The 72,089-nt window shown below is 39.7% G+C and overlaps 1 protein-coding gene across 2 annotated transcripts; it reads right to left on the bottom strand.

Moving 5' to 3' along the window:
* Nucleotides 1-18,483: 18,483 nt before the first annotated feature.
* Nucleotides 18,484-58,990, bottom strand: LOC147005626 (vomeronasal type-2 receptor 1-like). Of its 2 annotated transcripts, XM_085835845.1 has the most exons (7): nucleotides 58,646-58,936; nucleotides 49,946-51,052; nucleotides 47,926-48,217; nucleotides 44,331-45,200; nucleotides 33,933-34,163; nucleotides 26,402-26,525; nucleotides 18,484-25,049 (listed from the first exon to the last, which is right to left on the bottom strand). In XM_085835845.1, exons 3-7 carry the CDS (start codon nucleotides 48,190-48,192, stop codon nucleotides 24,067-24,069), a joined length of 2,475 nt encoding a protein of 824 aa, XP_085691971.1. In that variant the 5' UTR covers nucleotides 48,193-48,217; nucleotides 49,946-51,052; nucleotides 58,646-58,936; the 3' UTR covers nucleotides 18,484-24,066. The 2 variants fall into 2 exon arrangements, with proteins under 2 accessions (XP_085691971.1, XP_085691970.1); XM_085835844.1 differs by lacking the exon at nucleotides 49,946-51,052 and having other exon boundaries at nucleotides 58,646-58,990.
* Nucleotides 58,991-72,089: the final 13,099 nt, after the last annotated feature.

The raw sequence follows: 72,089 nt of genomic DNA, 5'->3' as shown, positions 1-72,089 counted from the left end.
TTTAGCAGCTGCTTTAACACTACAGCCTTGCCTTAAATCAAATGCAATAGGTAAATATACCAGGCAATTCAGATATGCTCCTAGTCTAAGAACCGCTGGCCTTGATGTCAAAATTGACGCCTCAAAGCCACTTGTGATACGAAAGGAAATGAAAAGGAGCGGGTAGAAGTACAGAGTACATTGAAAGGCCAAGAGGGGATCCCTAAACTTACTCAGCAGGCACTTGCCTTCCTTACGACACCTCTAAGCCAACTCTGACCCGAAAAGTGAATGAGGAAGAGTGGGTAGAGTGCAGAAAAGGAGTCAGGGCGGGGCTGAAACTCACACCCTAAAAGCCAAAGAGCCAAGGGTGAGGGTAGAGGTAGGTCTCTGAGCCTAATGAGAGAGTGACTGGCAAAAAGACTAGTGAGACGGGTACAGAAATTATTTAATGAATTATTGAAAAACCCACCAGAAAGTAATGTCTCCTGGTACTTTAAAATGAAAACAGTAAAGGTGCTGTACAATGTAGCCTATCAGTTAACACCAGGAGCAGACTAGAAAAACTCATCAAAGGTCTGAGAAAGATAAAATTGGAGGATGAGGAGGCCTCTGCCTCAGTGGAAAGAACTTGGCAGGATACTAATTGCATAGTTAAGACTAAAACTAAATTCAAGGAAGTTAAAGTTGACATCCCATTAACAGCACCTCAGCAGGTGGAGCCTACCATAGAGAGAGCATCACAAAAAGAAATACCTAGCGTTCTCATGAAGACTATATTCTATATGGATGAGAATAGACTTATGGGCAAAAGGCTAGCCATGAATGCCACAAAACGCCTGAAGGACTCCAACCCTTTCAAAAATGCCCTAGAAACAGGACTGGTCCCATCACTACCAGTGACAGCCCCCGGGCTTCAAACACCAAGAAGGGGTTCTGGAGATACCGGTCCCAAGGAGGTGATGATGGAAACCATAGCATATACCCCACAAGAACTTATTGAACTAAGAAAAGACTGCCCAGAATGGCATGAAGGATGCATGCTACATAGTGAAACTGTGGGAGAAGGGAGCAGATACAATGTTATCAGACCAAAAGATGCGCAAAATTAGGAACATGGTGGAAAACCCCACCGTGTTCGATGCTTTAGAGCAAGTGTTAGGTACCTCCGGGGGAGATATGCCCCCAGTGCTAGATTGGATAACTGCAGCTTGGAGACATGTGGTCCCCTCCTTAGATTTAACTCAGTTTGAGGCCTCAGCAAAATGGAATAGTTTACAGGAAACAATTCAGTTAGCAAGAAAATTAGGAGTGCTCTACTTCACCTACAACCAGGTACCCACCCCACAGGCAGCACCTACGTTGGCCCAGTCCAGGAAAATTCCGTTAAAAGGAGCTCCGCAACATCTCAGGATGACCCTAGCCGGACCACTGCAAGGATGTCAAACTGTGGCAGATGTCGTAGACTTTTCACAATCATACAGAGAGTTAGAATCAGAGAAGGTAGTATCCCTACCCACTAAAAGTAAGAAATGTAATGGAGTAAAGAGACAGTTCAAAAACCTAAGACCGCTTGGAAGACAGAATACCAACCTCAAAATTAGATCAGGACCAAGCCAATCATGGAATCCTACCAGACGCTTGTTGGGGCAAGCTCTTTGCAGACCTTTTTTAGGGCAAGGGGGACCCAACGGCCGAGGATTCCCTCATCCAGGATTCAACAACCAAAGACTGAGCATAGGGGCAAGACCTATGAACAGGATGCCACCCAGGAAAAACCTAAGAGGACAAGGACATCCCTTTCAACCTCAGGGACACAATATCTTAAACCCAGGGTAGTACTACCCATTATACTACCTGACAGCACCACTAAAGTGGTCAAATGGTTGTTGGACACAGGTAGTGAAAATAATGTATATACCCTAGATGAAGGACAGATCCTGAACACAGGCAAGATTAAAGTCTACATAGAAATAGAGAGAGTTGGAAGCAGAGTCAGAACCCTATAACTAAACTAGCATTACAATTATATGATAATAATGATGAATTAGATTTTGCTCTGTGCAGTGCCCCAGAAAACATCATAGGACTATCCACAATACACAGATTATTTCCAAAAAATTTTAAATTATAAAAGAGTACCAAAGATACTATTGGCCACAGTCAAAAATCCCACAGGTAGGATTACCTAAAATTCCACCCTCTTCACACCACAATACCCCATAAAAGGTGGGATGGAGGAAGTGAAGGACACCATACAAACATTATTAAAAGAAGGTATTACAGAACCAACACAAAGCTTTAACTACAACAGCCCCATTTGGCCAGTAAAGGAACCCAATAGCAAATGGAGATTCAGTAGACTACAGGAACATAAATAACCTATCAGAGAAGATGCCAGGACAATTGCCAGATGTAGAAGATATGTTTCTGCAAATCAGGCAGGTGGCACTCACATGGTTAGCCACAGAACACCTAACAGACATGTTCTTTGGCATTCCCCTACATCCCAACTCTAGAGAAATCACCACATTCCCATGGGAAGGAAAACAACATCAATTTACTAGAGTTCCACAAGGATACAAAAATAGCCCTTCGCACACAATGCATTGAGATGCTTTAGATTCATTCCATACACCAGAAGAAGTAATAATTTTTTCATATAGAGATGACCTTTTATTAATATCAAATGATAACCAAATATTAAATAAAACAGTAAACACTAGCAGACTTAATTGCACACCTAACAAATAAAGGATGGACAATTAATAAAGAAAGTAAAGGAACCAGCAGAGGAAGTGAAGTACACTGGTCAACTGGAGGACCATCCATTCCCCCCAGAAATAATTAACAAATTAAAAAAACTTACCAAGACCTCAGAATAAGACAGAATCCCAGCATTTAATAGGTTGATTTGGGTATTGGAGGCAACATATACCATACCTGCAATTGTTGGTCCAACCATTATACAGCATAGTTTAAAAAAAAAGAAAAAAGCATCTGATTTCACCTGGGGATCACCCCAGGAAGAAGCATTAAAAATTATATTAGAATATATAAATCACTTTAGTAATTTAATTTATATCAATGAAGATAGATAGCACCATGATAATAGATATCCTATTTATAAAGGAATATGGCAATTAGAATATATTTGTTAAACAACCACAGACTTAACCAATTGACTTTTACTGCAAAGGCTTCCCTTGGCCCTTGGTCAGATGCCAATTATTCACTCTTTGAAAAAAACAATATGGACTGCCTATGAAACACTCTGCAAGTGCCTCAGTATCCTAAGATGGAACCCCATGGTACTCCAATCCTCCGTGCCCATTCTCTAATGGGTAAAGGCACCAGAAGAAGCATGGGCAGGGCTGACGATGAAAGGAAAGGTATTACAATGGAAATGGTACCACTTGGAGTTCCTTTGAGGAGCAAACCTGACTGTACATGGGGTGGTACCAATAGTGTCAGCACATACTGGTATCAATTAACAAAAGCCAGGTACCAATTACACTTGATACCTCCCCTCCCCAGGAACAGGTACACATAGGAACATGGGGGTCAGGTCAGTACTCCCGCTCACTGGTTAATGCCTGGTTTACTGATGACTCAGCCACCACTAAAAACCATGGTGTGCTGGAGAGCAGCAGCATTCAGGCAGGAAGATGGAATGGTACTAATAGAGGTTGGAAAGAGCAAACCAGGGCAACATGCAGAAGTAATAGCAGCCCTATTGACAGGAAGACAGTCCCACAAGGATGAAAAAGACTTACACCTTTTTACAGACTCTTGGTGCATGACCAGTTGAATAGCAATTTGGCCAGGAAAAAAATGGAGATTAACAAAATGGAAAATCAATGGAAAAGACTTATGTTCTAAAGAAGCTTGGATGTAGATAGCTCAATTCAGCAAATACATAAGAAATTACACATAGACTATCACAAAATCTTGACGTAATGAGGGAATTCCACCTGGCCTATAACCTAACAGTGGATTACTTAAAGTAAAATTAATGGTACATAAAAATATTCCACTCTCAGAAGCTCTGGCAAAAGCTACATTCGAACTAAATAGCAGATCTAGAATCAATAGAAGATCTCCAATTGAGGAAGTCCTCAGCACACAGACAAATATAGATTATCCAGATGAAAAATCTAGAAATATAACCAATTCCTATGCTACAATTCACAGACAAAAGATAAATTAACCCAGACAGAAATCATAGCACCTGTCACTGGAAATACCATATGGACCACAGATAGCAAGGGAGGATGGCAACTACCCAAACTGGAAGACTTGACATCACACTAACAGGCAATGTGTGTATGTGTGTGTGTGAATGTAAGGAGCACTGATATGTACAGTGATCCTTATCATTATTGTCTTTCTGGAAATCGCTCCAGTAGTGGACCTCAGTGTACATTTCTGTGACCAAATACACATTCATATTACTACTAGCCTAAAACTTAGAATACCCAAGATTCAAAATACAATTTGCAAAACACATGAAACTCAAGAAGAATAAAGACCAATGTGTGGACACTTTGCCCCTTCTTAGAATTGGGAGCAAAACACCCATGGAAGGAGTTACAGAGACAAAGTTTGGAGCTGAGACGAAAGGATGGACCATCTAGAGACTGCCATACCCAGGGATCCATCCCATAATCAGCCTCCAAGTTCTGACACCATTGCATACACTAGCAAGATTTTGCTGAAAGGACCCTGTTATAACTGTCTCTTGTGAGGCTATGCTGGGTCCTAGTAAACACATAAGTGGATGCTCACAGTCAGCTATTGGATGGATCCCAGGGCCCCCAATAAAGGAGCTAGAGAAAGTTCCCAAGGAGTAATCCTTTCTTATGAACATATCAATGGATTGGCATTTCTGAGCATTTTGACATCAGGTCAAATACATTCAGAATGCCTATCAGAAATTTTAATAGTCAAAATGTGGCAAATATCAGAATCACCAGGCTATTCCCTTAAACAGAATACTGGACTACATCTCTAGTATTTCAGAATCAGTAGCTCTAAGTAGAGGCCTTTAACTTTGCCTTTCTCACAGGTTCTAGAATGATAGAAAGGTACAGCCTCAGGGTCGTGTTTTCAGGACCATTAACGAACAACTTTCTTTTTGTACATTGGCTCTGAGGAGAGGTCTTGTGGTCCTAAGAACACAAAACAGAGTTTGGGGAGGAAGTCCTGCTTGTTTCTGCAGTTGAATAATTTCTGTGATCATGGCAGCACATTGAAAAATGAAAACTGGGTTATTATCTGACTTTAGACATAGCAGTTCCAAATGAAGAACAATGTATTCTTTTTTTTTGATTTTTAATATTTTTATTACATATTTTCCTCAATTACATTTCCAATGCTATCCCAAAATCCCCCATAGCGCCCCCCAATTCCCTACCCACCCATTCCCATTCTTTTGGCCCTGGCATTCCCCTATATTGGGGCATATAAAGTTTGCAAGTCCAATGGGCCTCTCTTTCCATTGATGGCCGACTAGGCCATCTTTCGATACATATGCAGCTAGAGACAAGAGCTCCGGGGTTCTGGTTAGTACATCATGTTGTTCCAACAATAGGGTTGCAGATCCCTTTAGCTCCTTGGGTACTTTCTCAAGTTTCTCCATTGGGAGCCCTGTGATACATCCAATAGCTGACTGTGAACATCCACTCCTGTGTTTGCTAGGCCCCGGCATCATCTCACAAGAGACAGCTATATTTGGGTCCTTTCAGCAAAATCTTGCTAGTGTATGCAATGGTGTCAGCGTTTAGAAGCTGATTATGGGATGGATCCCTGGATACGGCAGTCTCTAAATGGTCCATCCTTTCATCACAGCTACGAACTTTGTCTCTGTAACTCCTTCCCTGGGTGTTTTGTTCCCAATTCTAAGAAGGTGCACAGTGTCCACACTTTGGTCTTCATTCTTCTTGAGTTTCATGCGTTTATCAAATTGTATCTTATATCTTGGGTATCCTAAGTTTTGGGCTAATATCCACTTATCAGTGAATACATATTGTGTGAGTTCTTTTGTGATTGTGTTATTTCACTCAAGATGATGCCCTCCAGGTCCATCCATTTGGCTAGGAATTTCATAAATTCATTCTTTTTAATAGCTGAGTAGTACTCCATTGTGTAAATGTACCATAATTTCTGTATCCATTCCTCTGTTGAGGGACATCTGGGTTCTTTCCAGCTTCTGGCTATTATAAATAGGGCTGCTATGAACATAGTGGAGCATGTGTCCTTTTTACCGGTTGGGACATCTTCTGGATATATGCCCAGGAGAGGTATTGCTGGATCCTCCGGTAGTACTATGTCCAATTTTCTGAGGGACCGCCAGACTGATTTCCAGAGTGGTTGTACAAGCTTGCAATCCCACCAACAATGGAGGAGTGTTCCTCTTTCTCCACATCCTCGCCAGCATCTGCTGTCACCTGAATTTTTGATCTTAGCCATTCTGACTGGTGTGAGGTGGAATCTCAGGGTTGTTTTGATTTGCATTTCCCTGATGATTAAGGATGTTGAATATTTTTTCAGGTGTTTCTCTGCCATTCGGTATTCCTCAGGTGAGAATTCTTTGTTCAGTTCTGAGCCCCATTTTTTAATGGGGTTATTTGACTTTCTGGAGTCCACCTTCTTGAGTTCTTTATATATATTGGATATTAGTCCCTTATCTGATTTAGGATAGGTGAAGATCCTTTCCCAATCTGTTGGTGGTTTTTTTGTCTTATTGATGGTGTCTTTAGCCTTGCAGAAGCTTTGTAGTTTCATGAGGTCCCACTTGTCAATTCTCGATCTTACATCACAAGCCATTACTGTTCTATTCAGGAATTTTTCCCCTGTGCCCATATCTTCAAGGCTTTTCCCCACTTTCTCCTCTATAAGTTTCAGTGTCACTGGTTTTATGTGAAGTTCCTTGATCCACTTAGACTTGACCTTAGTACAAGGAGATAGGAATGGATCGATTCACATTCTTCTACATGTTAACAACCAGTTGTGCCAGCACCATTTGTTGAAAATGCTGTCTTTCTTCCACTGGATGGTTTTAGCTCCCTTGTCGAAGATCAAGTGACCATAGGTGTGTGGGTTCATTTCTGGGTCTTCAATTCTATTCCATTGGTCTATTTGTCTGTCACTATACCAGTACCATGCAGTTTTTATCACAATTGCTCTGTAGTAAAGCTTTAGGTCCGGCATGGTGATTCCACCAGAAGTTCTTTTATCCTTGAGAAGAGTTTTTGCTATCCTAGGTTTTTTGTTATTCCAGATGAATTTGCAGATTGCACTTTCTAATTCGTTGAAGAATTGAGTTGGAATTTTGATGGGGATTGCATTGAATCTGTAGATTGCTTTTGGCAAGATAGCCATTTTTACAATGTTGATCCTGCCAATCCATGAGCATGGGAGATCTTTCCATCTTCTGAGATCTTCTATAATTTCTTTCTTCAGAGACTTGAAGTTTTTATTATACAGATCTTTCACTTCCTTAGTTAGAGTCACGCCAAGATATTTTATATTATTTGTGACTATTGAGAAGGGTGTTGTTTCCCTAATTTCTTTCTCAGCCTGTTTATTCTTTGTGTAGAGAAAGGCCATTGATTTGTTTGAGTTAATTTTATATCCAGCTACTTCACCGAAGCTGTTTATCAGGCTTAGGAGTTCTCTGGTGGAATTTTTAGGGTCACTTATATATACTATCATATCATCTGCAAAGAGTGATATTTTGACTTCATCTTTTCCAATTTGTATTCCCTTGATCTCCTTTTGTTGTCTAATTGCTCTGGCTAGGACTTCAAGTACAATGTTGAATAGGTAGAGAGAGAGTGGACAGCCTTGTCTAGTCCCTGATTTTAGAGGGATTGCTTCAAGCTTCTGACCATTTACTTTGATGTTGGCTACTGGTTTGCTGTAGATTGCTTTTATCATGTTTAGGTATGGGCCTTGAATTCCTGATCTTTCCAAGACTTTTATCATGAATGGGTGTTGGATCTTGTCAAATGCTTTTTCCGCATCTAAGGAGATGACCATGTGGTTTTTGTCTTTGAGTTTGTTTATATACTGGATTATGTTGATGGATTTCCATATATTGAACCATCCCTGCATCCCTGGGATGAAACCTACTTGGTCAGGATGGATGATTGTTTTGATGTGTTCTTGGATTCGGTTAGCAAGAACTTTATTGAGGATTTTTGCATCAATATTCATAAGGGATATTGGTCTGAAGTTTTCTATCTTTGTTGGGTCTTTTTGTGGTTTAGGTATCAGAGTAATTGTGGCTTCATAGAATGAGTTGGGTAGAGTACCTTCTGTTTCTATTTTGTGGAATAGTTTGTGAAGAACTGGGATTAGATCTTCTTTGAAGGTCTGATAGAACTCTGCACTAAACCCATCTGGTCCTGGGCTTTTTTTGGTTGGGAGACTATTAATGACTGCATCTATTTCTTTGGGGGATATAGGGCTGTTTAGATCATTAACCTGATCTTGATTCAACTTTGGTACCTGGTATCTGTCTAGGAACTTCTCCATTTCATCCAGGTTCTCCAGTTTTGTTGAGTATAGCCTTTGGTAGAAGTATCTGATGGTGTTTTGGATGTCTTCAGGATCTGTTGTTATGTCTCCTTTTTCATTTCTGATTTTGTTAATTAGGATGCTTTCCCTGTGCCCTCTAGTGAGTGGCTAAGGGTTTATCTATCTTGTTGATTTTCTCAAAGAACCAGCTCCTTGATTGGTTGATTCTTTGAATAGTTTTTCTTGTTTCCACTTGGTTGATTTCACCCCTGAGTTTGATTATTTCCTGCCGTCTACTCCTCTTGGGTGAATTTGCTTCTAGTGCTTTTAGGTGTGTTGTCAAGCTGCTAATGTGTGCTCTCTCTAGTTTCCTTTTGGAGGCACTCAGAGCTATGAGTTTTCCTCTTAGAAATGCTTTCATTGCGTCCCATAAGTTTGGGTATGTTGTGGCTTCATTTTCATTGAACTCTAAAAAGTCCTTAATTTCTTTCTTTATTCCTTCCTTGACCAAGGTATCATTGAGAAGAGTGTTGTTCATTTTCCACGTGAAGGTTGGCTTTCTATTATTTATTTTGTTATTGAAGATCAGCCTTAGTCCATGGTGATCTGATAGGATGCATGGGAAAATTTCGATATTTTTGTATCTGTTGAGGCCTGTTTTGTGACCAATTATGTGGTCAATTTTGGAGAAGGTACCATGAGGTGCTGAGAAGAAGGTATATCCTTTTGTTTTAGGATAGAATGTTCTGTAGATATCTGCCAGATCCATTTGATTCATAATTTCTCTTAGTTTCTCTGTGTCCCTGTTTAGTTTCTGTTTCCATGATCTGTCCATTGGTGAAAGTGGTGTGTTGAAGTCTCCCACTATTATTGTATGAGGTGCAATGTGTGCTTTGAGATTTACTAAAGTTTCTTTAATGAATGTGGCTGCCTTTGTATTTTGAGCATAGATATTCAGGATTGATAGTTCCTCTTGGAGGATTTTACCTTTGATGAGTATGAAGTGTCCCTCCCTGTCTTTTTTAATGACTTTGGGTTGGAAGTCAATCTTATCAGATATTAGAATGGCTACTCCAGCTTGTTTCTTCATGCCATTTGCTTGGAAAATTGTTTTCCAGCCTTTCATTCTGAGGTAGTGTCTATCCTTTTCTCTGAGATGAATTTCCTGTAAGCAGCAAAATGTTGGGTCTTGTTTGTGTAGCCAGTTTGTTAGTCTATGTCTTTTTATTGGGGAGTTGAGTCCATTGATATTAAGAGATATTAAGGAAAAGTAATTGTTGTTTCCTGTTATTTTTGTTGTTAAAGTTGGCATTTTGTTCTTGTGGCTGTCTTCTTTTAGGTTTGTTGAGGGATTACCTTCTTGTTGTTTCTAGGGCGTGGTTCCTGTCCTTGTGTTGGTTTTTTTCTGTTATTATCCTTTGAAGGGCTGGATTCGTGGAGAGATAATGTGTGAATTTGGTTTTGTCGTGGAATACTTTGGTTTCTCCATCTATGTTAATTGAGAGTTTGGCTGGGTATAGTAGCCTGGGCTGGAGTTTGTGTTCTTTTAGTGTCTGTATAACATCCGTCCAGCACCTTCTGGCTTTCATAGTCTTTGGTGAAAAATCTGGTGTAATTCTGATAGGCTTGCCTTTATATGTTACTTGGCCTTCTTCTCTTACTGCTTTTAGTATTCTATCTTTATTTAGAGCATTTGTTGTTCTTATTATTATGTGTCGGGGGGTATTTTTTTCTGGTCCAGTCTATTTGGAGTTCTGTAGGCTTCTTGTATGTTCATGGGCATCTCTTTCTTTAGATTTGGGAAGTTTTCTTCTATAATTTTGTTAAAGATGTTTGCTGGTCCTTTGAGTTGAAAATCTTCATTCTCATCCACTCCTATTATCCGTAGGTTTGGTCTTCTCATTGTGTCCTGTATTTCTTGGATGTTTTCAGTTAGGATCTTTTTGCATTTTACATTTTCCTTGATTGTTGTGCCGATGTTCTCTCTGGAATCTTCTGCACCTGAGATTCTCTCTTCCATCTCTTGTATTCTGTTGCTGATGCTCGTATCTATGGTTCCAGATTTCTTTCCTAGGGTTTCTATCTCATTTTGGGTTTTCTTTATTGTGTCTACTTCCCTTTTTAGGTCTAGTATGGCTTTGTTCATTTCCATCATCTGTTTGGATGTGTTTTCCTGTTTTTCTGTAAGGACTTCTACCTGTTTGATTATGTTATCCTGTTTTTCTTTAAGGATTTGTAACTCTTTAGCAGTGTTCTCCTGCAATTCTTTAAGGGATTTTTGTGCTTCCTCTTTATTGTCTTCTACCTGTTTAGCAGTGTTCTCCTGTATTTCTTTAAGTGTATTATTAAAGTCCTTCTTGAAGTCCTCTACCATCATCAGGAGATATGCTTTTAGATCCGTGTCTAGCTTTTCTGGTGTGTTGGGGTGCCCTGGACTGGGCGAAGTGGGGGTGCTGGGTTCTGATGATGGTGAGTGGTCTTGGTTTCTGTTAGTAAGATTATTAAGTTTACCTTTCGCCATCTGGTAATCTCTGGGGTTAGTTGTTATCGTTGTCACTGTTTAAAGATTGGAGCAGAAGCTGTGTTCCACTCACCAGCAGTCTCAAAATCCTGCGGCGGGGGTCGTGGGTAGCTGACTGTACCCTAGTGCTGGTCCAGCCGGAAGAGGCCTGTGGTCCTACTCAGGCTGGTTTTCTGCTTCCCTAACTAATGCAGTCTCTGGTCCCGTGTGCAATTGGATTGGAGCAGAAGCTGTGTTCCACTCACCAGAAGTCTTAAGATCTTGTGGTGGGTGTTGTGGGTAGCTGGCGAGTGTCAGCCGACCCTGCGCCCCAGCTGCCCCTGTGCTTTTCTGTCCGGAAGAGGCTTGTGGCCCTATGTAGGCCGGATTTCTCTCTCCCCAACCAGAGCAGTCTCAGGTCCCGCGTGATTGGACTGGAGCAGAAGCTGTGTTCCACTCACCAGCAGTCCCAAAATCCTGCAGTGGGGGTCCTGGGTAGCTGGAGGGTGTCAGGCAACCCTGCGCTCCAGCTACCCCATCGCTGATCCGGCCGGATGAGGCCTGTGGCCCTACTCAGGCCGGTTTCTGCTTCCCTAACTAATGCAGTCTCAGGTCCCGTGCGCAATTGGATTGGAGCAGAAGCTGTGCTCCACTTACCAGAAGTCTTAAGATCCTGTGGTGGGTGTTGTGGGTAGCTGGCGAGTGTCAGCCGACCCTGTGCCCCAGCTGCCCCTGTGCTTTTCTGACCGGAAGAGGCTTGTGGCCCTAAGTAGGCCGGATTTCTCTCTCCCCAACCAGAGCAGTCTCAGGTCCCGTGTGATTGGACTGGAGCAGAAGCTGTGTTCCAATCACCAGCAGTCCCCAAATCCTGCGGCGGGGGTCGTGGGTAGCTGGCGGGTGTCAGGCAACCCTGCGCTCCAGCTACCCCATCGCTGATCCGGCCGGATGAGGCCTGTGGCCGTACTCTGGCCGGTTTCTGCTTCCCTAACTAATGCAGTCTCAGGTCCTGCGCTCAATTGGATTGGAGCAGAAGCTGTGCTCCACTCACCAGAAGTCTTAAGATCCTGTGGCGGGTGTTGTGGGTAGCTGGCGAGTGTCAGCCGACCCTGCGCCCCAGCTGCCCCGGTGCTTTTCTCGAACAATGTATTTTATAAGGACTACTCAAGACTTTCGATTTTTAAAAGAACTAAATGCATTGGATTCACTTGCATGGTGGTGTGTGAATGAACTGTATTGTATGATCTTCTTAGGCCATACTCTACTGTGTTGGACTGACTGTAAAAAGAAAGTGGTCTAAAGGGTCCTTTAGGATTGCTCTGACAACAGGTTGGAAGAGCTTTACAAATAGAGCATAAGAACCTCTTGTGCCAGGATAAAAATCTCAATTAATATTTGAATGTCCTTGGACTTTAAAGTATGGCAAACTCTTCCATTGTGAGGATTCTGGGAGTAACAGGCTACTTGGTGAGCTGTGTAACCATCCCTCTGTTGTACTGTGAATTCCTGGATTAAAGTCTGTTAAGTCCACTGAGGGATGTAGTGACGATTTTGTAGGGTTGGAATTTGAAGAAAGGCAGACTGAAGTAGAAGCTAAGCATATTGTTTTACCTGTTAATTAGTTTTGTTTTTACTCAGAGAAATACTCCAGTGGTCTTTTTGGTGGTTCTTGAAATGTGTACTGGCCACTGAGTTGGAAGCCTGACAAAACCAGTTCCAGATACATGGGGTCAAAACAAGTTCTACAAGCTGGAACTTTGAGTTGAGAAATTTGGGCACTTGAAGGAGAAATTTTATATCCATGTGCCACTAACTTTGAAGAATTAGAATAGTATTCTGATATGGAGTACATTTGTCTGGGCTGCAGAAAGATTAATAAATCATCTACACTCAAGTGGCCTACTCCTTTTGGGGAGCATAAAAGAGGGTAGGTTTTTGGGTAGGACTTGGCCAAAGAGGTATTGGATCTCAAGTTCCTTAAAGTAACTTAGTAAGCTGTTGAATAACTTTTGTGTAGAGATCTATGATTAGTGATAACCATTCTGACTGCAGTGAAATAGACTCTCATTTCTTGTAACTCCTGTATTTGCCTTATGGCTAAGGATTTTGTTTTGTTGTTGTTGTTGTTGTTTTGTTTTGTTTTGTTTTGTTTTTTAATGTTAATTTTTTATTAGGTATTTTCTTCATTTACATATCAAATGCTATCCCCTTTCTTAGTTTCCTCTCCCAAAGTCCCTTATACCCTCTCCCTGCCCTGCTCTCTAACCCATCTACTCATGCTTCCTGGGCCTGGCATTCCCCTGTACTGGTGCATATAGTCTTCACAAGACCAAATGGCCTCTCTTCCCATTGATGGCTGACTAGGCCATCCCCTGATACATATGCAATTAGAGACACAAGCTCTGGGGGATACTGGTTAGTTCATATTGTTTTTCCTCCTATAGGGTTGCAGACCCCTTTAGGTCCTTGGGTACTTTCTCTAGCTCCTTCATTGGAGGTCCTGTGATCCATCCAATAGATGACTCTGAGCATCTACTTCTGTATTTGCTAGGCACTGACATAGCATCACAAGAGATAGCTAAATGCTAAAATGCTAAATGCTGTATGTTCTGGCCATTAATTTTTCTTCTTTTAAATTAATTTAAAATTATTCTTTTATTACTTTTTGTGTGTGAGTGTATGCATCCTCTTGTGTGTAAGTGCCCACATAAGCATGCATGCTATGGTGTACATGTGAAGATAGGAGGACACTCTGTGGAATCAGTTCTCTTCTCCTTGAGTGGGTTCTGAGGGTTGAACTCAGGTTACAGGGTTTGCGTGATTAGTATCTTTGTCACCAAGCTGTCTTTCTGCACTACTGTGGTTTCCATTATTCATATTCAGTTCATTGTCCTCTTTAAGGATGGATGCTTTCATGATGGACAATTTTCTATACAGATACCAGGTATCAAAGATAAGTCAGGATCAGACTAACCCTCTAAATAGTCCCATATCCCCTAAAGAAATAGAAAGAGTCATTAATAGTCTCCCAATCAAAAAAAAAATCCTAGAACAAGATGGGTTTAGTGCAGAGCTCTATCAGACCTTCAAAGAAGACCTATCAGCAATATAACCCTATTAAAAATGGGATACAGAGCTAAACAGGGAATTCTCAACTGAGGAATACCAAATGGCTGAGAAGCACCTAAAGACATGTTCAACCTCTTTAGTCATCATGGAAGCAATTCAAAACAACCCTGATATTCCACCTCACACCAGTCAGAACGGCTAAGATAAGTTATCAACAGATGCTGGCAAGGATGTGGAGACAGAGGAACACTCCTCCATTGCTGGTGGGATTATAAGTTGTTACAGCCACTCTGGAAATCGGTTTGGCAGTTCCTCAGAAAATTGGACATAGTATTACAGGAGGTCCCAACAATACCACTCCTGGTCATATACCCAGAAAATGCTCCAACATGTAATAAGAACACATGCTCTACTATGTTAATAGCAGCCTTATTTATAATATCCAGAAGCTGGAAAGAACCCAGATGTACCTCAACAGAGGAGTGGATACAGAAAATGTGGTACATTTACACAATGGAGTACTATGCAGCTATTAAAAACAATGAATTTATGAAATTCTTAGACAAATGGATGGATCTGGGGGATATCATCCTGATTGAAATACCCTAATCACGAAAAGAACACACACATGATATGCACTCATTAATAAGTGGATATTAGTTCAGAAGCTCAGAATACCCAATATACAATTCACAAAACATATGAAACTCAAGAAGAAGGAAGATCCAAGTGTGGATCCTTTTTCCTTCTTCGAATGAGCAACAAAATACCCTTGGAAGGAGTTACAGAGACAAATTGTGAAGCAGACACTGAAGGAATGACCATCCAGAGACTGCCCTACCTGGGGATCCATCCCATAATCAACCACCAAAACTAGACACTATTGTGGATGCCAAAATGAGCTTGTTGACAGGAGCCCTATATAGCTGTCCTGAGGGGCTCTGACATTGCCTGACAAATACAGAAGTGGATGCTTACAGCCATCCATTGGACATAGCAGAGGGTCCCCAATAAATGAGCTAATGAAAGTTCCCAAGGAGCTGAAGGGGTCTGCAGCCCCATAGGAAGAACAACAATATGATCTAACCAGTACCCCCAGAGCTCCCTGGGACTAAACTACCAACCAAAGCAAACACATTGTGGGACTCATGGCTCTAGCTGCATATGTAGTAGAGGATGGCCTAGTCTGTCATCAATGGGAAAAGATGCCCTTTTCCCTGTGGTGAGCTAATACCTAGTTATTATTATGTATGTTTAACAATAATAGGAAATGTATATTAATAGCAAGAATCTTTTCCTAAAATGATTTATTCCTAGGCCTTGCCTGTCTGAGCTTTGTTGGAGATATTACCTAAAGTGATGTCATTTCAGGAAGATCACCTTCTAGTTATTAGCTTGTCGTATGATGGCACCTAACACCTTGTGTAAGTACACAAACGATTGTGTCCAATTTTTGTATTTTTGCAACGCTCTCCATTTGATGAGGGTCACACTCACCTGTGAGCATAAAGATAGGATCGAGAATTTGGAAAGGTTTTATTCAGGTCTAGCAAAGAGGCAATTGTATATTATTTCCTAGGTCCATGATCTCACTACCCCTGAAAAGTTGGCTAGATTTCTAGTGCCAGCTATCCTTTCACCCCATTGAGTGAGACTTAAGTCCAAATAGATAGCTCTTAATTACCACCAACATGTGACTGACACTATTGTACCATTAGGTATATATGGATGCATAGTTTCTAAGTCTTATTGTTTTTTGTTTGTTTGTTTGTTTTTTGTTTTTTGTTGTTTTTTTTATTTGTATAGAAAACTTCTGACTGCATATATACAATGCTAATTTTTTTTCATGGTATTTCTTTAATGTGAAGATGGAGAGGAGGGTGTAGGCTTGTACCTGAGTATTCCTGATGGCTTGATGTATTTTTTTTTCTGCTAGACACTTAAATGTTTTTATAGATATTTTTCTCCCTCCTTCATAAACAGAAATAATTTAAAATCTGCTGGAGTTGTACTTCATTTTTTTATATATTTTTATTAGAAAAGTGTCTAGTGTATTAATCTGCAGAAATCAAATAGAAACACTGATTCCCCAGAGTTACATATTTAAAATATGATACAGATGATCTACAGTATTTCACAGCAAGAAAATTAACAGGAAATAACAAATTACCCTAGTGCTGGGCAGCTATGTCTAAACCCAAGATATCAGTGAAGCTCAAAATCGTGTGCAGCCTTATTTTTATTATTATTTTATTATTGGTTACTTTATTTATTTATGTTTCCAATGTTATCCCCCTTCCTAGTTTCCCCTCTTCAACTCCCCTATCCCTTCTCCCCTCGCCCAGCTTCTTTAAGGTTGTACCCCAACCACACAACCACTCCTGGTTCACTGCCCTAACATTCCCCTACACTGGTGCAATGAGTCTCCACGGGAGCAAGGCCTCCCCTCCCACTGATGCCAGATAAGGCAATGCTCTGCTATATATGCAGTTGGAGCCATGTGTTCCTCCATGTATACTATTTGAACCTGGGAGGGATAGCAGAGGGGGAAGAAAAAGGGGGCAGGATCAAGTGTGCTAGGAGACAGGGAAGAAGTACAGAGAGTTAGGAAAAAGAACAGAGGTGTGTAGCAGTGAGAGATGGGAAACTGTGGTAACTAGCAGAAAGTCCCAGATCCCAGGAAAGCAAGAGGATACCAAGATTTAACAGGGATGAGTTTAGCTGAAATTCACAACAAAGAGGAGAGAGAGCCTGTAGAGACCATATCCGGAGCTTTGGCACAGCCCCTTCATGAGGGATGGGGCCACTGCCCATCTCAGAAATATGAATCCAGAAGTGCTCCTGACTAAAGAAAATGCACATATATGTAAAAATAAAGAAAAAGGGCATGAATTTGAAACAAGGACACAGTGCAGTGGTATAGAAGATCTTTTTGATTGATAAAAGTGAATGTTAAAATATATTATATTTTCAACAAGTATTAAAACACTATCTTCAGGGTTCTGGCACTGAGTGATATTTTGGGGGTTTTTGATTGGTAGTTACATAAAAACAGGGTCCAATTTATAGCATTGAGGAACCAGCAATGTATGTAGAAGGCAGATAGTAAAATCAGAATCTATAAGGTGATGTTTTTTTTTTTTCTTCCCATAAATGTACCTACTCTTCCCATTACATACAGTTGAGATCCCCAGCAGGGAATTCTACCTTCCATGGTGGACAGAACTTCCTATCTCAGTTATTGCAGAGAGAACAATCTCTCTCTCTTTTTAAAATTTTATTTACTTATTTATTTATTTAAATCAGGATTTTCTCCCCCTCCTGATCCACCCTCTGAATGTTCCATATCCCATACCTCCTTCTATCTCCATGTTGATGTCCCCACCCACATATCCTCCACCTCCTACTCCAACAGACCTCTAAACTCCCTAGGGCTTTAGGGTTAGGTGCACCTTTTTTGATGACACCCAGATCTGGCATTCCTTTGCTTATGCTGGGGACCTCATATCAGCTTGTGTATGCCACCTGGTTGGTATTCCAGTATCTGATTTATTTTTTCTTTTCTTTTATTGGATACATTCTTTTTTTTAAGATCAATAAATTTTCAATGTTAATTACAAAGCTTTGGTTCATAAATTAACAAATAATATGTAAATAATCATTGCGTAGTCATATCTTAAAGGTATGCTCAGAGTTAGTTCTAGATTCTCTCAAGTTGAGAACATAAACCATCATTGTGGGGGGCCAGCCCCCAGCATGGGTTTCTTTTTTCTTATTGGTTCTTCTGATTGAGGCCACGGAGGGGGAAGAGTGTCAGCAGAGGGTAAGACTTTGTCCTATGAAATATTTATGGTTGCTGTATAATAAAGTTTACTTATCTAAGTCTAAGTTACTATGCTTTTGTAGGTGACCTGCCTTCTCTGTTCTTCTGAGTCCAGAGACTGCAGTCTCAGGCACTTAGCACCTCATCCTAAAACAGCAGCAGATTAATAATAAATAAATTAATAATAATAAATAAATAAATAAATAAATAAATAAATAAATGATAAAGGATTAATTTTAGAGCTTTTCCCTTTTTTTGTTCAGATGTCACTTGCTGGTTGGGCTAGGGGAGAGTTTGGAGCAGTAAACTTTTATTGAACCAGGAGAAGAGAATAACATTGACAGACAAAAAACTTTTACATAAACAAACATGCATAATCTCACATAAATTCATATACCGACTCATGCATGCTCATTGCCATTCAAACTAGTTAGACCCAGATTGCCAGCATTCTCACAATTACATACTTACACATTCATGTGCATATATGCTCACAAATATATATTTATACACACATTCATACTTACATATGCACATGAAGCAAAAGACCAAGCATTGGTGCAGAAAGAATTCACTCATTCTAGATGAAAAATGAGTTCCAATCTTTATTGCATAGAGAAATAAAAAACCTTCTACCCTTTTAATGCTAAATGAATTAAACCTATGTTTGTAAGAAAAAATAGCTTTGTTCCATTTAATAAGACTAAGCCTACTGTGTTATTTAAAAAGAACCTGTTCTGTCCCATGGTCAGAAGTCTGCCTGCTCCTTCTGCTCTCTGTAGCTGCTTCTTTTTTCCACTCTTCCTCTATATTCTTCACATTTTTCTGTTAGCTTTTCATGTTAACTATAGTTTTTAAGTTATTCCATTCAACATTCCCCTTGTAATCTTTTTTCTCTCCCCCTGCTCTGAAGTCACGACAATGTTCTTACTCTCAATGCCTTTTCTCTGAAAGCTAAACTTATACTTCTAAGTTCTTCTTGAGTTCAGTTCTGTCTAAAAAGTGTTCTGTCTAAAAACTTATTCTCATCTCAGTTCCCTTCCACAGCTCAGTTCTTTTCACCTTAGTCCCTCACTCTTCTCTTTGTCCTCAGTACTTAAACATCTTTCAGAATATGTGATCAATGTTACAAAGCTCATCACAAGTTTACACAAAAAGTCAAGTCATAAATTAAAACAGAAGTTTAAAAAAAGGGAATGTTTACATGCATAACCATTAGGAGTTAACATCCATCACCTGTCTCTACTCCACAGGTTCGCTGATTATTTAAAACCATAAGTGAAATTTTGTATTGATAAACCCAGACAATATATATATATATATACATATATATGCATATATATATGGGTTTTTTTGTTTGTTTGTTTGTTTTTTCTTTTTGGTTTTTCAAGACAGGGTTTCTCTGTATAGTACTGGCTGTCCTGGAACTCACTCTGTAGACCAGGCTGGCCTCAGACTCAGAAATCTGCCGGCCTCTGCCTCCCAAGTGCTGGGATTAAAGGTGTGTGCCACCACCACCCAGTTGTAATAAGACTGCATATCTGTTTAATCAACAAAGATTAGATTGACTCTATTTTAGATAAAAAAATTTTACTCTAAGACTCTAAAGTTACACATGAAAACAGTACTATTACTTGTGTGATATAATAGACAAACAGATTATCAAAGACATTATCAATGTTGGTCAGTATTTACAGAAATTGTATTTTAACCACTTCTTTCTATCATCTATTAGTTCATCTACCTATCTACCTATCTATCTATCATTTATAAAGTATCTATATCTATATGCCATTTATCTAGAAGAATAGGACACTGAATACATTTTATAACATTGCACAGTGCAATTAAATTCTACTCTACAAAATTTCATGTCAAATATCCCTGAATTTTTTCCTCCAAACTACCATCTTTTTTTTTTTGAAGACTAGATTTATTTGTCATTTTCAAAGTTTAGGAATATCCAATAGCATATGAGAATTGAACAAATGTGACCAATTAAATCCTTCTAGAGATTCACAATTAACCATACAGCCTTCTCAGATGATTTGGCAAGCTCCTAATGAGATGTGGCTCAATAGTCATTCTAACATTCTAGGAGATAAGCATCTCACATCCCTCCTCCCTACCATTCTTCTACCTGTCTTCCTGTCCCTGTACCCATCAACTATCCATTCTTCCATTCTGCTTGTGAAAAGTCTACAAATAGTAGGTTTAATTATGACATTTCCATGTATACAAATAACGAATTTATTTACCGTTTCTTTTTTTAATTTTTTAATTAATTAATTAATTAATTAATTAACTTATGTATTATTTTTATTAGGTATTTTCTTCATTTACATTTCCCATGCTATCCCAAAAGTCTCCCATACCCACTCCCCCACTCCTCTTTCCACCAACTCCCACTTCTTGGCCCTGGTGTTACCCTGTACTGAGGCATGTAAAGTTTGCAAGACCAATGGTCCTCTCTTTACGCTGATGGCCAACCAGGCCATCTTCTGCTACATATTCAGCTAGAGACACGAGCTCTGGTGTCAGCGTTTGGAGGCTGATTATGGGATGGATCCCTGGGTATGGCAGTCTCTAGATAGTTCATCCTTTTGTCTCAGCTCCAAACTTTGTCTCTGTAACTCCTTCTATGGGTGTTTTTTTTCCCAATTCTAAGAAGGGGCAAAGTGTCTACATGTTGGTCTTTGTTCTTCTTGAGTTTCATGTGTTTTGCAAATTGTATCTTATATCTTGGGTATTCTAAGTTTCTGGGCTAATATCCACTTATCAGTGAGTACATATCATGTGAGTTCTTTTGTGATTAGGTTACCTCACTCAGGATGATGCCCTCCAGGTCCAAATCCCTCCTTTTGTCTCTTGTAGTTCTCCTTTCCTGACATTAACCCTGGCCAATCAACACACTCATCAAACTAACATCTCCTTACTTGTTCTGGGAAAATAACTGTAGGCTTTCTTTGAAATAAAGACCTTTTCTATAGAAGAAACTACTGCTTTGTTGTAATCTTATTTCCTGTTGCTTTTCTTTCTTACAAGAATGTTTTCAAACTGACACTTTCTTGTTGAGGCCTGCCCGCAGTCCACAACACGAACGGTTCAACTGAGAATGGCAGTTCGAGCTGAAAAGAGAGGAATCTAGACAGGGCAGTAGAATGAATGGAGCTAAGACAACATTCTGATCAAAGCTCAATTTTACTATTTCCAAACACTCAGTTATAAAGGAAGGGGGAGGGAACCCAATATCCCGCCAAGTAACTCAGGGTCCAGTAGCAGGACGAACAAGTGTGTGCCTCCAGGCAGCAAAGGCAGGGTCCAGCAGTAGGCGTGGCAGGATGAATGAGCAGGTAGCTCCACCCTTGAGCAAGCAGGTTCCAGGCTGGGGGAAGGGAGGCCACACTTTCTAACATGGAAAAAATGGAAAACACAGGATTCCCTATAAAATTCCAGATCAGGGAGCATCCCTTTGAGAAATTTTCTATCCAGTTACATGTTAAAGAAGGAAATAAGTGTGTAAAATATCTTCCTGAGGTCCCATTTATCAATTCTTGATCTTAGAGTATGCACCATTGGCTTTTTTAAGGAAAAAGACATAGTCAATAAGACTGATCAGCAAACTACAGATGAGAAAAAACTTCACTGACCCCACATTTAATAGAGAACTAATATCCAAAATATATAAAGAACTCAAGAAACTAACAACGAAAAAACCCAAACAACCCAATCAAAGAATGGGGTATAGAACTAAATTGAGAATTCACAACAGAGGAATCTTGAATGGCTGAGAAACACCTAAAGAAATGTTCAAAGTCCTTTGTGATCAGAGAAGTGCAAATCAAAACAACCTTGAGACTCCCCCTTACATCAATCTGAACAACAAAGATAAAAATCTCAGGTGACAGCAAGGATGTGTGGAAAGAGAAACTCTACACACTTGCTGGTGGGATGGTAAACTGGTACAATTACTCTGGAAATCAATCTGGAGTTTGTTCAGAAAATTGGAAATAGAACTACCTGAAGACCCAGGTGTTGCCATAAATCTCTCGATCCCAAGTATGCCTCAGCAATGAAAACAGGACTCAATTAATATGATTACATGCTGTGCACCTAGATTGGGCAAATCTACTTCTACACTAGTATCTTCCACATCTATGAGACCCCTTAGAACTGCAGTTTCTCCAGGCCATGTGCTTCTGCTCTGCTTTTCTTCTTCTTCCTCCTCTTCCTCTGTGTCTTCTCCCTCGTCCATTTTCTCCTTCTTCCCTCTCCACACTTTCTACTTCACCTTCGTTTTTATCTTCCCAATCATCAGCTTTCCTTTATTTTAGAAATTAAGGTAGGAAGCAGGTTTCCAGGAAGTCACCCGAGGGCTGACTCACTCCATGTTCAAAGCCTCTCACAGGAGAACAGAATTAACATCAAATATAATTAGGCCCAGGGCTATCCCAACACCCAGCAATAACACTCTTGGGAATATACCCAAAAGATGACTCACCATGCCACAGGGGCACATGTTCCACTATGTTCATAGCAGCCTTGTTTGAGATAACCAGGAACTGGAAATAGCCCAGATGCCCCACGACAGAAAAATGGATACAGAAAATGTGGTTCATTTACACAGTGGAATACTACTCAGCTATTAAGAATGATGGCATCCTGAGTTTTGAAGGCAAATGGATGGAACTAGAAAATATCATCCTGAATGAGGGTAACTCAGACCCAAAAGGAAAGTCATGGAATGTACTCACTAATAAGTCTATATCTTCCCCCCCCCAAAAGTACAAAATAACCAAGATACAGTCCACAGAATTCTAAAAGTTCAACAAGCTGAAATGTCCAAGTGAGGACACCTCAGTTCTGCTTGGGAGGGAGAAGAAAGCAACCAAGAGGGAGAGAGGGAAGGAGGAAGGGACCTCAGAGGCAAAGGGGATGGAGGGGAGAGGGAAGCATGATCTGGTATTTGTTGGGGGAAAAGGACTGAAGCGCTGAGGGCCAGCAGAAAGAATGGAAACAGGCAATCTCAGCAGGTGGGAGGTTGGGTGACTCTCTATAATGTACCAGAGACCTGGGAGGTGAGAGACTCTCAGGACCCAAAGGGAGGGAGCTAGATAAAATGCCCAACAGTAGGCAGAGGGAACTTATAGATGCCCACCTCCAACAGGAAGACAGGGCATCAAAAGAGGGAGGGGGTTACCATCCCTGAGTCACAACTGACTCATAATTGTTCCTGTCTTAAAGAACTTCAGGGATGGAAATAGAGAGGAGACTGAGGAAAAGAAGGTTCAGCAACATGCCTAAAGTGGGATCCAGCTCAAGGGGAGGCCCCAAGACATGACACTATTACTGAGGCTATGGAGCATTCACAAAAAGGGACTTAGCATGGCTGCACTCTGAAAGACCCAACAAGCACCCGAAAAGTCTGATGCAGATATTTGCACCCAACCAATTGCACAGGTTGCTGACCCCTGTGTTTGAATTAGGGGAAAGTTGGAAGAAGCTGAGGAGGAGAGCAACCCTGTAGGAAGATCAGCTGTCTCAATTAACCTGGACCCCAGACCTATCAGACCACCAACAGGGAAGCATATATCAACTGATATGAAGCTCTCAACACATATACAGCAGGATTTCCAGGTCTGGATTTAGTCAGAGAAAATGTACCTAACCCTCAAGAGACAGGAAGCCCTAGGGAGTTTAGAGGTCTGGTGGGGTAGGGGATGGAGGGCTGGGACACCCTTGTGGAGACAGTGGTACAGGGAGGAGGTATGGGATATGGACTAGGAGGATCATGGACAGGGAAGGGAATAAAATCAGGAGTTTAAAACAAACAAACAAACAAACAAACAAAGTTTTTTTTAAAAAACCTAAAAGAAATATCTTCCTGAATTTTACTTCTCATTTCAAGTAAGTAATATCTGTCATGTCCTCTACTATAAACTCATCATAAAATATTCTAACGAAATGGTTTCCAATTTCATTAGTGTTATATTATAATCCATGTCAAATGGCATTTAACAGAATAAGATTTTATTTACTATGCTAAGATTATATTATAAAATTCCAAAACCCCAATATTACCCATGAGCATCAGCAGCTGCTTGAAAAACAATATTCAAAGGAAGATTGAGCTATGCCATTATCCAGCTTTGCATGTCACATGGAGCTCACAGCTCTACTCATCCAGGACAGTGGACACCATGGTGCTGTTAAGCTCACTGCTCACAGAAGCTGAGGTCAGCTGGATGCTCCTGTCAACAATGGGGACTCTTCCACCAACAGTTTCATCAGTGTTCCTCTTTGGCCTCAGCAAGATAATGAAGCACTTGGGAAGAAATACACAGCCTATCAAGCCATAGCTGGATGCCAAAATGGCAAATATTTCCACAGCCACATTGAATTTGCCTTTGGTGCTCAAGTAAGCAGGGACAAAAGAGATCCAGACAATGAAAAAGACGAGCATCCCAAAAGTGATACATTTCCCTTCATAATAGTTATCTGGGAGCTGGCGAGCCACAAAGGTGGTAACAAAACACAGAAGAGCCAAAAGAACATCAAACCCAAAAATGGAGCACAGAAACTCTATAGAACCTTCATTGCATTCAAAGATGATCTTTACATTTTGAGGTTCAATGTTCTTGAACAGTCTTGGAGGCTCCAAAACTAAGTAAGCTGTGCATACACCAATCTCCCCTACAACACAGATCAACACAATGAGTTTACGAAAAATGGGGTGCATGGATATTAGCTGGGTTTTAGATATGGAAATCCTGTAGGCAAAAAAGAGTGAAATAGTCTTTCCAAGAATGGAAGACAAACAAAGGCAAAAGCCCAGTGCCAGAGTGATCTGGCGGGCCTTGCAGGACCAGTTGCTTGGCTTGCCTATGAACAGCATGGTTGACAGCACTGTGATTCCCAGAGACATCTGAATGAGGAAGCTCAGCTCCCGGTCATTGGCTTTCACCAACGGAGTGTGTCTGTGGATCACATACACAACAGTGACTGCCAAGACCACAAGAGCTCCAAAGATGGAAAGGATGACAAGGGTGAACCCCAGGGCCTCCTCATAAGCAAGGAATTCCACAAGCTTTGGCACACACTTGTTCTTCTCTGCATTGGACCAGTCATTTTCACCACATGGATCACATGCCCGTTGACCTATTGTGAAAAAAATAAAACCTGCATAATTGACTATTAACTTCAAACAATTTGTCATATTTAAATGTGAACAGTCTGGTTCAGTTAAAGATCTCAACAGGATTTACTGGAAATCTATTATAAAATCTATATAATATTTTAAAATTACAATTATAAAAGGGGCCTTTTATAGGTGCAGATGATGTGACAGATACAGAGTTGTTTTAAATATCAAAAAATGATTACATCTCAACTTGAGCTGTTCTTGAATTTTTTTTTTCTATTGGTGATGTCCTTTCTTTCTCCTCTATATGTGGAATAGTGGACTGTGTCTTTATCAAATCAAGATCAGCCCAGGAATTAGAAAGTCATAGCTTTTGATATGAAGCAATCAAAAGGACTGTCACACATCGGGTTAAAACCCTAGCATCTTCATTCTCTCAGGTAATCTCCCCTCATAGAGGAGACTCTTGAATTTGCCTACTCAAATGGGCCCAACTCTAGATGTTCATTCATTGAGCGATGAGGATGATGATAGGAAGGAAAACAACATCAATTCTGGTCCCTGAGTGAAGAAGGCTACATCTGGAGGGAAGCTCTAAAAGCAAGCATTGGTGAAGAAGGAAAAGCTAGTTGAGGTGAGGTTATGGCAGATGATGGAATAGTTTGACTCAGTATTAATTAAAGATTCAGGTCAAACCACATTTACTTTCAACTACTCTGTCTCCTAGTCTGGACTATTCTGGATGTAATTCTTTGTAGAGACTGTGGGACCTTTAGCAAGGGAGTTGTGTAGCTTACAGTGTGCTTCATTCCATCCCAGACCATCTTATCATTTTACATGATTACTCTTGTGGGTTATGTGACAAAAGACAAGTGATTTTTTAGGTTCTTCCACAAAACTGAATGGAAATGTAAATAAACCTACTCTAACATATTTCTAGAAACCAAACCTGTCTATGTCATCTCTACTGAGCAGGCTGTCACAGCAGTCCAAGTCTCAGTCACTGTGCAATGCATGTGCCTTCAGTGCTTGGAACCTTAGGACAATTTGAGGACTGTCTCCTAGTTAGTTTTCAGTATAGTTCAAAAACATGTACTTAGAAGATTTTAGGATTTTATTCATATTTCCCATTTTATGTGTTTTCATTGGTATTTCCTTATGCACATTTTTGTAAGTCTTTTCCAACTGCAGTAGGAAATACAATATTATTCTTCATTCACACTGCAAAGATCATTTAATAACTTGATAGATGTTAATTACTTTGCCATGCATTGCTTATATCATTAATAAAAAAGGATTTCAAGGATGCCTTTGTCAGAAAATAAATAATCTAACTGAATTAGTATTTATAAAAATTGACCGTCTCTACCTGGTTTCTCTGACACATATCCATCAGGACATGGGATGCAATCAAAGCAGCATACGGGCTGTCCCCGGCGAATCCCCTTCCGAGTCCCTGGAGGACACACTTTTGTGCAGACTGAATCTGGAAGCTAGAGAAGAAACAGAAGGTGGACATACATAACAAGGCCTTGAAACATTTCCAGTTTTGAAATGGAGAAAGTTTTGATTTGTATATCCATGGAGACATGTTTCCCATTACAAAGGATACTAAGTGCAGGATACTAAGCAAAGATAGCAGACAAATCATGATAATATGGAGATCTTGGAAAGAACTTCATCTAAAGACAGTCTTGTGATTGACTCTGGAAATTCCAAACTATCTCTAATGAGAGTTGTTCATCACCTTGGTGATCAAGACCAAACTATGATCACATGAGATGCTATAGATGGGACAGTTTGATAAGACTGTTCCTGATTTGATGAGACCTATGACACTAATAAATGTCTTCAGTTCCTGAAGACATTTGCATCCCAAAATATTTTTCTTTGTAGTTAGATATCTATCATCAGTGGCTGGCAGAAAAATGAAAAAACATGAAATACCTTTTCCGTATGAACTATTAATGAAGACAGATAATGTAAGGAAAGTTTAGCTTGGCATGTTTTGTTGCTCACTACATTTAGAAATTTCAGTAGCAAGTATAGGCCTCTTTGTATTTTTATATTCTACATGGATGTGCACGTGAAACTCAGAATAAACTAAGAATTTACTTATCAATCTGGGGTGATAAATATTTACAAACATATAAAATATGTTTTGTGATACATGCTTAGTGACAACTTGAACAACCTAGTAAGACCTCAGGTCAGAAAACAAAAGCAAAACCAAAAAAACAGGAACCAAAATCAAAATCAAAACCTAGAACAGTGAAGCCTACATCACTATAAACCATGTAAGACATGACACACATTTTTGTGCTTTTTATAATTTTTAAACTTGTTTGAATTACATATAAATCAGCTTCATTATATGAATATAGTCTCAATTTAGTCCTACCCTGAACTCCATAGCCTGAAGACAATGGTAGAAAAAGACTCCTCCTCTACAGAGGAAAACTCATAGCACAAAATGTCTTGATGAAAGTAGAAAGATGCCATGCTAGTAAATTAACAGCATACATGAAAAATTCTAGCACAAAAAGAAGTAAATGCACCCAAGAGGATCAGAAGGCAGAAATAATCAATCTGAGGGTTAAAATTAATAAAACAGAAACAAAGAGATGAATACAATGAATCAATGAAATAAAGAGTTAGCTCTTTGAGAAAATACACAAGACAGACAAACCTTTATCCAAACTACCAGGCAGAGAGAAAAAAAATCTAAATAAACAAAATCAGAAATGAAAAATGGAACATAATAACAGACAATGAGAAAATTCACTGATCCTTATGTCATACTTTGAAAATCTGTATTCCATAGAATTGTAATATGCAAAAGAAATGCACAAATTTCTTGATAGATACCACTTATCAAAGTTAAATCAAGACCAGATAAACAATTTAAATAGACCCATAGACCCTAAGGAAATAAACATTCTCATTAATGTTTTCCATCTGGAGAAAGGAAGGAAGGAAGGAAGGAAGGAAGGAAGGAAGGAAGGAAGGAAGGAAGGAAGGAAGGATGGATGGAAGGGAAGGAGGGATGGAGGAAGGAAGGGAGAGAGAGTGAGAGAGAGAATGAGAGAGATAGAAGGAAAGAAAGAGAGAGAGAGAGAGAGAGAGGGGGGGGTGGGGAGAGAGAGGGAGGGAGGGAGGGAGAAAGGAGAAAGGAAGAGAGAAAGGAAGAAAGGAAGAGAGAAAGGAAGAAAGGAAGAGAGAAAGGAAGGAAGGAAGGAAGGAAGGAAGAAAGAAAGAAAGAAAGAAAGAAAGAAAGAAAGAAAGAAAGAAAGAAAGAAAGAAAGAAGGAAAGAAGGAAAGAAAGAAAGATAGGTTAGGTCCAAAAGATTTCAGCACAGAATCCTACTAAAGTTTCCAGGAAGAGCTAATGTTTACTCCTGAAATTATTCCACAAAATAGAAAATGGAAACCTTGATACCCAAAACAAAGACTCAACAAAGAAAGAAATACACACAAATATTCTTCATAAATATATGCAAAGGTACATATTACATTATTTGCAAACCAAATTATTTGCAAGTCAAATACATCATTCACCATGAACAATTAGACTTCATCCCAGGGATGAAGGACGGTATGTTTTAACATGTGAAAATCTGTCAATATAATCTACCATGTAAACAAATTGAAAGAAAAAAAATAACATGTTCATCTAATTAGATGCTGAAATGGCCTTTGAAAGAGTGCAACACACCTTCATGATAAAAGTGTTGGAGATATTTGGGATACAGGGACATACCTAAACTACAAAAGTCAATATAGAGCCAACTAACACCTTGCATCAAATTAAATGGAGAGAAACTCAAAGCAATTCTTCTAAAATGAGGAGCAAGACAAGGCTCTCTACTTTCCCCATATGTACTTAATATAGAACTTGAAGTTCTAACCAGAGTAATAATACAACAAAAAGAGATCAAGAGAATAAAAATTAGAAAGAAAAAAAAGTCAAAGTATTGTTATTTGGAGATAATATGACAGTATATATAAGTGACCCCAAAAATTCTACCAGAGAACTCCTACAGCTGATAAACACCTTATGCAAAATGTCTGAATAGAAGGCAACTTAAAAATAAAATCAGGAGCCGGGCGTGGTGGCGCACGCCTTTAATCCCAGCACTCGGGAGGCAGAGGCAGGCGGATTTCTGAGTTCGAGGCCAGCCTGGTCTACAAAGTGAGTTCCAGGACAGCCAGAGCTATAAGGAGAAACCCTGTCTCGAAAAACCAAAAAAAAAAAAAATAAATAAAATAAAATAAAATAAAATAAAATAAAATCAGTAGTTTTCCTATATGAAAAAGACAAATGGCTGAGGAAGAAATCAGGAAATAATACACTTTATAATAGCCACAAATAATATAAAATATTTTCAGGGAACTCTAACTTGCTTTCTCTCTCTCCCTCCCTCCATCCTTCCCTCCCTTCCTTCCTTTCTTTCTTTTTTCTACAGATGGAAAACATTAATGACTGTGTTTAGTTCCTTACAGTTTATGGGTCTATTTAAATTGTTTATCTGGTTCTGATTTAACTTTGATAAGTGGTTTCTATCAAGAAATTTATGTACTTCATATATATATATATATATATATATATATATATATATATATATGTCAAGAATTTGTGCACTTTCCACCATAAATCTATTGACATTTTAAAAAATTTAAGTCTGTGTAAAAAGAAATACAAGAAGATATCAGAAGATGGAAATTACTGCAATGTTCATCAATCAGTAGGATCAATACAGGAAAAATGGCCTTCCAAAAGGCATTCTCCATAATACTAGTACATTGCTCAATTATGTTTGTAGTACCTTTATTTGAAACAGCCAGAAACTGAAAACAGCATAGATGTTCCTAAACCAAAAAATGGATTACGAAAATGTGATAAGTCTACACAATGTGATTATTGATGAACTATGGCACATTTGTAGAAGAGGACTGACTTGTCTGGCTTGAATGAGAGAGGATACACTTAATCCTGTAGAAACTTTATGCCCCAGGAAAGGAGGATACTGGCATGTGTGGGGTGGGGGTGTGTAGTTGGATGGGGAGCTCTCTTTCATAAGCAAAAGTTATGGGAGATTGGGTGAAGAACTCAGGGAGAAGAACCATGGAAAGGAGCAACATTTAGAATGTAAATATATAAAATAATTTAATAAAAAATGCAATGACTATAAAATTTGCAAATTGATTGAACTTGAAAAAATCATCCTGAGTGTGGTAAATCTAGACAAAAAGGCCCTCATGGTATATATTCCCTTATTAGTGAATATTAGCTGTAAAGTAAATGATGACCACACTACAGTCCAAAGACACAGAGAGGCTACAGAAGAAGGAGAGCTCAAAGGAGTTCTTATGAATGTCATTGGGAAGGAGAAATAGAGAAGATCCCTGATGTGTGGAGGAAGGTGGGGAATGGGAACAGGAGAGTTTATGTTCAGTGAGGATGGAAGGAGAAAATATAGGGACAGAAAAACGGAAATGTGGACCATTTGGGGAACAAGCTAGAAACCCAGTGCAATAGAAATTCCTAATAATCTAAGATAGTGATCCTAGCAGTTGGGATTATGAAGCCTTAACTGACAATATCCTTTAACCAGGAGAGACTTGTAGCGGAGGAATTAAGACACCAAACTAGATACATAACTTCAACCTACAATTTGGCCTACCTATAAGATGGTCTGGGTTAAAGGCTGCACAGAATTTTGTGGGAGTGACCAAACAATTCCTAGTCCTGATTGAAGCCCATGACACAAGAGGAATCCCACACCTGATACTGCCTGAAATGCCAGGATCCAGAGGGTGGTGAGCTCAGAGACCTGGGATAAAACCAAACAAGATTGGTACCACTCCCCCTCCAAAAAAAAGTCTTGACATTTTCCTTTCCAATTTGTACCTCTTCGACTTCCTTCTGTTGTCTAATTATTCTGACTTGAACTTCAAGTACTATATTGAATAGATAGGGAGAGAGTAGGCAGCCTTGTCTAGTCCCTGATTTTAGTGAGATTGCTTCAATTTTCTCTCCATTTATTTAGATGTTGGCTTTTGGTTTGCTGTATATTGCTTTTATTAATTTTAGGTATGGGCCTTGTATTTCTGATCTTTCCAAGACTTTTAACATGAAAGGGTATTGTATTTTATCAAATGCTTATACTACTTGAAGTTCTAGCCAGAACAGTTAGACAACAATGTGAGGTCAAAAGGATACAATTTGGAAAGGAAGAAGTCAAGATATCACTATTTGCAGAGGAAATGATAGTATACTTATGTGACCCCAAAAATTCCACTGGAGAACTCATACATATGACAAACAACATCAGCAAAGTGGCTGCATATAAAATTAACACAAAGAAATCAATAGTCTTCCTCTATTCAAAGGATAAATAGGCTGAGGAAAAAATTAGGGAAATGATATGCTCCACACTAGTAACAAATAATATAAAATATCTTGGTGTTACTCTAACCAAGGAAGTGAAAGGTCTGTATGACAAGAACTTCAAGTTTCTGAAGAAGGGAATAGAAGACCTCAGAAGATGGAAAGAACTCACATGCTCATGGAGTGGCAAGATTAACATAATAAAAATGGCCATTTTACCCAAAGCAATCTACAGGTTCAATGTAATCCCTATCAAAATTCCAAATCAATTCTTCACAGAGACTGAAAGAGCAATTCTCAAATTCATCTGAAATCACAACAACAACAACAACAAAAACCAACACCACTAGGGTAGCAAAAAATATCCTCAACAATAAGAGAACTAGGGGGAAATCACTGTCCCTGACCTCAAGCTGTACTACAGAGCAATAGTGGTAAAAACTGCATGATATTGGTACAGAGACAGGCAGGTAGATCAAGGGAATAGAACTGAAGATCCAGAATGAAGCCTACACACTTATGGTCACCAGATCTTTAACAAAGAAGCCAAAAGCATCTAGTGAAAAAAGACAACATATTGAACAAATAGTGCTGACTGAAGTGGGGGTTGGCACGTAGAAGAATGCAACTTGATCTATTCTTATCTTCTTGTACAAAGCTCAAGTCCAAATGGATCAAGGACCTCCAGATAAACCAGATAATCTTAATCTAATATGAGAGTGTGGGAAAATGCTTTGAATATATAGGCACAGGGAAAATATTCCTGAACAGAAGACCAATTCCTCAGGCTCTAGGATAGACAAATGGGATCTAATAAAATTGCAAAGCTTCAGTAAAGCAAAGGACACTGTCAATAGGAGAAAACATGAACCTACAGAGTAGGAAAGATCTTTACCAACCACACATCTGAGAGAGGGCTAAATATCCAATATATACAAAGAACTCATTCCAGAGAACCAAACAACCCTGTTAAAATGTGGAGTATAGAGTTTAAAAGGGAATTCTCAACTGAAGAGATTGGAATGGCAGAGAAGCACCTAAAGAAATGTTCAACATTATTAGTTATCAGGGAAAGGCGATTCAAAACAACTATGACAGTCCACCTCACACCAGTCAGAATGACTTAGATCAAAAACTCAGGTGACAGTAGATACTGGTGAGGATGTAGAAAAAGAGGAACACTCTTCAATTGCTGGTGGTATTGAAAACTGGATTAACCATTCTGGAAATCAGTTTGGTAGTTTCTTAGAAAATTGGATAGTACTACCTGAGGACCCAACTATACCACTCCTGAACATATACCCAAAGATGCTTCAAAATATAACAAGGACACATGTTCCAGTATGCTCTTAGCAGTCTTATTTTAATAGCCAGAATCTGGAAACAACCGAGATGTCCCTCAAAAGAGGAATAGATACAGAAAAATGTGGTACATTTACACAATGGAGTACTACTCAGCTATTAAAAAAAATGAAATTTGCAGGCAAATGGATTGAACTAGAAAATACCATAAATGACGTAACCCAGTCACAAAAAGTACACACATAGTATGTACTCACTTATAGTTGGATATTAGACAAAAAGCTTAGAATACCCATGATATAACTCATAGACCATATGAAGCTCAAGAAGAAGGCAAAAGTATGGATGCTTCAGTCCTTCTTAGAAGGAGAAACAAAATAATCATGAGAGGTAGAATGAGGGATGGATTTGGGACAGAGAGAGGAGAAGGGAAGAGGGGTACAGGATCAAGTGTGGGAGGAGACAGGGGAGAGAAGTAAAGAGGGTTAGGAAATTGAAAGTTTTGTAGCAGGGAGAATGATGAACTGAGGGTATCCACTAGAAAGTCCCAGATGCCAGACAAGCAAGAGGCTACAGGATGCAACAGGGATGACATTAGGTGAAATATCTACCAAAGAGGAGATAGAATCTGTGGAGACCTTATTCAGATGTAAGGCACAGCCCCTGATTACAGGATGTGGACACCCTCCCATCTCAAATATATTAACCCAGAATTGCTCCTGTCTAGAGGAAATGCAGGGACAATTAGTGAAGTAGAGATTGAAGGAAAGGCCATCCTGAGACTTCCTCTCCTAGGGAATCCATCTCATCTGTGGACACCAAACCCAGGCACTATTGCTGATGCCAAAAAGGACTTGCTTCTTATTATTGATATATCACCAATCAATTTAAATATGAAAAGTAAAAATTAGAAAACACTATAACCAATTTTTTATTTCAAAAGATAATAAAATTACTGTGTTCCAATGAAACATTCTCAATATATCAAAATAGTACTAAATTATATTAAAGTTTTCATGTATTTTAATAAAACATGGACTCTTTACATTCTAAATAAACAAATAACAATACAAAAAGACCATATGCTACATTAAGTAAAATGATTTGGAATATGGTGAAAGCTTTAGGTGTTTTGCATTTATTTAGTGCCTAAAAAATATACTTTTCTCTTTGTATGTATAAACAAAAGTATTTCAGGTCAACAAACCCTTGAAGATTCAGTGTTCCAAAATAATGTTGAGCTCTTTGGAAGAACAAATTCATATTTTGAATCTGTGAATTTGTATTCTCCAACTTTGACAAAGGTTATTTCTCCAGTATTATCCACGTGCCAATTGAGGATATCATAAGATCCATTTAATACATCTCCATTACTACCAAGTTCTATTTTCCTTCCATCATGGGTAACGAATTTAATTTCTCTCATGTACGGCCATACCTAATAATGAGGAGTAAGAAAATAGTTTAAAAAGGAAAAAAAAGTATTTGGTAAACATTTAAATACATGGAAAATAAATATTTGTAGAGAAAGTAGATTTCATATGTAATTTATAGTATTCTCTTTTTTCTAATGCTGTTTTTGTTGCCAACTCTGATATCCTCTAGCCACAGGTGGTAGTTAAAACAGAAAGAATGTTTGGGTAAATTGAGATATGCTGTGCATGTAATATGCATACTGGGTTACAAAGTTTTAAAAAGAATGAAACCTATCTCATAAACAATTTAACATTATTATTTTATTATCATGACAGTATATTAAATTGTTACATTATAAATAGTATTTTAAACGTACTGGATTAAATAATTTGTGAAATTTAACTTTATCTTTTTCCCTTACTTTTAACCTCTGGACAATTTTAATATGACACTGACGTATACTACAATTGTATGTATTTGTTAGTGTAAAATAAGCTTATACTATGGTTTAGCAGTATAATATCTCTGTATTAAGAGCCTGGAGAATGTTTAGAAGAATTTCATTCCCCTTACTCCACATTCCCTATGTAAAAATACAAAAGTTCACAAGTATTTCTTTCTTTTGAAAGTCTCAGCCTAGTAGAGAGACTGGATGGTCAGGCTTTAAAAGTTAAAAGATAAAAGTTTATGTTGCGACCTTGGGCGGCGAGTTGGCAGACAACTCCCCCCCCCCCCGGGTCCTTAGAGAACTCTCCATGCCATCTTAGGACCACCGGTGAGTGTAACACAACTTCTGTTCCATTCCAGTCGCGGGACCAGCATTAGGGAAGCAGAAAACCTGGCCTGACCAGGGTCACAAGTCCCTTCTGGTCTGCGCCAGGTCCGGGTCACCTGGGTGAGGAGTCGGAGGACACCCCCAAGGTGCCTAGAGGACAGCTTCTGAGGCAGACCCCATTTCAGACTCTAGACATCTGGGCACCTTCCCTGACAGAGGAAAGGTGTTCTCCCTGCCCAGGGCTTTGCCGGAGCAACTGGGGAAGCCATCTTGGTTCCTGGATCCCTCTGAGACTACTCTGGGTAGGTGAGAGTGTGGACTACAGAAGGTAACAGCTTCTGGGACAGTCCCTGTTTCAGGCCTTCATCTTCTGCCAGGAGGCAGGTCCGAACACAAGATATCTATACATCTTCCCTGCAAGAGAAGAGTTTGCCTGCGGAGAATGCTCTGACCACTGAAACTCAGGAGAGAGATAGTCTACAAGATCTGCTAATAGAGGTTAACAGAATCATGAGAGGAACAAGCTCTGACCAGAGACAAGTATAACAACTAACTCCAGAGATTACCAGATGGCGAAAGGCAAGCATAAGAATCATACTAGAAGAAAAAAAGACCACTCACCATCATCAGAACACAGCACTCCCACCTCAACCAGTCCTGAGCACAACAACACACCCAAAAACCTAGACCCGGATTTAAAAGCATATCTCATGACATCAAGAGGACATCAAGAAGGACTTTAATAAGACACTTAAAGAAATACAAGAGAACACTGCTAAAGAGTTACAAGTCCTTAAAGAAAAACAGGAAAAGAAAACCAAAAAGGTAGAAGTCCTTAAAGAAAAACAGGAAAGCACATCCAAACAGGTGATGGAAATGATAAAAACCATACTGGACGTAAAAAAGGAAATAGACACAATAAGGAAAACCAAAGTGAGGCAGCCCTGGAGATGGAAACCCTAGGAAAGAAATCTGAAACCAAAGATGACAGCATAAGCAACAGAATACAAGAGATGGAAGAGAGAATCTCAGGTGCAGAACATTCCATAAAGAACATCTGTACAACAATCAAAGAAAACGCAAAATGCAAAAAGATTCTAACTCAAAACATCCAGGAAATCCAGGACACAATGAGAAGACCAAACACACGGATAATAGGAGTAGAAGAGAATGAAGATTTTCAATTTAAAGGGCCAGCAAATATCTTTAACAAAATTATAAAAAGCCAAAATTATAAAAAATTTAGGCTTCCCAAGCCTATAGAAAGAGATGCCCATGAACATACAAGAAGCCTACAGAACTCCAAATAGACTGGACCAAAAAAGAAATTCCTCCCGACACATAATAGTCAGAACTACAAATGCACTAAATAAAGATAGAATATTAAAAGCAGAAAGGGAAAAAGGAAAAGTAACATATAAGAGCAGGCCTATCAGAATTACACCAGACTTTTCACCAGAGACTATGAAAACCAGAAGATCCTGGACAGATGTTCTACAGACACTAAGAGAACACAAATGCCAGTCCAGACTACTATACCCGGCCAAACTCTCAATTACCATAGATGGAGAAACCAAAGTATTCCATGACAAAACCAAATTCACACATTATCCTTCCATGAATCCAGCCCTTCAACGGATAATAACAGAAAAAAAGAAAGCAAGAAAGTAATTCCTCTTCGAACCTAAAAGAAGACTGCTACAAGAACAGAATGCCAACTCTAACAACAAAAATAAAAGGAAGCAACAATTACTTGTCCTTAATATCTCTTAATATCAATGGACTCAATTCTCCAATAAAAAGACAGGCTAACAGATTGGCTATACAATCAGAACCCAACATTCTGCTGCTTACAGGAAACCCATCTCAGGGAAAAAGACAGACACTACCTCAGAATGAAAGGCTGGAAAACAATTTTCCAAGCAAATGGTCTGAAGAAACAAGCTGGAGTAGCCATTCTGATATTGAATAAAATCGACTTCCAACCCAAAGTTATCAAAAAAGACAAGGAGGGACACTTCATACTCATCAAAGGTAAAATCCTCCAAGAGGAACTCTCAATTCTGAATATCTAGGCCCCAAATGCAAGGGAAGCCACATTCATTAAAGACACTTTAGTAAAGCTCAAAGCACACATCGCACTTTACACAATAATAGTGGGAGACTTCAACACACCACTTTCATCAATGGACAGATCATGGAAACAGAAACTAAACAGGGACATGGTGAAACTAACAGAAGTTATGAAACAAGTGGATTTAACAGATATCTACAGAACATTTTATCCTAAAACAAAAGCATATACCTTCTTCTCAGCACCTCATGGGACCTTCTCCAAAAGTGACCATACAATTGGTTACAAAACAGGCCTCAACAGATACAAAAATATTAAAATTGTCCCATGCATCCTATCAGACCACCATGGACTAAGGCTGATGATCAATAACAACATAAATAATGGAAAGCCAACATTCACGTGGAAACTAAATAACACTCTTCTCAATGACACCTTGGTCAAGGATGGAATAAAGAAAGAAATTAAAGACTTTTTACAGTTTAATGAAAATGAAGCCATAACATATCCAAACTTATGGGACCCAATGAAAGCATTTCTAAGAGGGAAACTCATAGCTCTGAGTGCCTCCAAAAAGAAACTAGAGAGAGCACACACTAGCAGCTTGACAACACATCTAAAAGCTCTAGAAAAAAAGGAAGAAAATTCACCCAAGAGGAGTAGACGGCAGGAAATAATCCTACTCAGGGGTGAAAACAACCAAGTGGAAACAAGAAGAACTATTCAAAGAATTAACCAAATGAGGAGTTGGTTCTTTGAGAAAATCAAGAAGATAGATAAACCATTAGCTAGACTCACTAGAGGACACAGGGACAACATCCTAATTTAAAAAATCAGAAATGAAAGGGGAGACATAACAACAGATTCTGACGAAATCCAAAACACCATCAGATCCTTCTACAAAACGCTATACTCAACAAAACTTGAAAACCTGGACGAAATGGACAAAATTCTAGACAGATACCAGGTACCAAAGTTAAATCAGGATCAAGTTGATGAGCTAAACAGTCCCATATCCCCTAAAGAAATAGAAGCATTCATTAATAGTCTCCCAGCCAAAAAAAGCCCAGGACCAGATGGGTTTATTGCAGAGTTCAACCAGACCTTCAAAGAAGATCTAATTCCAGTTCTGCACAAACTATTCCACAAAATAGAAGTAGAAGGAACTCTACCCAACTCATTCTATGAAGCCACAATTACTCTGATACCTAAATCACAGATAGATCCAACAAAGATAGAGAACTTCAGACCAATTTCCCTTATGAATATCGATGCAAAAATATTCAATAAAATTCTCGCTAACTAAATCCAAGAACACATTAAGGCTATAATCCATCCTGACCAAGTAGGTTTTATTCCAGGGATGCAGGGATGGTTTAATATATGGAAATCCATCAACATAATCCATTATATGAACAAACTCAAAGACAAAAACCACATGATCATCTCGTTAGATGCGGAAAAAGCATTCAACAAATCCAACAACCATTCATGATAAAAGTCTTGGAAAGATCAGGAATTCAAGGCCCATACCTAAATATGATGAAAGCAATCTACAGCAAACCAGTAGCCAACATCAAAATAAATGGTGAGAAGTTTGAAGCAATCCCACTAAAATCAGGGACTAGACAAGGCTGGCCACTCTCCCCGTACCTATTCAACATTGTACTAGAAGTCCTAGCCAGAGCAATTCGACAACAAAAGGAGATCAAGGGGATACAAATTGGAAGAGATGAAGTCAAAATATTACTTTTTGCAGATGATAAGATAGTATATATAAGTGACCCTAAAAATTCCACCAGAGAACTCCTAAACCCGATAAACAGCTTCGGTGATGTAGCTGGATATAAAATTAACTCAAACAAGTCATTGACCTTTGTCTACACAAAGAATAAACAGGCTGAGAAAGCAATTATGGAAACAACACCCTTCTCAATAGTCACAAATAATATAAAATATCTTGGCGTGACTCTACCTAAGGAAGTGAAAGATCTGTATAATAAAAACTTCAAGTCTCTGAAGAAAGAAATTAAAGAAGATCTCAGAAGATGGAAAGATCTCCCATGCTCATGGATTGGCAGGATCAATAATGTAAAAATGGCTATCTTGCCAAAAGCAATCTACAGATTCTTTGCAATCCCCATGAAAATTCCATCTCAATTCTTCAACGAATTAGAAAGAGCAATCTGCAAATTCATCTGGTATAACAAAAAACCTAGGATAGCAAAAACTCTTCTCAAGGATAAAAGAACCTTGGGGGAATCACCATGCCTGACCTAAAGATTTACTACAGAGCAATTGTGATAAAAACTGCATGGGACTTGTATAGTGACAGACAAGTAGACCAATGGAATAGAATGGAAGACCCAGGAATGAACCCACACACCTATGGTCACTTGATCTTCAACAAGGGAGCTAAAACCATCCAGTGGAAGAAAGACATTTTCAACATATGGTGCTGGCACAACTGGTTGTTATCATGTAGGAGAATGCGAATCAATCCATTCCTATCTCCATGTACTAAGGTCAAATCTAAGTGGATCAAAGAACTTCACATAAAACCAGAGACACTGAAACTTATAGAGGAGAAAGTGGGGAAAAGCCTTGAAGATATGGGCACAGGGGGAACATTCCTGAATAGAACAGCAATGGCTTGTATTGTAAGATCGAGAATTGACAAATGGGACCTCATGAAACTGCAAAGCTTCTGCAAGGCAAAAGACACTGTCAATAAGTCAAAAAGATCACCAACAGATTGGGAAAGGATCTTTACCTATCCTAAATCAGATAGGGGACTAATATCCAATATATATAAAGAACTCAAGAAGGTGGACTCCAGAAAATCAAATAACCCGTTTAAAAATGGGGCTCAGAACTGAACAAAGAATTCTCACCTGAGGAATACCGAATGGCCGAGAAGCACCTGAAAAAATGTTCAACATCCTTAATCATCAGGGAAATGCAACTCAAAACAACCCTGAGATTCCACCTCACACCAGTCAGAATGGTTAGGATCAAAAATTCAGGTGACAGCAGATGCTGGCGAGGATGTGGAGAAAGAGGAACACTCATCCATTGTTGGTGGGATTGCAAGCTTATACAACCACTTTGGAAATCTGCCTGGCAGTTCCTCAGAAAATTGGACATAGTACTACTGGAGGATCCCACAATACCTCTCATGGGCATATATCCTAAGATGTTCCATCTGGTAAGAAAGACACATGCTCCACTATGTTCATAGCAGCCTTATTTATAATAACCAGAAGCTAGAAAGAACCCAGATGCCCCTCAACAGAGAATGGGTACAGAAAATGCAGTATATTTACACAATGGAGTACTACTCAGCTATTAAAAAGAATGAATTTATGAAATTCCTAACCAAATGGATGGACCTGGAGGGCGTCATCCTGAGTGAAGTAAAACAATCATAAAGGAACTCACACAATATGTACTCACTTATAACTGGATATTAGCCCAAAACTTAGGATACCTAAGATATAAAATAAAGTTTGCTAAACACATGAAACTCAAGAAGAATGAAGACTGAAGTTTGGACACTATGCCCCTTCTTAGAATTGGGAACAGAACACCCATGGAAGGAGTTACAGAGACAAAGTTTGGAGCTGTGACAAAAGGATGGACCACCTAGAGACTGTCATATCAGGGGATTCATCCCATAATCAGCTTCCAAACGCTGACACCATTGCATACACTAGCAAGATTTTGCTGAAAGGACACAGGCATAGCTGTCTCTTGTGAGACTATGCTGGGGCCTGGCAAACACAGAAGTGGATGCTCACAGTCAGCTAGTTGATGGATCACAGGGTCCCAAATGGAGGAGCTAGAGAAAGTACCCAAGGAGCTGAAGGGATCCGCAACCCTATGGGTGGAAGAACATTATGAACTAACCAGTACCCTGGAGCTCTTGACTCTAGCTGCATGTGTATCAAAAGATGGCCTAGTCGGCCATCACTGGAAAGAGAAGCCCATTGGACATACAAACTTTATATGCCCCAGTACAGGGGAAGGCCAGGGCCAAAACAAACAAACAAACAAACAAACTGGGAATGGGTGGGTAGGGAAGTGGGGGGGGGGGGTAAGAGGGACTTTTGGGATAGCATTGGAAATGTAATTGAGGAAAAGACGTAATAAAAAAAAGTTTATGTTGCTATTGTGTCATGGTTTAGATAGTAATGTAAATATCTCAAAATAGCTCTAGGAAGTCCATGAAACGGAGCAGATTCACTGGATAGCACCTTGATAGAGTAATTAAGGAAAACTGAGAGTCCTTCTCAGAGTGTGTTGAAATGCAAAGAAGAATCCAATAAGACAAGGTACAAAGAAGACTCTTGAGACAAGTTTATCTGCTGGAGTGAAACAGAAACCAGCTGACCTTCTTAGCAGTTATTTAGACCAACTAGGGAAGGACACACCTTTGAGTTGCCTGAAAGCTCTTCTCCAGGTTCAAAGCTTGTAAGGAGCCGTCCTCACATTCGCCATTATAAGATGGCACTGACACCTGTGTTCTAAGTAATAAACAAACCATCTGCACATGCGCTGGGGTAGTTTCCCACCCCATGTGCTCTGCCTTTCCCGTGACGACAACTCTGGCTGATGGGCTGCAGCCAATCAGGGAGTGACACGTCCGAGGCGGAGGACAGTCCTCCATAAAAGGGAGGGGGCTCCGCCATCTCTCTCTCTCTCTGGCTCTCTTCTCCACTGGCTCCTGATGGGGTAAGCAATAAAGCTTGTGCCGCAGAAGATTCCGGTTGCCCTGAGTGTGTTCTTACCAGGGGGAACAAAAGCGGCGCGCAATAAAAGCTCTCACACATGCTGGGGTGAACATGAGTATTGCATTTGTCTTAGAGTCATTTCTGCTCCTCTACCTAACTCCTCACCCATATTCCTTTAAGTTACCACAATAAAATTCATTGGTTCACTGAGTTGGTATTTGGTGGTATCTGAATGTGGTCTATTTAGGGCTCCCTATGTGGGAGAGTAGATGTGTGTGCTGCATATCCACAGAAAATAATTTTGTAGAATCACAGTTGCTATTGTGGAAATAATGTTGAATGGGGCATGGAGGAGGTAATGACTAACTGACTTAGGAAACTGGAAAGTCTTCATTTCTCAGATAAAGGCCACTTTAGCTGGGATATAAAAGATTAGCAGGAAATTGTCTTGAGAGTATACGTCTGAATTATAAGCCATCTTTATGCAGAAATGGCCATGGCCTGTGGTACAATAGTTCATGACTCTATGTTAAATCTCTAGGATCAAAGAGACATTGAGAATAATCCTTTCTTTTCAATGAGAAAACTACCTTTGTCTAACTCACACTTTACCCCACTAACATTATGTAGGTAAGGAAATGCTTTCTTTAGCATAAAGGAAATCCATCACACAGGACATATCCTTGATCTTCATTTGCCCACCTGCTGAAGTTGGATTTCTCAACCAAGCTCTCCACAGACCAGCAAGACTTGGGTCTGGAGCTTTTTGGTTCTATTAAATATTGTGACCACAAGCAAGTCATACATTTAACAAACATTATTTCCTAGTCTTTATAATAGTGATTGAGGCTCTGTACCTGAAAGAATTTACTGACTGTATATATTAAGAAAGTGTTTTAGTTACCATTTAATACTTTATGTTACCTGACCTCTTGTTTTCTTCTGACTCTTTTCCAGTCTATTCTCAATTCCCATGAAATATTTGTCAAAAATCATGAAAATTTAACACTTATGCTAAGTCCATTAAATGTTCTCCCTACTCCTTATCAATAGTCAAGCAAATAAATGGTCAAAGAATTCTACAGTTTGACCCTTCACTTGATCAGCCTTCCTACCGTTTTACTTGATTGAAAGTATTGGATGGTACTACACATTTTTCCAACATCATATAATTCTCAAGAATTTTGAAATGCCATGTGGGTATTGGGCATGTCTCTAATCTCATAGATTGATGTATGGTTTACAGTGTAGACTTATCTCAGGAGGAGTATGATGATGAGAAGGAACAGGAGAAGTAAAATAAGGAGAAGGCAAAAAAGGCAGTGTAATTTAGAAATGAACAAGTAAATTACAAAATTTCAAAGCTTTTCTAGTCTTGTCTATTGGTAGGATAATCTTGAAACATAAGTAAATATGGGGTATCCCTTTGGTTTCTTTAAAAAAATAATACTCTATATTGATACATTCAGTAGCTATTTAGAATCACAGAATGAAGTGTGTTACCTGGGGGACGAAGAACAGCCAAAGCTGAGTGCAATGTGGGCCTACCTGAAAATGAAAGTTAAGTGGAAATGCAAGGGTCCCACCCAATGTGGCCTCTGGTAAATTGACAGGTTATATAAAAATAAAGGGATATTGATCAGGCAATGAAGAAGTAACAAATTAGTGATGTTATGTGGACCTCCTGTGGGTCTGACAAGACCAAAGTATTTATGATCAAATTCTTTATCTTTTGTAAATTGGGAGGATGGACAAAAACAAGCAGAAATTGAATGGATGAGCATATGTTTCAAGACTTCTCACCTTTTACCAACTTGAATCATTTGACAGATGATGAAGGACAGGCAGAGTAGACATGACTGTCCTAGATACCAGCTATAATCTTTATTCCCTGACATCCATCCTTTTGTGCGGCTCTTGCTATATTATATGAAGACCTCATTTTCTATTCTTTCATTTAAATAGATAAGACAAAAGACATGCAGTGTAAGGAAAATTGTATATAATATTCAGGATTAATCATTACCAAAAGGGCCATAAATATCCTAGCCTAACATGAAGCTGAAGTTTTGGAATCCAAGTAGTGATCTTAGATTTGGAGTTGTATATTCTATATGGGGAGCAGACCAAAGGAGAAAACCAGAGGCAATACCTCATGCTTTACTTCTAGACACATTATATTTCATTGCTGTGAAGAATAACAGTATATTTTGTAAAGTGCATTATTCATTTTTATGGGAGACACGTTTGTTATCACTGACAAAAAACCTAGCAAGTTAGTAAGAAATGACGATTAAAAATGAACAATCAGCCGGGCGTGGTGGCGCACGCCTTTAATCCCAGCACTCGGGAGGCAGAGGCAGGCGGATTTCTGAGTTCGAGGCCAGCCTGGTCTGCAAAGTGAGTGCCAGGACAACCAGGGCTACACAGAGAAACCCTGTCTCAAAAACCAAAAAAAAAAAAAAAAAAAAATGAACAATCAAGTCACCCAGACATGTTTTGATGATATATAATCACATGGAAGCAAATTAGCAGTTTCAGAGGTATGAACATGGGTGTAAACACTTGATTTTATATTACACTATATCATATGGTCAAATAACATACCTTTATAGTATCAAGGATAGATGTAGTTTCAAGTACTGCAGTTTCCCTATAATCTTCTCTTATGTCATCATGGGTCAAAAGATCCAACGCATGAGCAAAAAGATACACAGCTTGTCTGACATTGTTTGTGATTCTTAGCTGAGATGTATCCAGATAGGTATTTTTCAGATCTTCCAGCTTCTCCTCTCCAGTGCAGAGCTGATCAGACATGTCATACAGTCTGTCTTCTTTCCCAGTCATATTCACTCTGTGGTCCACATTGTAAGGCACACTGCTGTTGGGCCAGGTACAGTTAAAAGCAGTTTGCCAGAATTCAATGGTCAAGACATCATTTGGATCCTTGCTAGGGTGTACATCATAAAGGAATTCTTTTAGTCCTGGTATAACACTTCTCGGTATTGCAAATCCAATAGTTCCACCAAAATAGGGGAAATACTCAGGCTTTGCAATGAGAGCTGAGGTAACCCAGGCTTCACTGGCTATCCATGTCCTGTCAGTTATGTTATGATGAATCACTTCCAGCACAAAGGGGCTGAGGTCAATGTCAGTTGCATAAAGCACAATGACTTTGGCAGTGGAACTCTTTACTGCATCAACAGCTATTTTCATTTTCTCATTGGAGTAGAATTTTGGAATGGTTTCAGAGAAAGCAACGCAGAGGTTGGCCCTCTCCATTTCTTCCCTAAAGAATTTTACTCCATATTTTCCATAATCATCATCAGCTGCAATAGCACCTACCCAGACCCAACCAAAGTGTCTAATTAGATTTACCATGGCCTCAGACTGGAACTTATCACTGGGTATTGTGCGAACAATGAATGGAAATTCATAATCATTACTTAAAACTGGTGAGGAAGAAGCATATCCCACCTGGAATTGAAAATATTTATAGTTACTAGAAAGCAGTAGCCAAAATTTAAAATGAAAATGAAGGCTTGTGAATATTTGAGAAGGAAGTGAACAGGGATCCCTTTGCCCTCACATCCTACTGTAGACAGTGACTTCCTGTTTAATCTTCTGCTTACTGGGTGTAGATGGGGACAGTTTTGACAACTCTTTGGTTGCTCTATCACTAGTTTTATGGGTGGAACCACAGCAGTCTCAGGAATGTCCCTTGCACTTTCCTCCAGCATCCTTGACATTTTTCGCTCCCCTGTGTCAAAATATCCAGTCTCTTCCTCAGGTGTAGCATCTGCTGTACAATCTGCAGATGTAGAAATTATTGCAAATATCTATGAGGTCCAGAGATGCTGCACTAAGCTACAGAGAGACCATAGAATGGGTTCCAGTTCTTAAAGTTACTCAGTTCAACCCAGCCCTGGCAATGTGAATCGCTGCTTATTAAGAAGGCACTTGATATTGCTCAAACTGCTGGAGCATCATCTTTGCATTGACTAACATGGTCAATGGGCCCCGAGCACAACTCCTGCGTGTTCTCTCTGTCTAACCTCTGATACCTTAATGGTGTTATGCTCTTGCTTCTCTCTTATCATTTTCTGCTCTCAGGAGTCCTGAGTATCTTTTCTTGAGCAACATGAAAGAATGGAGTCCTCCAATCAGAAGAGTAAACACTCTTGTCCTACAAAGTTACCAGAAACTCTCTCTTTTTATGGTACATGGCTATATAAATGAAAAGGATGCCTTCCTTACTTCATCAGTAGACCTCATTTGCTCTTAGCATTTAGGGAGACCTAAGCATGAAGAGCAGTTGAGCACATATTCCTGACACCCCTTCATGTATTTTTGATGTAACATAACCTGTAAGTGCTAACATATACCCTAAATATTTTACCTTCTCTTCAATTCAGTCTCATGCCCTTAAGATATCACTTCCAGTGTGATGTTCTATAACTCCCAAGATCCAATTGATTCCTTTGTTTATTATTCCTGTCTTCTGTTTTTCCATGTCATTTTTATTCTTATTGCACCTTCTAATATTTATTTTCCTTTCTAACCACACAAACAGCAGATTCACTGAAGCTATTTTGTTGATATGAACCTCTTCAAGAAGGAGTGATATCAGATTTCTGAGGTCTAGTGAATTATTTATCATATACAAATTTGTTACTTGGACCTCCTCCATCTTTGTTTCTTCCACAAGAAAATTAATGTCATGATATCTATACTTTTTAATTTCTAAATATCAATACGTTAAACTGAAATTTTAGTTTATTCTTTTTTCTAGAGTGGCTAAAAGGCTTAAAAAGTCTATCTGAAGGTTTCTAGTCTATTTTTGCGTTCAATAGAGTTTAGGAAAGACAGAGATCATAGCATCTGCAGTTTGGATAAGCCATATGAAGCCCACACCTAAGATATATGCCAAGTCACTCACCTTTCCTTTCATTCTTTTCCACATTACTTCCCTATTCTTCCAACTCACATTTTGACCTCTCTAAATTAAATACTGTATTTGATTGGCATTGTGGGTAATTAATGCAGAATTTGTATACCACAAACAAGTACCTGGATTTTATCTGGAGTAGCAAAAAAGAAAAGGAAAGAAAGGAATGAAGGATGATAGGAAGGAAGGACTGGAAGGATGAGGAAACAAAGAGAAAGAGAGAAAGAAAGAAAGAAAGAAAGAAAGAAAGAAAGAAAGAAAGAAAGAAAGAGAGAGAGAGAGAGAGAGAGAGAGAGAGAGGGAGGGAGGGAGGGAGGGAGGGAGGGAGGGAGGGAGGGAGGGAGGGAGGGAGGGAGGGAAAGAAAGAGAGAGAGAGAAAAGGAGAAAAAAAGAAAGACAAAAGAGGAAAGAAAAGACAAGAGGAGGGAATATAGGATATAGGATGGACGGAGGAAAGGTGAATGAAAAACTGCCATTATTTAAGGATCACCAATAATCTTGCTCTCATTCATATTGATATGTCCTGACGCTTTACTGACACAGGCTTTGAAATAATTCTAGAACTTTTTATTTTCCTAATAATTAATGTTTTGCAATTACATATTCTTATATTTACATATGTTGATCTCTCTGGCTTTAAAATAACTTATTAAGTTGGCTAATGGGAAGTCTCAATCTCATTTTAGCATGTCAGTATAATGATTTTGCTTGTGATTCTCAAGGATCAACAAGACTCAAAGGAAAACCTGTGCCTTATTCCAGCCACCAATCAACTACCAAGTATTTATAGATAAACTCCATCCTGCCCCACACAGTGCTCGGGACCCATTGACCATGTTAGTCAATGCAAAGATGATGCTCCAGCAGTTTGAGCAATATCAAGTGCCTTCTTAATAAGCAGCGATTCACATTGCCAGGGCTGGGTTGAACTGAGTAACTTTAAGAACTGGAACCCATTCTATCGTCTCTCTGTAGCTTAGTGCAGCATCTCTGGACCTCATAGATATTTGCAATAATTTCTACATGTTCCTCATATTTCTCTCTCTTTCTTTTCTTTCTGGTCTTTTCAAGACAGAATTTTCTTTTGCAACAGCCCTGACTGTCTTGGCACTCACTTTGTTGAATAGGCTGGCTTTGAGTGCATAGAGATTCACCTGCCTATGCCTCCCAAGTTCTGGAATTAAAGGCGTGTGCTACCCATCCTGGCAGTGTTTGTATCTCTTTCTTAGCACATAGTACACTTTTCCAAGATACCTGAGGGACAAGATGAATCCCTACAATTCTTGAAACAGCAACTGACATAGTAGATCCTCCTGGTCCAATAATTCCAACTAATAATTTTCCAGTGCTGTTTCTCCAGTTAGGTTTGTATTCGTCCTGCCCTGTTAGAAACACTGAAGATGACTCCATTGATTTGGTGATGGAGAAACAGTTGTCAAATATCTGGTAGCCCAGAGTGTGGTTGGGCAAAATATCCTTCCTCTCATTAATCTCCTTGATGGTGTGGATCATTGTTTTCATCCAGCGGAAACCCCGGAAATTAAACCTGGTGGTTGAGAACAGACGTATTAGCAAAGAAATTCCAAGTCCATGTATCCTAGACTATAACAGCTACACAAATGCTTGAAGAATGATAGAGAGCTGGGGAGAGCACAGCAGACAGACAGGTAGTGTGGGAAGTTACTACAACTAGAGAAAGACACTAGAAGTAGAAAATCATTCAAGTATAGAAAAGATCAGTAATTTAAAGAAAGAGCCAGTGAGGAAACACAATTAAGGAAAAGCAGAAAACAGAAGAAACTACACCTGAACATTGCTTATCATCTTGTTAGTTAATTTCCAAGTTCATACTGATGACAATATACATCTTCTAAATAAATACTGCAGTATTTTTAAAAAGTAGGATAGGATGGCTTACTCCAGCTTGTTTCTTGTTTCTGATTACCTGTGAGACCTTTTTAAGCCCTTTATTCTGAGGTAATATCTATCTTTGTTGTTTTGAAAGACTCCAAAACTCCCAAAGGGAGGCACTTACTCAAGCCTCGGGTCAGCCGCGCACCCAAGAAGACACTGAGACCGGTACTTAAGATGTATAGATAGTAAGATTTAATACAGCAACGACAAGAAAGCAGACAAAACAAACAAAAAGCACATATATACCAGATATCTGGGGCCGGACCTCATGCAGCCTACAAGGTGCAGAGGAGATCCGGCCCCTAGCCCAAATTTTCACAAGCTTTTATAGGAAGGAGGGAAGGGGGGGGAGCAGGGCAGGGAAAATACAGTTTTTACGTCACTAAGTGATTCAACCAAGGGTTTTTCCAAAGTGCTTTTGCAACCGCGTCCCACACTTTGGCCATGTACTTGATTCATTAGAACTGAGGTTTTTACTCACACCCTTATCTCAAAGATGTCCCTGGCACAGTCCTTAGTTGGGAGGGGTAGGACTGGGTTCGTTCCAGGAAACCCTTATCTCAGAAATGTCCCCGGAACAGTTTTCATTTGAGAGGGGGTCTGACTCTGGTGTGAGAGTTCAGAATGTACTCTGGGGTGAGAGTTCTGGTGGTCAGTAATTTTCCCTCTTTCATTCCCCCCTTCTTTTAGTAAATAATTCTAATCTTAGAATTTCAGATACTGCATAATGCACCAAATGAAAGACTCTATTTTAACATGGGAACAAAAACAGAACAAGAAGCATTAGTAAACAGAACTAGGCAGGGGCCCTTTTAGCGAGGCTTGAGGGTCTGGGCACGATGTAGGTGCACGTAGATCAGATCTCTGGCTGGAACTGGTGAGATGTCCTTGGGGTACCCAGCTCGTTCACTGTCTCAGCTGTTGGGATCCCTGGAGCAATGTCGTCCATGTACTCAGTCCAATTTTTCCCAGTTGTGACCAGACCACCTGCAAGCCTTTTAACTTAGCATACAGATCATTATTATAACAACATAGGTTTAAACACATCATTTGAGACTATGATGGGCATAGGAGTTTCATAAAAGATCTTAAAAAGAGTAAAACTGAATACGTTTGAATAGGGCATAGGGAAGGAACACCAAGTCCATGCCAGTCTCCACGATTAATTTTGTCAAGGTCTGTCATAGAGTTTTAAACTAATTTCTTTATCTGTCCTGAGCTCTGAGGTCTATACACACAATGTAATTTTTATTTGACCTCTAAATACTTGGCCACACCCTGACTTACCTGGGCAACAAAGCAGGGCTATTATCTGACACTATTGCTTTTGGCACTCTGAACCTTGGAAAAATTTTCTTACCTTCAATCATGAGGCTACTGCTGTCCGTGTACCAGCTCAAACTCTCAGGCCAAGGCTGATCTGATCTTTACTTGCCGAAGTAAGTAGCCCCCTCTGTTGGTAGATGGCCCCATGGATATGAGCTGCTTTTCATCAACTACTGCTGCTCCTGTGACAAAGCTGCTGCCATCTGTGTACCAGGCAGGCACACCTGGCCAAGGCTGATCAGTCAGATCTCTCCTTGTTCCAGTTTCTTCAGCCAGTTTCATCAGCACATTGATGTACAGGAGTGGAGTCATCCGCCAAGGAGCAGTAAACTCTGGTAGTGGGTATAGTCACATGCTGACCCAGAGTAAGCTTGTCAGCGTCTTTAACAAGCAGGGCTGCCTTTATGCTGTCAAAGGCTTTTTGGTGTTCCTCAGTCCAGGTGAATGGGACTTTTTCTTTCTGCAAAAGCCCGCCGTCCCCAGAAACTCACGTACTTGGCGCGGGGTGGTGGGGGTTGGGATCAGCATCACAGTCTTTTTCTTGGCTTCGGTGAGCCACCGCTTTTCGTCGTCTCGGCACCTCGGTACGACATAGCTGAGCTTTACTCCAACTCACCCAGTTCATTCAGGAGCTTCTAGGAGGGCCAGAATTTCTTCTTTGTCTTTGATGTCTCTGCCTTCAGCCAACCGCAGGGCTTGGGTTAGCGCCAAGAGTTCATGTTTTCCAGAGCATTAGTCAGCCATCGGTCAGGGGGCTGAACCACACTTTTAGGGCATGTGCCAAGTTTTGTCTCAGAGTCAGTTTATCTGCGTCCTTGACTAGAAACCACTTATGTGCAGACAAGCAGGTCATCTTACAGTCACCAGATCTAATTTTCACAAGTATGCCACCGTGGGTCTTTTTCAGGGTCCCAATTTCTGAGTAAGAACCTCTTTAGCAATACTTTTGTTCTCAGTCACATCTAGGAGTCCCAAAGTTGGGGACAACATTAGGGCAGTCTCAATAGCATCTAAGGCCATCCAAGGTTGTTCTTTTTATTTTTTATACGAAGGGCTGTTTATCTTTTTAATTCAGCAAAACCTGGAATCCACAGTTTGCAAAGGCCTGCAGTGTCCAGGAACCTTTTAAACTTGCTTTGCACTGGTCAGTGGAGGAATATGAAACACAGTCTCTTTTAAGCTGCTTCAACAGGTAGATCACCAGTCTCTTTTTCTTTAACAGATAACAGTAAACACTTTGATCTTCAGCCAAAAGCTTGCTTTTGTTGCCGGGTACTAAGTTTTCTAGCTTCCCTGACTTTTGTGACCAGCATTCCATTTCTCTTATCCTTTTTTGAAAATTTTCTGGCTCCCTATTTCTTACAGATCATCTCTAAGTGCTAGTATTATTAGCAAGTGTCACTTTGCTAGGTTCTAGTCTTTGTCATTTATCTCTCTTTGCTCCTGTTTCTTAACTGCAATGGAGATCTCATATAATGTCTCTCTTTCTATCTATATATATCTCTTTCTTGTCTTTGCCTACTTTGAATGTTATCTAATTATTACATCTATATTCTGTCACTTAACTTTTTTCATAGTTTACCTCTTTTCACTGTTAACCTATCTCTTCTGAGTCTGCTGAAGCTTTGCTCTCAGCTCTTTTTTGCAGACCTCTATCCTTCATCAGAGCCTGGCAGTTAGACTGGTAGGTGCTCCTTACCTTGTATATCTCCCTCACCGGAGCTTAGAACAAACTCACACAGCTCAGGGCAGTGCCTGAGAAGAGAAAACACATGGGGCAGAGAAGGGAGTGTAGCTCTATTTGGCTGCACAAGACCACTGATATCTTAAAATGAACACAATTTTTTCTGTTTACAAGAGACAGGATACAGGGGGCAGGAGAATGAGCCCTTCTCCCACCCAGGAGGCAGGCAAAGGCTGAAAACAGACCCTTTGATGCGGAGAGCCCAGCGCCCGAGTCTCCGCTGCGCACCGGAATGCGGCGTAAACTTCTGGGAGTGGCAAACAAACGCTGGCAGGGAGGGGGAAAGCGGCAGAGTCAGCTATTTAACCATTTAACTACCTGATAGATTCCTGGTGCTCTCTGCACTGTCTTTGGGGAGGGAGCACGCAGCCAGGCCGGCACAAGGGAGTGCGGGTAGACTCTGGGGGGGGGGACCAAAAGAGGGACGCTGTAGTCGGCCCCTCCCCAGCTGTGGCAGGCTTCACGGCCACTCCGGGACTGGTAGGCGGGGGCCGGCAGGCCGCTGCACTCACTATCAGCATTTTACAACTCATTCGCAGGGCACAGACAGCCTCTGCTTCTGCCGTGCCTGCAGAAGCCAGAACCTCAGCGCCACTGCTGCCATCAAAGCCCTAACTGCGCCACCAAAGCCGGAAATCTTTAGCCCAGCTCTGCATTTCAGAGCTCTTTTGAGCAGCCTGGGACTCACCAGCACTGAGTTTTCAAATTCTGTCCTGACGTCAGTCCAAGTCTACAGTCGACAAAGGGTTAACACACACACACACACACAGTCTTGTCACGTGACACAAACAAGCACACTCGTCCACGCTTGGACTTACACAACCAGCCAAACACTATTTTCTGACGGGGTCGGATTCCACATTGACTCCCTTTTTCTGACGGGGGCGGAACTCCACATCCACCCCCGCCCTGGCAGACTCTCTCTCCTTCACTCTGCCAGGCAACAGCCAGGTCTTTTTGACTGTTCTGTACCCTGGGCACTCCTTCCAGGGTCTCCCTTGGAACATCTCTTTGGGGTGCAAACTGTGAGGCCATAGACAGTCGTCCTCTCACAGCCACTGCCAGAATAAACCCACAATCTCAGAATACACAAATGCAGCAGTTCCACACCTACACACCCAGCAGATTGTCCCATTTCTAGAATAATAGCAAACATGACAAAAGCAGACACGAGACTGAGATAAAAAGAAAAAAACCAAAGCACGAGGTGGGACTCGAACCCACGATCTCGCACAGAGGCACGAGGTGGGACTCGAACCCACGATCTCGCAACCAGAAGCACGAGGTGGGACTCGAACCCACGATCTCGCACCCTGAAGCACGAGGTGGGACTCGAACCCACCCGGTCTCCAGAGGGGTCCACTAAGCGTCCTTAGTCCTCCCCTATCTCACCTGGGACGTCTCCCAGGGGCAGATCGGACGGTGGGCACCTGAGCACGTCTACTCTTACCCACTTCGCATTCCCTCCCGGAGTGCGATCTCTGGTGCTCTTACTGAGCACAGAGCGTCACGCAAAACCAGAACAGCGATCGCTCATACAGAATGGCCTTCCTGGCCTCTCAGAAATTAACAGAACACAGACACCAGACCAAAGCAGAACAGTAAATCTTACTTCTGAGTGGGTCCAGGACTTCTGGGTGGTCGCGCTGATTCCCGGCCAATGCACCAAATGAAAGACTCCAAAACTCCCAAAGGGAGGCACTTACTCAAGCCTCGGGTCAGCCGCGCACCCAAGAAGACACTGAGACCGGTACTTAAGATGTATAGATAGTAAGATTTAATACAGCAACGACAAGAAAGCAGACAAAACAAACAAAAAGCACATATATACCAGATATCTGGGGCCGGACCTCATGCAGCCTACAAGGTGCAGAGGAGATCCGGCCCCTAGCCCAAATTTTCACAAGCTTTTATAGGAAGGAGGGAAGGGGGGGGAGCAGGGCAGGGAAAATACAGTTTTTACGTCACTAAGTGATTCAACCAAGGGTTTTTCCAAAGTGCTTTTGCAACCGCGTCCCACACTTTGGCCATGTACTTGATTCATTAGAACTGAGGTTTTTACTCACACCCTTATCTCAAAGATGTCCCTGGCACAGTCCTTAGTTGGGAGGGGTAGGACTGGGTTCGTTCCAGGAAACCCTTATCTCAGAAATGTCCCCGGAACAGTTTTCATTTGAGAGGGGGTCTGACTCTGGTGTGAGAGTTCAGAATGTACTCTGGGGTGAGAGTTCTGGTGGTCAGTAATTTTCCCTCTTTCAGTTTAGGTGTATAGAGATATTAATGACCAATGATGGGAAATTCCTGCTATTTTGATGTTGGTGTTGGCATAGTCTCTCTCTCCTCTCTCTCTCTCTCTCTCTCTCTCTTTCTCTCTCTCTCTCTCTCTCTCTCTCTCTCTCTCTCTCTCTCTCTCTCTCTCTGTGTGTGTGTGTGTGTGTGTGTGTGTGTGTGTGTGTGTTTCTTCTTTTGGTTTTACTGGTATGAAATTACTTCTTGGATTTAGTTAGCCTCATTGGAGTGTGGTTTTATTTCTTGTGTTTATTAAGGGGTGAATTTGGGGATAGATATTGTTTAAATTTGATTTTGTTATGGAATATATTGTTTTCTCCATCTCAGGTGATGGAAATATCTGCTGCGTATAGTAGTCTGTGCTGGCATCTGTGGTCTCTTACAGTCTGTAAAACATGTGATCAGACCCTTTTTCCTACTGGCCTCAGTGTGAGAGAATGTACATAGTCCTGCAGTGACTTTAGGTTCCTGGTTTTATTTGGAAATTAAAGCCATACCAGATGTTCCTTAAATCTTTGCCAAACCAAAACAGATGTAGAATCCCACTGTCAACTTTAGTGTGAGTACTTGAAAAAGAGTGGTGGGGGAATGATTGATGAACCTGGAAGGAATGTGGATTCCACAAGAAGACCAAGACAATTAACTAATCTTGAAACCTGGGTAGTCCTATAGACTGAACCACAAAGCAAAGCACATTCATTGTCTGGATCTGGCTCCTGCACACATAAAGTTTTGACTTCAGGATGGTCCCCCAGGACCTGAACCAGGGGCTGACCCTGAATCTGCTGCCTGCTTGTGCCTCCAGTTTCCTTAACTGGGCTGCCTTGTCTGACCTCAAGGCGAGAGAATGTTTCTAGGTATGCAGTGACTTGATGTGCCAGGGAGGGTTATTATCTGGGATTGGGGAGCTCTACCTTATCAGAGGTGAGAAGATAAGTGGTGGGTGAGAATCCTTATGAGGGGAATTCTGGGAGAAGAGGATGCATAGTGATCAGCATGTAAAGTCCATAGACAGGTAGATAGATAGGTAGATAGGTAGATAGATAGATAGATAGATAGATAGATAGATAGATAGATAGATAGATAGATAGATAATGCACATACAATATTCAGATAGATTTCTTTTCAAGATCTATAAAATATCCACATGCTTTGAGTCTATAGCTAAATTTTTAAATTAGTCAAAAATTAATTAGTTCTTCCCAAAGGAATAAAAGGTATCTGCCTCGAACTGGGTATTTAGAATACTTAAAAAGCTGGAATAATCTTCAATATCCAGTGGTAGCTTCTAAGCTATGTGGGAACATTTTCTATTTTCAAAAATCATTGAATAGAAAGGTCATATAGTTGTGTGAATAGAACTGGCCTTAAAATGAACAGTGGGCCTCTTACTATGATTAAAACTGCATAGAAGGGATGGAACCCCCCCCCAGTGTAATTAGGTGAGGTTTGGGTAGAGTTTCCTTCATTCATTAGTTTCTATTATGATCCCCACAGTACAATTACACACTGTATATCCTTTTTTCCTTCAAAAAAAAAAACCCATGTTATAAATTTAACTCCTGTATGCCTTAAACAAAGCAAGATATAAAACACTCTCTTCTTTGTATTATTCCATTGTAATATTTTCAGAATAATCTAAATCTTCCTCATTTATTTAGTTTAAGCCATGGCCACCTGAAACTAGTATCTTGCAAAAGTTGTTGATTTCCAAATGAAATTTCTCCAAACCCCATCTTGAATTCTTGAAGCAGTTACTGTTTTAGTAAATGATGACACAATGAAAGTAACATTAGATTAGATCCACTCTAGCTTCTGAATTCTATATAAAGTAGTCTTGTAAGGGGTTCTCAAACGAGGAGAATTTGCATTTCATGAAGAAAGTGTAAACTGCTTGGAGAACATTGGAACTGCATGTGACTAAGGGGACTGTGGAATGTTAATGATGAAAATGAATTATATAGAACTAATTTTAAAGAAATATGTTAAAATATAAAACTTATATTATAATATTATATTATATTACTCACTTCTTATACCCGTCACTGTGAAAATGGAAACAATTTAGAGAAATGAGGAAAGTGTTAATTAGGGACTCATCATAAATCTCATTGGTCAGCAACCATACTGAAGATTGCTCCTTCCAGTAATAACTTGGAGCATGTATAAAAAGAAAAGATTCATGATTGATATTGATATCATGTAAGAAACAGCCAAATAGCTATAGAGACCAAACAGCATAATAGAAAAGTCTGCTGCATTAGTTACTATGCCTAATACAATTAATACCTGTCCTACCCTCATACTATAACAATCTTAAGTTTATTTTCAGAACACTCAAAAATAGATATAAAAAATAAAAATGCAGTTTTTATGGCTATGGAATTGGAGGCTAATGTTTTTTTTTTCTTTTAATTTCTGGCATTATTTTTATGTCTAATCTGTGTGTGCTTGTATTTGTATAAAATACATATATTAGGAGACATTAGTCCTGTCCCAACTTTCATTTTCTGACAATAATTGTTATATTTGAGAATTGAGAATTCCGTTTTTGATACAATAACATTCAGGAGTCAGCAGTAGCAATAGAAGTTTTCCTGCAAGTCAGAATCCTATCATGAACATTTCCTCAGACATAAAGCAGAGTTCCCAGAATGCACTTAATGAACTTGTATCAGTTAACAGTGAAGCTGCAGCACATTGTGCAGCATTTGAGCTTCTCAAACCTCAGTGTTCACACACACCAACAGATGTCTTTTGAACATGTAGATTCTCTTATGCAGGTGTGGTATGCAACCCCTGATTCTATATCCCTAACAAGCTTTTAGATACTACTGCTTCTGTTCCAAGAGAATTGTCTGAGGAGTGACTTTCTGAGAACCTTCTATAGAAAACTACTCCCGCTGTAAACAGAGATTGTCAGGGCCCAGCCTCGGCACAGAATAGGAGTTCTCAACTAGAAGTAGGTATATATGGAAGGCACATAATAAATATACACAAACTACCTTTTGGGTGCAAACTGACAGGGAATTTTTCAAGGCTTAAAGGTTCACTCTCTTCAACCTCACTCTCTGCTCTCTTTTTCTCTTTCTTGTTCACTCACAGATTCAGGCTACACACTCTGCATTCTCCTGTGCTCTCTGCTTTTCTCCTGTGTGCTTTTCTTTTCTCAAACTCCCACATTCACACACACCTCTGTGCATTCTCCATTCGCTCTCACACACACTCTTCACACACATCTCATACACACACACACACACACACACACACACGCCACATGCACTCTCCTTTCACTCACACACACACTCCATACACACCTCACATTCTCTCCTAACTCACTCTTCGCATTCTTTCTTTACTCACTTTTCTCATGCTCTTCTCATGCTCTCTTGGCCTTTTCTTGCCCCAGTCTTTCATTGATACTCCAAAAGGAGGTAGAAAAAATATATTGTATAATCATTGCCAAATCAAATTCAAAAGAATAACCACGTCCCACAAAGAATCAAGAATTACAATTGTTCCTCCTAAGTTTCAAGCTTCCCTATTCTCAAGCCTGTAGCCAAAATAATAATTATGAACTTATCATTATTTAAACTTTAATTTTTAACTTGTTATACTTCAGAGCTCAGAGCTCTGAGGCCAGCTACTTGAATTTTCTAATGCTACCTGAAGCTCTAATGATAAGTGACGTGGGCAAAGTTGCCAAGCAGTGGCCAGAAAGAATCAACTTAGCTATTAAGTCAGTAGTTCTGCTAGCTTTCTGCTTCTGCACGTTGCACACACGGACTCTCCTTAGAGTCCCAGTGTTTTGACTTTGTTTTACTAATATATGATTGTATGTGTTATACTCTTTATTATCCAGAAACCACTCTCAAATGTTGTACAAACTTCTCATAACTTCATTTTTTTCCCTTTCTTGGGATCCCTATGTTCATTTTCTAATAATTTCTTCAAACTTTCTTTGCAAGTCAAACATTAATCTGGAACTACCATTGTGCAGTTCCTACATTGTTTCCAAGATGAGAACACACAGCATGCACCTGGGCCATTAGGATTGTGCTGTGCTGTGCTGTGCTGTGCTGTGCTGTGCTGTGCTGTGCTGTGCTGTGCTGTGCTGTGCTGTGCTGTCCTGTGCTGTGCCCCTATGCCTCAATTTTTAATTGTTTAAGAATTACTACATCAAGAAACATCTAGTTTCACAGAATTCACCAGAGCAGATGGAGAAAGAACTAAGAAAGTCAGATAAAATAGAATAATTATGCACATCAATGCCAACTGAAAAGCAGTTATGCACAAATGAAATCTATATAGCCATTGTCCAGGCTAAGTTTAGGAGAAATGGAAACAACTGTCTTTTACAAAGAGCTGCTGCAGGCTACTGAGATGTCTCCATCCTGGCTTACTGCAGGCAGTCCCTTATTTCAGATGGCAGACACACCCCTGGAGGGATGTGTCTCCTGCTTTTCAGGGTCCCAGATACCCCCATTCTTTTTCACAAGGAGCTGCCACAGGCTTCTGAGATGTCTCCATCCAGCATACTGCAGGCAGTCCCTGTCCTTGTATGCTGTCCCCATCATGAGATAAAGGCAGATAGTGCCAGAGTGAGAACTTCAATGGAAATCCAGTCTGCAAGCTACCCATTCTTTTCTAGCCACCCAAATTAATGTGAAAAAAAAAAAACAAGACTTAACAATAACTTACCCCTCACACATGGGTGATTCTATTTCCTCATCAGATTCACTTGTTGGCATTGTCCTATAATGAACAGGAAATAGTCCTCCGATAACAACAGAATGGTTTTCAGCTTCTACATATCCAGTCAAATTAAATCTACGCAACAATCTGCATGTAACATTCGGCTCAAAATAAGGATATTGAGTGTATAATTCAACCCACAAAGACAAAATAAATCCCAGAATCAAGCACTTATTTCTGCTAGCCATTTTCATGTGGTGAGCTTGAGGGTGATGGAAGAATTGAAGTGAGACAGCTTTTAAGGAAGCACCTTGAAGGAATGTTGGAGTGTGTATATGCTTAACCGGCTTGCTGCTCTTGACTAAATACTTTCATGTTGTAGACACAGATGTCACAGTCACTTGCAATTTATGGATATGGAATAGGAGCTGAGCAACACTCTTAGAGGAGGAACGTGGTTATCCTGTATGTTTTGCAATGATAAATAATGACAGAATCATGGGATTCAGTTTGAAAGTTATTTTAGGTTGTAGAAACTCTTCCCTCTTGTTTGGCACTGGCAGCTTCATCAAACCAGATGGCATCCAACTCCTTGGATTTTGAGCAAGTCAGGAAGGCACTCCACTGTGGAGCCACATCTCTAGCAATTTCTGCTCCCTTGCTTGCTAGCCCTCACTCAAAGACAAATGTCTTGTTTCCAGGTCAACGTATCATGATTCCAAGTCTCCCAGTCTTCCTGTCTACTCATTTCCAAACATCCCTCTTAACACCCTGAGAATAAAGTTCATAGAATATTGTCAGAATAAAATTCAGTACAAATTTTGGATCATGGAAAACATGTGGACCATTTGATCACATGGTTTTTCTCCCAACAACATTTTAAGTAACCAGTAGAAACCAATCAATCAATCAATCAATCAATCAATAAACCTTGATCAATAAGTTTTACTTATAATGCTGAAATTTATAACAAACTAAAATCACTGTATCAGATGTAGCTCAGGGTGTCTTGTGGAATATTTGTGGGCAGTAGTGTGATCTCCCAGAGACTAAATCACCAACCAAAGAGAGAGCATGGCCTGGACCTAGGTTGCCTGCAGTAGCAGCAGTGCAGCTTAGTTTTCAAGTGGGTCTGCCAACTTCTGAAGTGGGGGCTGACCCTGAATCTGTCACCAGCCTCTTCACCCTGTTTCCCTAACTGAACAACCTTGTGTGGATTCAGTGGGAAAGGATATGCCTAATCCTGCTATGACTTGGTGTGCAGTTGTGGAAATGGGGTAGGGCAAAGGGACTGGGAGGGACCTGATAAAAAGATGACCACTGGGATTCTTCCGGAGCAGGGAATGGGAAGAAGATCAGTGTGAGAGGAACTGGGAGGAGAAGCCGAGCATGGTGTTAGGATGTAAAGTGAAGGAATAAAAGCATTTTAAAAATCTTTGCTGTACAAGTTTTATTTATAATATTAAGATTAATAATAAACTAAACGTGCTACATAGTAAACTTAGAACCAGCTATAATATAGTCACATGCTGGGCTACAAGGGTCCTGTAGATCATATTCCTGAATGCATTCAATGATCCTGGCAAAATCCAAAACATTGCAAACAAAAAACTACTTCTTCACCTCTCTAGTATCTTTAATAGGCAAAAAAAAAAAAAAAAAAAGTAGTTACTGGGAGAAAGAAGTCAAATGGGGTGAGCTGTCCTCTTTCTCATGGTTTTAGAGCCAATCAGCTTTGTGTTTCCATATTCATGTCCAGTTAAAATAATTGCTTACATAAAACACTAAAGGGCTATATTTTGTGCAAGGTTTTAATTTTCATATTTCTCTACATTATCTCATTGAATATGAGAACATGGCTTCTATTTCTACAATGTATAAAAATATTGTAGTGAAAGAAAGTCCTTCCCATTTTAAAAACACATCTTTCACAAGTACTCTTCTTACTGTAAACCTGACAACATGCATTTGTTTTTCACATGACATCATTAGAATCATCAGTAACCCTGGCTACACTGCACTATGAAGTACACTGACTACCTCTACCGGATCCTCATTGAAAGATATCTTAGCTGTTGGTAAGCATAGTCTATCTCCCATTGACTCCAGAGTTTCTTTCCCAAAGAAACTCTGTTTATTTCTAACTTACTAGGAGTCTGCGCTCATTTCCCCATAACTGGCTCAACCTTCCCTGCAGTGACACTCTTGCTTTGACCAAGTGCTATCAGTGTGCCATTTGTCTACAGAGTCTTCAACTTCCAATGCTCTGGGCCTTATATAATCTTCCTTATATTTTCAAGATATTGCTGACCAGTCTTAGTGAATAGCCTGATTCTTGGGGGCTCTTTCCCAACATGCTTTTCAGAGTTTGGATTCATCTAATAAAATGTTTCATTGGTTAGGGACCACTCCTCAGTGCTAATAACATGGGAATCCCTACTGAGCTTCTGGGCTCAGTCCAGAACCTTTCCAGAATGCCTCAGAATGATGCCTGGCCTCCCTTTCTTCCCAGGGGGCAGTTGTTTTGAGATAATTACTATTTTGTTGCCAAGGATACCTCTTGACAAATTATATTTACCACCCACAGTGACTTGTCCTAATCCTCACAGGACATGGTATTCTAGAGACAATAAAATTACTAAGACATATTATTCTAAGTTATATTTATTTATTTATTTATTTATTTATTTTTAAAATTTAGAACTTCTCTTTATTAAATGACAGCGTCAATAAAATAAAAACACAAGCTGCAATTGGGAAAACATTTATCTATCACATATATTTTCAGGAAAGAATGTGTGTCAAAACTATTTGAATTATTTACATGAAATTATTTATCTGTAATTTTATTTTATTTTTTTAAATTAGGTGCTTATTTCATTTACATTTCCAATGCTATCCTAAAAGTCCCCCACACGCTCCCCCACCCACCCACTCCCACTCCTTGGCCCTAGCGTTCCCCTGTACTGAGGCATGTAAAGTTTGAACGACCAATGGGCCTCTCTCTCCACTGATGGCCCAAGAGGCCATCTTCTGATACATATGCAGCGAGAGACACAAGCTCGGGTTAATTCATATTGTTGTTCCACCTATAGGGTTTCAGATCTCCCCAGCTCCTTGGGTACTTTCTCTAGCTCCTCCATTAGAGGCCCTGTGATCCATCCAATAGCTGACTGTGAGCATTCACTTCTGTGTTTGCTAGGCACCCGCATAGTCTTACAAGAGACAGCTATATCTGGGTCCTTTCAGCAAAATCTTGCTAGTGTATGCAATGGTGTCAGCGTTTGGAGGCTGATTATGGTATGGATCCACAGATAAGGCAGTCTCTAGATGGTCCATCCTTTCGTCACAGCTCCAAACTTTGTCTCTGTAACTCCTTCCATGGTTGTTTTGTTCCCAATACTAAGAAGGGGCAAAGTGTCCACACTTTGGTCTTCATTCTTCTTGAGTTTTATGAGTTTCCTAAATTGTATCTTATATCTTGGGTATTCTAAGTTTTTGGGCTAATATCCACTTATCAGTGAGTACATATTGTGTGAGTTCTTTTGTGATTGGGTTACCTCACTCAGGATGATGCCGTCCAGGTCCATCCATTTGCCTAGGAATAGCTGAGTAGTACTCCATTGTGTAAATGTACCAGAGTAATTGTGGCTTCATAGAATGAATTGGGTAGAGTACCTTCTGCTTCTATTTTGTGGAATAGTTTGTGCAGAACTGGAATTAGATCTTCTTTGAAGGTCTGATAGAACTCTGCACTAAACCCATCTGGTCCTGGGCATTTTTGGGTTGGGAGACTATTAATGACTGCTTCTATTTCTTCAGGGGATATGGGACTGTTTAGATCATTAACCTGATTCTGATTTAACTTTGGTACCTGGTATCTGTCTAGAAATTTGTCCATTTCATCCAGGTTTTTCAGTTTTGTTGAGTATAGCCTTTTGTAGAACGATCTGATGGTCTGTAAAATGCCAACACACTAAATTTTGTGTGCATCTTAAGACACTAAAACGGGTCCTACCAAATGAGACACCTCAGACCAGTCTTTCTTATTTGTGCTTTGGTTTACATTTGCTTTTCATTTAATATGCAGCTGTTGAGTTCCACTGATGTTATATACTATAAAAGCAGTAAAGAATATCCTGTTTTCAATTTTTTTAATCTAGAGAATGTTGATATATGTAAGGAAAAAGAACAATAATCAAACAATGAGATTTTAAAGAGGACAGTGATGGGATTGGATGAATGAGTAATGAAATTTAAAGAATAGGCAGCATAGACTATAACAGCTATACCAAGGCTTACAGGAAAACACAAAGATGGGGACGGGGCTGCAGATAGGCAGCTGGTGAGAAGTTAACAGCAACTGGAGAAAGTCCCTCCAACTAGAAAAACATCCAAGGACTGAAGAGATAGGTATTTTTGACAATAGACTGTGAAGTGTAACACAATTAAGGAGAAGCAGAAAACAGAAGAGATTAGAACACAAAAAGCTTTACCATCCTGTTACTTAGTTTCCAAGCTCACGCGGATGGCACTGTACCTCAAAATAAGTACAGCAGTATCTTTCAAAGTAAGGTAGAATTTCAATACAAGAGCTAGAAAAATATCCACCTGCTTTGAGCCTGTAATGCTACCTTCAAATTAGCTAAATAATTAATTAGTTCTTCCCAAAGGAAAAAGGCTATCTGCTCCAAACTTAGTTAATTGAAATCTTAGAAAAACTGGAATAATCCTGGATATTCAGCAGTGGCTTATCAGCTGTGTGGAAATATTTTTTATCATTAAAAATCCTTGAATAGAGATATAGTAGTGTGAACAGACCAGGCAGTGAAATGGCAGATGACATCTTACTATGAGGAAAACTGCACAAAATGGGTGGGGAGCCCTTAAAGATTAACAATGAAAACATCTCAGTGTAATAGCTGAGGTTTGGAGAGAGTTTTCTTCATTCGATGGTTTCTATTATGATTCTCACAGTAGTATTACATTCTGTGTATCATTTTTTTCTTCAAACACTTTATAAATTTAACTTGTGTGTACTTTAACCAAAGAAAGATAGAAAACACTCTCTTCTTTGTATCATTTCATTGTAATATTTTCAGAATAATATAAATCTTCCTCTTTTATATAATTTAACCAATGGTGACCTGAACCTAGTATCTTGCAAAAGTTGTTCATTTCAGAGTGAAATTTCTCCAAATCGCATCTTGAATTCCTGAAGCAGTCACTGTTACAGTAAATGATGACATACTGAAATTAACATTACATTAGATCCACCCTAGCTTCTGAATGCTACATTGAGTGAGTCTTGTTCAGGGGCTCTCACACTAGAAAAATTTGTGTTACATGGAGAAAGTGTAAACTACTTGGAGAGCAATGTGACTGGGTACAAATGCAGGTAGTGTGGAATGTTAATGGGGAAAATGAGGTCAGAGACAAAGTAGCCAAGGAACAAACAAGGCATAAACAGAATAGTTAAGGAACAAACAAGGCATAAATAAAGGTCACATGGTTACTGTATTCAGGGACATGTGCAGCTAGAGACAAGAGCTCCGGGGTACTGGTTAGTTCATATTGTTGTTCCACCTATAATGTTGCAGTTCCCTTTAGCTCCTTGGGTAATTTCTCTAGCTCCTCCATTGGGGGCCGTGTGATCCATCCAATAGCTGACTGTAAGCATCCACTTCTGTGTTTGCTAGGCCCCTGTATAGTCTCACAAGAGACAGCTATATCTGGGTCCTTTCAGCAAAATCTTGCTAGTGTATGCAATGGTGTCAGCATTTGGAAGCTGATTATGGGATGGATCCCTGCATATGGCAATCACTAGATGATCCATCCTTTCGTCACAGTTCCAAATTTTGTCTCTGTAACTCCTTCCATGGGTGTTTTGTTCCCATTTCTAAGAAGGAGCAAAGTGTCCACACTTTGGTCTTCGTTCTTCTTGAGTTTCATGCGTTTAGCAAATTGTATCTTATATGTTGGGTATCCTAAGTTTCTGGGCTAATATCCATTTATCAGTGAGTACATATTGTGCGAGTTCCTTTGTGATTGAGTTACCTCACTCAGGATGATGCCCTCCAGGTCCATCCATTTGCCCAAGAATTTCATAAATTCATTCTTTTTAATAGCTGAGTAGTACTCCATTGTGTAAATGTACCATAATTTCTGTATCCATTCCTCTGTTGAGGGACATCTGGGTTCTTTCCAGCTTCTGGCTATTATAAATAGGGCTGCTATGAACATAATGGAGCATGTGTCCTTCTTACCAGTTGGGACATCTTCTGGATATGTGCCCAGGAGAGGTATTGCAGGATCCTCCAGTAGTACTATGTCCAATTTTCTGAGGAACCGCCAGACTGATTTCCCGAGTGGTTGTACAAGCTTGCAATCCCACCAACATTGGAGGAGTGGTCCTCTTTCTCCACATCCTAGCCAGCATCTGCTGTCACCTGAATTTTTGATCTTAGCCGTTCTGACTGGAGTGAAGTGGAATCTCAGGGTTGTTTTGATGTGCATTTCCCTGATGATTAAGGATGTTGAACATTTTTTCAGGTGCTTCTCAGCCATTCGGTATTCCTCAGGTGAGAATTCTTTGTTCAGCTCTGAGCCCCATTTTTTAATGGGGTTATTTGACTTTCTGGAGTCCACCTTCTTGAGTTCTTTATATATATTGGATATTAGTCCCCTATCTGATTTGGGATAGGTAAAGATCCTTTCCCAATCTGTTGGTGGCCTTTTTGTCTTATTGACGGTGTCTTTTGCCTTGCAGAAGCTTTGTAATTTTATGAGGTCCCATTTATTGATCCTCGATCTTACAGCACAAGCCATTGCTGTTCTATTCAGGAATTTTTCCCCTGTGCCCATATCTTCGAGGCTTTTCCCTACTTTCTCCTCTATAAGTTTCAGTGTCTCTGGTTTTATGTGGAGTTCCTTAATCCACTTAGATTTGACCTTAGTACAAGGAGATAGAAATGGATCAATTTGCATTTTTCTATAACCGCCAGTTGTGCCAGCACCATTTGTTGAAAATGCTGTCTTTTTTCCACTGGATGGTTTTAGCTCCCTTGTCAGCGATCAAGTGTGTGGGTTAATTTCTGGGTCTTCAATTCTATTTCATGTATCTACCTGTCTGTCCCTGTACCAGTACCATGCAGTGCGGTGCTGCAATGGTGAAAACATTGTAAGAGCAACCAATCATTCCTATGGTATATTTTAAAGTCTACTCTCTGTGATGGAACACATGTCTGACACTACTCAGGTGGTCAAGAACCTGAGAGTAGATAGGCCAGGGACCTAGGGGAAAATAAATTGCTCTTTGAAAGGAATGTAGCTCTAAATTGACTTCTAATAATTCCCTGCTACACTCATAGATCAGTGTCTCACTCAGAGAAGTTTCCTCCTCAGAGTACTAATGAACACATACAATGACATACAAATGGACAATGTGCAAAGATAAGTGACTTTGGAACATTTAGTCCTAAGTGGGAAGTTTCCATCAAATCCCTTCCCTTGGGGCTCATGGACTTATAAAGACAAGGAGGCAGGAATTTGTAAGATACAGTGGGAATGGAAGACACCAAGGAAACCTTGCCTTGATCTTTTTTGGAGGGCCCAGTGATATCTTCACAGGTGCCTTTATAGAGAGTAGAAAGAAGGCTACTCTATAAGAGATCACCCAAATAAGCAGGACTGGTGGACTTGAGCCACCTACTGATGCCAATAAAGTGACTTCTCAGAGATTCTAGGAAGCAGCACAGCTAGTACTTTGGCCTTAACTCAGCCAACCTGAGTAATACTTCTGGTTTTTAGAAATATAACACAGTAAGTGGGTGCTTTTTTAAGTCACTAAATAGAAAGGTGTTTGACATGGCAAACAGACAGTCGTTAGCTGGAAACAACCTAAAACCCCACTAATAGGGGCTGAAATAACCTGAAAACTCAAAAGAAGGCATTAATAAAAATGTCTTGTGAGACTATGCTGGGGCCTAGCAAACACAGAAGTAGAGGTTCACTGTCAGCTATTGGATGTATCACAGGGTCCCCAATGGAGGATCTAGAGAAAGTACCCAAGGAGCTAAAGGGATCTGCAACCCTATAGGTGGAACAACAATATGAACTAACCAGTAGCCCCTGGAGCTCAAGTCTCTAGTTGCATATGTATCAGAAGATGGCCTAGTCAGCCATCAGTGGAGAGAGAGGTCCATTGGTCTTGCAAACTTTATATGCCTCAATACAGGGGAATGCCAGGGACAAGAAGTGGGAGGGGGGATGGAAGGAGGGTATGGGGGACCTTTGGGATAGCATTGGAAATGTAAATGAAGAAAATATGTAATTAAAAAAATGATATGTCCAAGTCAATACAGTACATAATGGAAATACTTTAAAACTGTTTTTATCCAATGTTTAGTGATCCTAAGGATGTATTATTTTGCAGTAGTGAGAAATGGCAGTGAAAGAAGCTAAATAATGAAACATCTGTACATAGAAAGGCTCAGGAATGTTTAGAATTCAAAAGGAGTGACTTCTTTCTAAATTTTCTAAACACAGCACAAGATGGACTATTAGTTCAACAAATTTTCAAGAAATTTCCTGTGTTATAGTATGTCTGAAGATGGTGTCTATATGCCCCTGGTTCACATTCTCCCAGTGCTGCACATATTATATTACAGCCTTTGCTATGGAAATTGTTTTTGTGTGTCCTGAAACATAATTTAAAGCCCAAATTGATTGCTTAGGTGTTAGCAATAAAAATTTAAATAAAATCACTAGAGAGGAAGTGATATACAATCAAATGTTCTGTTGAGTACTGCATAAACTTAAAAAGAATAAAAGGTAGTATGTCACAACACCACCCACAACAGTTTGTATAGAGTTAAACTACACATATCAGTGTTTCCCTGTGACTTTAAAGTATATGAATTGATAGATCTAGTAATGACATTCCTTATCTTAATCACAGGAGAAATCATAACCAGAAATTGTTGACTGACACAAAACCAAAGCTCAAAAAGAATTTCTAATGTCAGAGCAAGCATTCTGGTCTTTATTTCTCAGCTAAGTTGGCTTTGAGGGTTGCATCTATTTGCTGTTCAGAGCACAAGGTAGGAGAAACAGGTGTCCAGGCTGGGTTCCAGATGTGACTTCTAACATGTGTGTTATGCATGGCCACAAAGCATTCAATAATATTCCTGATTCCAGAATTCTCAGATGTCCTTTGCAACATCTGCTCCATTGCTTCAGATTTTCAGGCTCTAGGTCTGTTGCTGGCCTGTGTGTCAGCATTGAATTTATGTTATAAATTTATTTATAATGAAGAGCACAGCTTCATTAACCTTAAAAAGTTATTTCTATACTTTGACGTCTATCTAAAAGCCACGCTTATGTTCCCTCAATAGGTGTGTTGAATAAAACAATGTTATGGCATGACAACCTCCAACATGAAAGGCCAGCTTGAAGCAAGTTGATGTACAGTAAATGTATAATTAATTTATCCTTTCAATGAGTTTTAAGTTTAAATAATAAATGTTAAGTTTAGTGGGCTACAGTTATCTTTATATACATAAATTCCTACTTCTCTAGAGGTTGATAGTCTTCTTTGTAGGATTAATTTTCAACATTAAAAGAAATAATTTGAAGTTTAAAACTTGAGACTACTCTGTGTGTGGGATGAAAGATAATGATTTAATGAGACTTTATAGTATTTAGTGCTGGAGAGACAGCTGGCCCATGGGTGGCACTGTCTCTTGAGTTAGCATTGCCTGGTCCTTTGCTTTCTTGAGTCTACACTTGATGAGTGTAGGCAAGATACCATTAAATTAAAAAGTTCTAATTTCTGGAGAAAGGTTTGTTTGTTTGTTTTTTAAGTAAGGGGGGAAATTTCATTTAAAAAACTGTCTTTCTATATATTTCACAGTATTTTCAGTAACTACTAGTACATAAATTGATGGACTTTGTCCCTCTACAGTTAAGTAACTGACTACCTCATACATGTCCTTTCTATATCATTTTAATATGTATAGTACATTTTCTACTATACTTACACAATCAGGAGTAATTTTGTGATTCCTCTATTGATTGAATATTAGTAACATGTTTGTTCATTTAGGTTTTCTGTATGAAAATAGTGGCTGGTGTGTGTTGTCCTTCATGACTTGGGTCCTGGAACACTGGCTAGTGTTGGTGAGAGAAGGAAGAAGAGACACACACAGAAACATGTACTTATATTGAAGCTGAGGTCAGGTTGAGTCCTGTAACACTACCTCTTCAACAGGGCAGTTAGTACAATTACTAGCTATAGCATGGACTGTGGGAATCTAGTCTTGGTAACAGACCTCTGTAAGTGAGCAGACTCAGGTTATAAATATATAAAATGTGAAGCTGCAGTTGCTAGTCTCTGCACACATCAATTGTTCATAAACACTCATATTTGGCCTCCTGAGAAAAGGTTATCATTTCTTTTGAGCATAGGTAATTGTTTTGGCTATTGTCCCATGGGCTCAAGGCTTTGGCATCCACAACATGGCCTTAATCATTTAAAAATATTCATTCATCTAAGAACTTATCCAGGCTTCCTCTGTTCCCTACATAATACTTCTTATGTTAAAACTTAAATATTTGGTGAGTCCTGTTCTTTTTGTCCCTGTTCAACAGTCTATCCCAACTTACCTCTTGTGATACAATTAGGTTTGAGTCTTAAGTTATGCCTCTCCGCGCCCTCGTGTTTATGCACATGTCTTTGTATATACCAGGTGAGAATTAACACAATCCAAGAATTCTCCCTGAGAGTGTGGATACAAACCCTATAATCCTGCCTTGGGGAGCTTGACTTTTCAGGAGGGGAGATGAGCTTTTTGTGTATCTCCTTTTCATATCCTTTAAATGTTGAATTGTTCCAAATAATGATATATCTTTTTTTTAAAAAAAAAATTTACTTATTGGGGGTTTTCTTGTAGTAAATATTATGTGATGCAATTTACAGGCAACATAGTATTTCAGCTGTGTCAAGAGGTATAAAATATGATTATCACTATGTTACAGAGGAGGCTATTAACGCATGAAAGGCTGATCAGCTTAACAAAGTGAGTCAGCAAGTTGGCTCCCTTTAGGTGCCTGCCCTCCTTACTATCTTGTCAAGTTGTCCTATTTACTCTTTCCTTTCCTAGGGTGACCTTATGTCCTCCTGTTCTTTGTCTTTGATGCTAAACTTCTACTCCTCCCTGAGAGCCAAGACTAAAACACAATCTACTAACTGTGCTTTTGGACAGGATTCATGCTGTTGGTTTCTGTATCTATAATATTGCTCCCAACTTTTAAGGGACCTATTGTATTCTGTAGTTTTTTGTGCCTAGATGTTTCTCTGGCATAGATTTTTAACAATTCTGTGATTTTTTTTTTATACCTTGTATGATGAATTCATATTAATACCCTGTGAGTTTATTTGAATAGGAGGTCCGAATTGTTCCTGAACCAAAGACAGTGCAATTGAAAAGTGGGGCAGTTTTCAGCACAAGTAGGATTGTTGAAGGGAAAATATGGACCACTCAAATATATTCTTTGAAAAGCTATACCTGGATGTAGGGACTGAAGTCTTCTTTTTAAATTTGAAAACAAACAAACAAAAGACAAAGAAATCATTGTTTAAGTTTAATCACTGTTTAAGTAGTTTAAGTTCTGGCAGGTGACCCAACAGTGTAGAAACTTGGCAAGATCAAAGATCATAAATTTGAAGACACCAAAGGGCCACAGTTTTGTGTACACTCTTGAACCAAGGTCTCAAAGAAGAGAGTACTGAGCTTAGACCAGGGTTTTGTTTGTTCCGAGGCTGGGAAACATATAGCTTGTTAATTGGAGACCACAAGCTTTCTGACCCTAAGTTAGTGTAGTCAGTTGTTGTTTTTAACATCTTTGTTTGCACTATCTTTTGGAAAAGTGAATATTTTCTTTGGAAGGTTTCATAAACTTGAGGAGGTTTTATTTAGTAGGAAGTAGGTAACTGGAACATATCCATTTTCTTTTCCTATCTACCATGGTCTAAACTGCTAAAATCTGCTACATTCTGTCCTCTATGATAGAATGGCATGTGAAACATTAAGTGAAAACAAATATATCCTCTGCTAATGTTGCTCTAAGATTACCAAAAGAGGGATAGTGAGTCACTTCCATCTGCCAAATAGCATTAGGGAATAACACTCCTGGGTTGACACCTCCCCTATTTAGGAGCTCCAATGGCTCAAATGGGGTGCAGGTGGTGTTAGTTCTTGCAAGATGTTTGCATTGTGTCGTGGATAATTCCAGCAAGAGCTTGTGTAAGTTTTGTGGGGAAAGGTGAAATAGTTGATGCAATGCTCTCATCTGTTCCAAGAGGCCCTGGTCAACAGTCATTATCATTAAGTCAGTCATCTCATTGCCCTTAGGCAAGATTGCTGGGATCTGATGTGAGAAATGAACCATGGCTGTGCCCTATTCTCAAGGACTCCTTGAAGGGACTTCATAAGGACATGTATGGGACTATTCTGATCTTTTATGTAGGGAATGATTATGTTCAAACAGCCTGAACTGCATACTGACTGTCTGAAAATATATTGACAAACAATTTTTAAGAGGTTATGGCAATTTTGTGGAGTGAACCCTGACTGGTAGCAATAGGTCACTCAGGGTGGGCTTTTCAATGTTATTGCTTGGTGATGGAGTTGAGATCTGGGGCTAAGGCTAGAGAGTCAACAAGGACAGAGAAATTAAGATGTGTGGAGCCCCAGACAGGTGTGGCATAATTTATTCACTCTAAGCAAAGGTGAGGGGGGTCCCTACAGGAGTCACACCAGGCAGGAAAATAATCTGTGAAGACTTGAGAATGAAAACTTAGTTCAAACCGGGTCAAATTTAATGAGTCTGGGCCAAGCTGGCTTATTGCCAGCATATTTCAAAACAATACAATTTGGAAAGAAAAAGTTTCCTGGTGTAATACAATCCCTGGTATACAAGGCATAATTATGTCAAAACTCAACTCAAAGTACAAGTGATTTCTTCCAAGGAGACAGGTTTTAGAGGTAGGCTACCTGGATTAGTTTAAGAGCCTAAGGAAGGAGCTGATGTGGTCTTGGTCATTCAGATAGCATAATGGTCATTTGGGTTATTTTCCATCTCTGGTACTGGTGGTGATGCTTGGAGGATTCCCTGGTTACACAGATAACACAAGGGTCAATAAGGTTATTAACCACCTGAGGTCTTAGTTGTCAACACTGAATATTGCCTACCAGGCTACTAATCAATTCCAATTTCCAGATTTCTAGATGAAAAATATGTTACACCTCCTTCCTTTTGTAAGGACATTACTGTGTGCTGAGCATTCCTAGTTTCTCTGGTGGGAGCAAGGGCCTTTGTGAACCCAAACGTGACACGTTATCTGGCTCTTAAAGCCCTGATTCCCTTCATTCCACCATGTTTAGACAGA

This window comes from Mus caroli, unplaced genomic scaffold (assembly GCF_978045245.1).
Source record: "Mus caroli unplaced genomic scaffold, Mus_caroli_1 scaffold_3, whole genome shotgun sequence".
Lineage (NCBI taxonomy): Eukaryota > Metazoa > Chordata > Mammalia > Rodentia > Muridae > Mus > Mus caroli.
The sequence above is the reverse complement of the archived record's forward strand: the minus strand, read 5'-3'. Positions and strand labels throughout refer to the sequence as shown.

Coding starts and splice junctions, on each gene's coding strand:
- LOC147005626 (XM_085835844.1), bottom strand. CDS start 58,893: ATGAAAATGGCTAGCAGAAATAAGTGCTTGATTCTGGGATTTATTTTG. Junction 26,526..33,932: donor GGAACACTGAATCTTCAAGG/GTTTGTTGACCT, acceptor TTTCTTCTCTAG/CTTCCAGATTCAGTCTGCAC. Junction 25,050..26,401: donor ATATGTGTCAGAGAAACCAG/GTAGAGACGGTC, acceptor TTTTCACAATAG/GTCAACGGGCATGTGATCCA.